A 60,948-nucleotide genomic window follows, 5' to 3' on the forward strand; every position below is an offset into this window, starting at 1 on the left:
CATCTCAATAGATGCAGAAAAAGCATTTGATAAAATTCAACATCTCTCCATGATAAAAACTATAAAAAACTTAGGTATGGAGGGAACATACCTCAAAACAATAAAGGCCACATATAACAAACCCACAGCCTACATCATACCGAGTGAGGAAAAGTTGAAAGCCTTTTCTCTAAGAACTAGAACAAGACAGACATTCCCACTTGCACCACTTGTATTCAACATAGTAGTGGAAGCCATAGGCCAGGCCGGAGTAATTATGCAAGAGAAAGAAAGGGCATTCAAATTGGAAAAGAGCAAGTCAAATTGTCCTGTGTGCAGATGACATGATTTATATATTAAAAAAGCTCTAGACTCCACCAAAAAACTCTTAGAACTGATAAATTTAGTAAAGTTGGAGGATATAAAATCAACCTACAAAAATCCAAAAATCAAAAATGAAGGTGAGGTTGGGTGCAGTGGCTAACACCTGTAATCCCAACACTTTGGGAGGCCAAGGTAGGAGGATCACTTGATGCCAGGAGTTTGAGACTAGCCTGGACAACATAGCAAGATCCTGTCTCTAAAAAAATGAAGGTGAAATTAAAACTTATTGAATAGATGAAAGCTGAAATAATTTATCTCCAGCAGATCTCAACTTCAAGATATACTAAAAGAAATTCATTAGTATAAAATAAGAGCCAGACTTTACCTGAAAGCTGCAAAATTTAATGGTTTAGATTTATGTATAATAAACTCAAACTTTTTCCATAAGAAGAAAAATTAAGACAACTTATTTGAAAACAAAGATGAAGTCTCATATTACAATTGACTTTCTCATTAGTTTCTTCCAAAGTAAGGTCTTAATGTGGTGACTGACACTTCTTTCATAATGAACCCTTTCACAACATTGTATAGCCTGTGGTAAGTACAAAGAGAAAGGAAGACATATTTAAGAGCTTTACTATCAGTATTAACTCTTCCCGGTTCAATTGTGTTCTTTTTTTGTCTATTAAGCTAAAATACAAACCAAGATTGATATTCACTTTCCAATATGTTAAGACATAACGTTACTTATGAAAAGTATTTTTCATGTAATTGTGTTATGTCTTGTGTATACACCTCAAAGTCAAATCAATGGCTTTCATGTATGTTCTAAAACAACATAACACAAAATTAATAATATCCTTAGTTATAAACATAATAAGATGTTTTGCCATTGCTGCTAAATGCCATTTTGTACTTCTTTCCTTATGCTCTCTGTATTGTATTAAGCAACTCCCAGTGCTGTTAAACTGCTCTGATTTTAAAAAACAAAAAAAGTAAAAACCTTGACATTGAATACATTTTTTGGTTAATCAAATCATATACATAGAAACATGTAATGCAACAGAGCTGAATATATATCAAATTTTTGACTTAGTATTACCAATGAGCAGAAATGCACAGTAAGCAAATATGTTATTATTCCCTTTATTTGTCCTTACTGATATCTAAATTACTGAAAAAGGTATGAATCTATTTATTAAGGCTGATTAGGCTGAAGGGAAATTATATCAGATGGAAGTCTGGTTTTGCAGGAAGGGATGCAGAAAGAGTAAAAATGTTGGAAAATATAAAAAGCAGAAAAGGAACACAAATGAAACACTAAGAAATGTATTTAAATCCAAACATATTCATCGTAGCCAAGAACTGAAAACAGTCCCGATATCCATCAACAAAGCATGGACACACTGGCCAGGCACTGTGGCTCACTCCTGTAATCCCGGCACTTTGGGAGGCCGACGCAGATGGATCACCTGAGGTTAGGAGTTCGAGACCAGCCTGGCCAACATGGTGAAACCCCATCTCTACTAAAAAACTATAAAAACTAGTCAGGCATAGTGGCATCCCCCTGTAGTCCCAGCTACTTGGGAGGCTGAGGGAGGAGAATTGGTTGAACTGCGGAAGCAGAGATTGCAGTGAGCTGAGATCATGCCACTGTACTCTAGCCCAGGCAACAGAGCAAGATGTTGTCTCAAAACAAGACAAAACAAAAAACAAAAATAGCGTGGACATACCAGCTGTGGCATATTCAGACATCGGGGTACTACCCAGCAATGAAAAGGAACAAAATTCCTAGAGACGTGATCACCTGGATGAATCTCAAAAATATGTTGAGTAAAGGAAGCTAGGCACAAAAGAGTATATATCGTATTACTACATTTAAATTAAACAACAGGCAAAGGTAATTTATGATGATAGAAACTGGAACAACAGTTACTCTGGGAAGGAGTATTAACGTAAAAAAAAAGCATGAGGGAATATTTAGGGGTCATGGAAATGTTTTGTATCAGACTTGGGGAAATCTTTTCTATCAGGAGCAAAAGTATTAGTATTTTCGGCTTTCAAGGACATACAGTCTCTGTTATAACTACTTAAGTTTACCACTGTAGCATGAAATCAGCCATGGATAAAACATAAACAAATGGGTATAGCTATGTTCTATTAAAATTTTTATAGCTGAGTTCAGTGGCTCATGCCTGTAATCCCAGGACTTTGGGAGGCCAAGGCAGGTGGATCACTTGAGCTCAGGAGTTCGACAGCAGCCTGGACAACATGGTGAGACTCTATTTTTTAAAAAATTATTAATAAAATAAAAATTAAAACAATATTCTTTGTAGATACAAAGAATATAATAATAATATAATAATTTGTCACCAATTATATAAAATTTGAATTTCATATAATTTTAATGCGTCACAAAACATTATTGTTCTCGTTTCTCCCTCATATATTAAAAAATGTAAAAACCACTCTTGAAAGGCTGTAGCAAATTGGGCAGTGGAACAGACTTGGCCTGTGGCTGTAGTTTGCTGACCCCTGTTCATATCTTGATGGGGTGTAGGTTATTCGGATGTATGTAATTCATAAGCTGATAAAAATGTTAAGATCTATGCATTTCTCTGGATATAAATTATTCCTCAACAGAAAAAGTCTAAAATACCCAGAGGCAGGAGCTTAGCACTGACACTCTGGGATGACTTCATTAATTGTCACATGTGCTTTGCATTAACAGAAATAGCAAAAGACATTTAGATTTCCACATAAAACACGAGTTATTCTTGTGCTATTTAAGGGAAGCAGATTTAGGCAAAAATATAGTGCTCTAATTGTTTTGAAATTGAGAAATCAAGGTCAAGCATATTCCAAATTTTCTGTTGCCAACTTTCTTAAGGCGTTTGGGAACTTCCGACGTCCTCTGGAGCTACGGTTGACACAGCAGGTTAGTGTCAGGATTTGACTGGAATGTATATGCTGGAGCTTGGATAATTTTTACTAACCAGTGGAAGTGATTTCTGGCAATACTTAGTGGCCAATATATATTCTTTGGCAGTTTCATTATCCTGATGCTCAGTCCTCCATCTGTCTTGACTTCAGTGTATCCTTTGACCTTACTGCATGGTCTTCCAAGTTGAAATTCTTTTTGGCTTGTTTCTAGAATGCACCTCTCATCTGGTTCTCCTGCTGCTTCTAAGAGATTTCTTGGTCTTTTCAGCGCCCATTGCTGGTCCCTACATGAATGCCCTCCTCACCCTCCCTGAGTTCTGACATCCATGTCAGACCACTCTCCTACACAGACACTCTCCTCTGCCTCCTCAGGCTTTGTTACTCATGCCAGGCCTTCTTCTCATGTAAACAGTCTCTTTACTTTGTTTGGGCTCCAGCATACCACAACAGGCTGCCCCCATTCATGGATGCCCTCCTCACCTCACTTGGACTCTAGATACCCCAGGCTGGGTTAACCTTTTGTGTGTCTACCTTTCTCACCCCACTGGGGCTGTGACTCCCTATACCCAGCTATTACTCCTTACTCTTTGGAGCTCTAACATCCCATGGCAGACAGCCTCTCCTTATTAACACCTATCTTGCTCTGCCCCTCCTAATGGCCTCAAGACTGAAATGTTCAAAGAGGAAAGGAAAGAGAAAAAAGAAGTAGAGAGGAGGGAATTTAAAAATATTTTATTGGCTTTTAAAATATGTAGCATTTTGATCTACCTGGAACTTATTTTTGTGAATGTTGGTGTAGAAATCTTTGTCATAGTTACATTATATACATATATATATATATATATATATATATATATATATATATTTTTTTTTTTTTTTTGAGACAGGGTCTTGCTATCCAGGTTGGAGTGCAGTGGTGTGATCTCAGCTCACTGCAACCTCTACTTCCTGAGTTTAAGGTTCAAGTGATTCTTCTGTCTCAGCCTCCCGAGTAGCTGGGATTACGGGTGTGCACACTACATTCAGCTAATTTTTATACTTTTAGTAGTGATGGTGTCTCACCATGTTAGCTAGGCAGGTCTCAAACTCCAGACTTGAAGTGATCTGCCACCTCAGCCTCCCACTGTGCCTGGCTTATATATACATTTTTAATGGATAATCAATAGACCTCAAAGCATGTATTGCATAGTTTATTCTTTACACCCAGTAGAAATATTATGTCAATCACAAACTAATTTTTAATATATATTGTATCTGTTTCTTTGTATCTTAATTACTTATATATTTATGTGTTGATATTTTTATTTGTTGTTTTATTAGATGAGAAATGACATATTTATCAGATCATCTAAGGAGATAGAAATTTTTGTCTTTATATATGTTAGCAAAGTCTAATTTTCTTCATATAGGTTGTGTTCATGTATTAATTTTTAGGTATTATGTGTTTTATTATCATTAATGGTTTCTATTTTTCTCCTGTATGTTCTAATTGATGCTTGCTAAGGAATAGGAATTCTTTTGATTTTCGTTTGTTGATCTTTTACTGCATTATCTTTTTGACTCTTGTTTTAATTCTAATAATTTGTCACTGATGTTTTTGAGTTATCTACAAATGTTTTGGGCTTTTTCTTCCATTTCAATGTTTACATTGCATTATTTTTCTTGTCTTATTACGTTAGCAATTAACCTCTATTGTAACTTGAATAGTAGTGACAGCATTGGGCATCCTTATCTTGCTCCTGACTTTAATGGGAATTTTTCTAAAATTTTACAATTAAGTACAATGTTTAAGTATATTTCTGGTAGATGCCCTTTACAAAGTTATAAAAGTTTTCTTCCCTTTATAATTTGCTAAGAGTTTTTATAATGAATGAAAATGAAATATAAAATTTTTGGTGTATCTATTGAGATAATCATATGTATTTTCTCCTTTGTTAATGTAGTAGATTCCATTAATGAGATTTAAAAATTAAATCTTAAAAGTAACATATGAGTATATTTACCTTATAAAATGAGACAATTACAGGGAGTGGGGAGATTGAGATGTTGGTCAAAGGACACAAAATTTCAGTTAGGAAGAATAAGTTCAAATAATCTAATGTACATCATGGTGACTATAGTTAATGTCAATATATTGTATATTTGAAAATTGCTAAGAGTAGATTTTAAGTGTTCTCACCACACAAAAAAAGATAAGTATGTGAGGTAATGCATATGTAAAATAATTTGATTTAGCCATTCTGCAATGTATATCTATACCAAAACATCATATTGTACACCACATACAGTTTTACCTGTCAATTAAAAATAAGGTGAAAAATCTGAAAAAAAGTACAAAAACAATGTACTTATAAAAAATGAGAATTACAAATAATGTGTGTTGTCTTTGACTAACACCCCTAATTCTAGTGTGCACCCCCTTATCCCAGTAATCATTACTGTAACGTTGAATAACCATATTTAACAGAACATATTTGCTGTTGTTTTTGTATGTGTATTTTGAAATAGTACCAAATGCAAATTTCTTTTCCATTCATAATGTATTTTGGTAACTATTTTTATTGGTTCATCTAGCTGCTTTTACTCCTTTACAAATCCTCCACATCTTTCCAATATATGCATTACATTCCATTTATTATCAATAATTTTATTTATTCCTTCTCCAACTGAAGTACATTTAGATTATTTGCAGATGTTTTCTTGTTCATATGTGTGTGGGTGCTTTTCTATGGTGCATAACTTATATTCCCAGGTTTTTAGAAAGTTTAAAAACATTTAAAAAAATTATGAGTCATATTGAATATAAGTGTGCACTTATAATATTCTTAGTTTTCTATGTAACTTAAAAATACTCTCAAGATCCCAAGTGTTCAATGTGACTGCATGCTGTATTTAGCCTTGACTAAGGTGAACACATGATTTTTCTTTTAACCTGTCATGGTGAATTTGAGTAATTTTCTAATCTTGAAGTATCTTTGTATTCATGTAACACTAACTAATCATAGCAGTTACCTAAAAGATATGCTGCTGGATTTAATTTACTGGCATTTTATAAAAGAATTTCCCATCTATGTTCCTAACGATAACTGAACCATAGTTTTTCTTTCTTATACTCTCCCGGTTCAGAATTTGTAAAACGGTTTGGGACTTTTATAAAATGCATTGGATATCTTTCCATCTTTTCTAAGATCAGTAGAATTTTTCCCTTGAGTTGTTTTTCAGATTAATATTTAATTACATTATCTAAGTTCTCCATACCTTCTCTTGTATTTTAAATTTGAGTTGCATACTTCTGAGCTAGTTGTCTTCTATTCTGATAACAAATTGTCAAATTTGTAAAATTTCTCATTGTTCATAGCATTAGCTTAGGATAGGCCATGTTTTTAGATTCATAATAGTTCAGAAGACCATATTGTCTTCATGGACTTTATTCTTTAATATGAAACCCTTTCTCTTTTGACACTTTTAATTATATTAATATTGCTATATTGCTTTCATTTGGCTACCATTCGATTAAATATTTTAGCCCAGTATTTTCAAGCTTCCTGTGTTAAGAGTTTGCTTATGTCCAATTTATACTGGATTTTCCTTTTAATCCCAATTGTCTTTTTAAACTTGTGAGTGAAATTAACCCATTTATATTTATTGTAAATACTGATGTTTGGACTTACTTTTCACATTAAAAACATTTTTACCATATGTTCCAGTTTCTTTTGCTTATCTCGTTCCCATTCTGCCTTCCGTTCAGCCGGATAAGTTTTTTTTTCATTTAGCAGCTCCCTTCCTTTAAATGGTCTGCAGATTATAAATCCAATTCAATTCTTGTGTTACTAACTTTAAAAACTTAAAAGTCACATTCAGAATATGTATATTGAAAATTAACGTCCAATTTGCATCTATAATCCCTTGTATGTTTCCAAACATTCTCTGATTATCCGTTTTCACACTTACAAAATGGAGGCATGAGTTCTTCTTAAGGATTAAATGTGATGTAATGTCAAACACCAGCCTTTATGAACATGTCTTCAATTTCTTTATTCCGTGTCTTTTTCATTCAATCAAAATACTTCAGGTCCAGGGCACACAATCACCCCTTAACTGCTTTGTCCTTCAAAGTCACCTTCTCTTTCACCTCTTGCATCATTCATTATGGCCTTCAACTACTTTAAATTTCTTTGTAAGTCTCTGAATACCTTCTCAATCCCCCTTTAGAGAAAAAAAATCCCATTATACATGTATGCAAAGGTCTCTTTTGCTCTAAATTTAATGAACGTCATTATCCAGTAACTCCACGACTTTCTTCATTTATCCTTCAAAATGGCGGACTTCAGACGTTCCACGATCAGCACCACGTGCGCCTGCGCCTCCCGCAGCCATTTCGCCCAGCAGCCTAACCTCTGCGAGGCGCCTGCGCACGAGCCTCCAGCGCACTGTCGCTCCTCCCTCTAGCTGAGTACGCCTGAAACCGCACGTTCTCTTCCCTTCCCTCCCCCGCTGACTCTGCACCGCCCTCACCCTTTCCTGTGAGATTCTTCCGCGAAGTGGAAGGCTCATCTTCGGTCGACAGCCCACGCACTTGAAGAACAATCCAATAGGCACTTATAGCTCAGGATCTCGCCGTTCAGTCTTATCTATGCGCCACGGCAATTTTCCTCCAGGTCCCAAAGTTGATAACCGATTTCGCGGGACTTTTTTTTTGCATACCGTGAGGCAACAAATGGAAAGAATGGGTCTGTGGCGGAGGAATCACTGGCTTATTCTCTGTGTACTTTAACCTAATGGGGGTCGCCCGGGAGTCGGAAGGGGGAGGGGAAAGGGAGGAGGCAGCCAAGGAATTGTTTTTTTCTCTGGCCCCGCCCTCGCCCGGCCGGCCAATGGTGATGATCTGTTTCCCCCGGAGCCTCGCCCAGCTCTTGTGTCTCAGCCAATGAGCGGCGGAAGCGGCTCCGAGGGGGCGGGTCCGGGAGGCTGTGCGTGTCTTGTGAGAGCTCTTGAACCAAGTCAGTGCTGGAGTCGCCTGGGCGGCTGGAAACGGCGGCTGCCGCCGGTGACTCAGGGAGGCGGGAGGCGGGGTAAGAGCGCCGCGGCCTCGGCTGCGGGGAGAGGGGGAAGAAAGGTGAAAGCGCGGAGCGCGCGGCCCCGCCGCCCGTTGGCAGCGGCGCAGGCCAGGGGAGACAGGCGCCCGGGGGTCGGGGGCCGGGGAGCTGGGCGCCGGGGCTGGGCGGCGGGGCAAGTGCGGAATCGCGGGCTCGCCCTCCCTCCCCCGCGGGGCCGCCCGGGGCGGGGACCCAGCCGCCAGGGACCGGCGCTCTGCACCGGGGGCCTTTTCTTTTAGGGGCTGAGGGCTGAACACTTTCAAATCCACTCAAGCCGCAGATAATTCTTCCCTCACTCTCTCTGCGTTTGCGTTTGAGCTGTTAGAGAAGCCAAACTTGGGAGAGCGAGGGTCACGCGGCGCTGGGGCCCGGGTGTGTGGCAGGGGAGGGCGCCGGGGAGCGGGAGGGTGCGGGAGGGGGGCTTGGTACGGGTCCGCCCGGGGCCGCGTCCTCGCGCGGGTTCGGCGCCCTCAGCCCGCCCTCCCTGCTGTCTCCGCCCGGCCCCCTCCCACCGGCCGCCCCCGTCGCATTTTGTTTTTGTGTTTTTGCAGGGAGGAGCCCTTCCTGCAGGCGTGGAAACCATGGTGCTCACGCTCGGAGAAAGTTGGCCGGTATTGGTGGGGAAGCGATTTCTCAGTCTGTCCGCAGCAGACGGCAGCGACGGCAGCCACGACAGCTGGGACGTGGAGCGCGTCGCCGAGTGGCCCTGGCTCTCCGGGACTATTCGAGCTGTCTCTCACACCGACGTTACCAAGAAAGATCTGAAGGTACAGGCGGCTCCGGGCCTCTGCTGCCGGACGTTTCGCAGTTACCTTGGTAACGCGACCATGGGTTCCCTCCTTCCGTTTTCTGAAAACGGAGACCAGAAAGTTGGCATATGATCTGAAGGTGCAGGAAGCTAGACCTTGAAAGTCTTTGGAATGGTTGTGTAGAGCCGAGTTGTGTTTGGCCCACAGCTCCTGGCTGCCTGGCTTTAATAATGGCTTAGGGTTGTTCAGACACACTTCATTAATGCCGGTGCTGTGTCCCACTAGGGCTGTCTCATCTTTACTCCAGAGGAGGAGGAGTATTTTTGTTAGCGTTAGGTTGGGCCTGTAGGTGACGTTTGGGGTCATTAAGAATTGAGAGTTAGTGTTTAGAAGTACTTTCAGCTGGTTTTGTTTGTTTGTTCCTGTTAATTTATTCACTCAACTTTTAAAAAACTTCCATACTTGTTAAAAACGAAGTGAGTGTAGAGGGAGGAGCTTAAGTTCTGTTTGGCGTATTAGGGTGGGTGTTTGTCCGTATGTGGTGGGTCAGGGCAGGAGTGGGTTCCTGGTTGTCTGTGATGAGCCTGTGGGTGGGTGTGGGATATGACCATATATGGAGGGATGGGGTGGAGCTGTCCCATATATGGTATATTGGAGGACTGGCTTAGAAATACTGTACTTGGACGCATGAGGGGAGGGAGAGAATTGGGAACAAGTGCGGCCAGTGAGTTGTTTTTTTTTTTTTGTTAATCATAATGACACTCAGAACCTTTTTCTGTTAGATCTTTTCAAAGACAGATGAATTCTGATTGTGCTCCCTAATAGAAGTATTGGTGTGAAAGGATTGTCTGGGAACAACCAGTGAGGAAGCCATTGTACCAACAAAGACTCCTTTGTGCAAAAATAACTGAAAAAAGGTTCCTAACAAAGACTCCAAAGTGGTGATAACTTGAAGGAATCTTGTCAGAACAGAAGATATTTCCACCCTGCGTAGTGGATATGTTTCAAAATCTTCACTTGGCCATCATCTTTGCTTTTTCTTAAACTATGCTCAAATAAAGGAAGCAAGTTTTAGCATTGGCAGTTGATTTTATGTTGATTTCTGAAACGCTGTTCATTTGAACACTTTCAGGGGGACAGTGTATGCCCAAACTGGTATTTATCTGCAAAGAGTTGTAGGAAAGGGGTATGCTGTTAAGCATGTTTTAAAGCTTCAATGTTGTGCCTTCTCTCATGTTGAAAAGGAGGAGTGACCAAAGAGCATTTAACCCTGTGCCAAGCACTTCACAACTATGATCTCGTTTAATCCTTATAGCAGTTCTTGGGGGTAGGTACTAATATTGCCCCCATTTTATGGATGAAACTACTGTGCCTGAGGGGTATTAAGCATCTTGCCAAGGACACATAACTAGGAATTGACATATCCTGTATTCTGTCTAACCCAGGAAGTTTTACTCCAGAAGCTGCCCTCTTAACCGTCAGGCCAGTGATCAAGAGCCACAACAGAGCTCCTGTCATATGCTGTGAGGTTTGGTTTTTTCCTCCATTCCGCTCATTTTTCTGCCAAATCAGGTTTTGATGTTTATAGAGATAATATATTGTGGTAGAAGAATGGCCAACCTTTTTGCTTTGGACTTACAACCTTTCTATAAGATGGTCTTTGTGTACTAGATTTCAGTCGTGTTTGTTGTGGTTTATTTCACCTGCCAAATCAAATTTTCTCTAGTGCATTTGTTTTTATGTGATTTGAATGGAAACAAGATTTTATTTAAACTTTACAGTCTTTAGTTCTTTGGCAGATGTTGAGAGACTAGGCGTTCCCTTCTCTTCTCTGGCAGTGACCAAGGACCTGTTGGGTTAGGCAGGCAATCTAGGAGGAACTTTACATGTATATATTTTTAAATCTCCTTCCTCCACCCCCGACCTTTGAGGAGGTGGTGATGTCTTCATTTTCAGAATGAGGAAATAGATTTAGGAAAAGGAATCTTCTCCAGATTTGCATAATTAACTACTAAGGGAGGCTGCGAATCCAGATTTGGCTGAGTGTCTTCTCCACTGCACTTCGGTGCCTAACCTGAAGACACCTGGGAGTTCATGTCAAAAACAATTTTGGCTAGGTTGAATTTTTGCCTTACTTTGTACACATCACAACTCAACCCTCATGTAAGATGCCAGTCTACTGTCTCTTTTCTAGTCATGATTTATCACTGCATTTCTTAGTTGAGTAGCAGATATTAAGTTTGGGGGCTAAGTTGCCTTTAACAAAAAATAGGATTTTATTTTACCTTGATTTTAGAGTTCGGGGGTCTTGTTGCCCAGGCTGGTCTGGAACTCCTGGGTTCAAAACACCGAAACCAATTTGTGCTTGGTGAGATACAGGCAGGAACCAAGTAACTAAGAACATGCTTGCACTAGGGTTTAGGGGCTTTACGTTTTGGCGGGGGTGGGATGGGGGTGGGGCGAGGAGCTGAGATGAATGTCAATAAATAACATTCAAGGAATATGTAACCGTTCTTCTATTATTAGGACCAATACAAGTCTGTCTAGACTGGCTTGCTTAGATAGCTAGGCATGATATTAATGAGGCCAAGGCTTGTTAATTTTGTTTCATCTAGAGAGACTTTGTAACAGAATCACTTATTTAGATGACAAAAAGATAATATGTCTAGTAGTTGGTTACACAGAAGTTAAGGTGAAGACATAACAACAGTAGATAACTATGATTAAGTGGTTACATCAGGATTTAGCAAAGAAAAAATAATCATTAAATGATTATTATGTGACGATTACTTCATTTAATCCTTACAGATATCCTAGATGGTGAACTACATTTTTAGTGTCAAAAACTGAGGCGTAAAGAAGTTAAATAACTTGTCCAAGTTTGTCTCCAGACCTTGGACACTGGGCTTTAATATTCAGGTAGAGGGAGGTTAGAGCATTTTAGTTTGCTAGCCTCTATATCCCTAGCACCTAGAACACTGCTTGGCATGTAGTGTGTGCTCAACTATTTGAATGGATAAATGAAGGAATCGTAAAATTATTACCTCTCCTGTGGAGCAACAGTTCAGAAAGAATCTACTGATGAGGCAGTAGCATTCTCTTCATCTGGAATGACAACAGATCTTAATTAGATGTGGCTATAAAGACCACTTTAATCTTATTTTTATCCTGCTCTTTCTACTTGAGTATGAAATGAGTTGCTTCCTAGCTGATTTTGTTCACATAATTATGCATGCTGGGAATGCCCTGCTTCTTTAACTTGTCCTTTTCTTCCTTGAAGCCTAGCTTTTCCTTGAGTCTAATGCCCCTTCTTAGTCCTTAGGGGTGTCCTTAGCAGGTAAGTAGTCCTTGCCATCTGTATGTACCATTTCCTGCTATTGTCAGCAGTTGGGTTACTTGACTAATGCCTAGCCTTTCATTTTTGCACACCATTGGAACTTTAATGTTAGTGCAGTCTGCTGCCAGTCAAGCCATGTAAAATGAAAAAAACTAGCACAGTATAAAAACTGCCCCTTTTAATTGAATGCTGGACCTTGGGATTTTAGACAAACATTTTATTTAGGCATAAGAAGACATAAGTGGAAGCACAAGGAATTAATTTCTTTGTGGGATAGTGAATTAAGTGGTATTCTGCATTGTACAGGGCACAAAATAGACATGTAATTAAAAATTTCTTGTCTAAAAACCATATCATTCTGTGCTCCTACTTTTAAACTTGGAAACACTTTCCTTGGTCTTTCTGATGGCTTTTATAATCATATAGTCAGGTGAGATGAGAGTATGGTAAGAGTGGGAGATTTTGATACTAGTTTATTAGATATAATTGTATATCAGAGATTTTCTGCTGGGGAAATATTAGCTTGAAAAATCTGAAATACCGAGCATTTGGTCAAAGTGTTTCATAGGTACTAATAAGGTACACATTTGCAAAATACCATATTAAAAGGAGCAGATTTCAAAATTATAGGTAGTGAATCATAATTGATTCTGGCTTTTGAAGTCTCGCGGCCTAAGTTACACATCTCATTGTGAACCAAAGGAGCACGGGTGAAATAACACAATTTGGAATAGAAACTAGTTGTATCTGTCAGCTTGCATGAGCTTGGTCAAGTCACTTTAGTTCTTACTGAATTTAAATGTCTCTTTAGGCCAGGCGCAGTGGCTTACACCTGTAATCCCAGTAATTTGGTAGGCCAAGACGGGTGGAGGTCAGGAGTTCACGACCAGCATGGCCAACATGGTGTAAAACCCAGTCTCTACTAAAAATACAAAAATTAGCTAGGTGTGGTGGCACACACCTGTAATTCCAGCTACCTGGGAAGCTGAGGCACGAGAATCACCTGCATCCGGGAGGCAGAGGATGCAGTGAGCTGAGATTGCACCACTGCACTACAACTTGGGCAACAGATTGAGACTGTCTCAAAAAATAAGTGTCTTTAAATGTCCACAGAAGAGGCTTTTTGGGGGGATGTCATTAAATGTAAAACCTCAGACCTCAAGGCACAAATGAAAGATGCTTTGTTTTTTCTGGAAATGGGGTCTCGCTCTGTCACCCAGGCTAAAGTGCAGTGGCGCAATCATAGCTCACTGCAGCCTCAACTTCCTTGGCTCAAGCAATCCTCCCACCTCAGCCTCCCAAATATCTAGGACCAGAGGTGTGCACCACCACTCCTGGTTAATTTTTGTATTTTTTGTAGAGACGAGGTTTCCCCACGTTGCCTTGGCTGGTTTAGAACTCCTGGACTCAAGTGATCCTCCTGCCTTGGCCTCCCAAAGTGCTGGGATTACAGGTGTGAGTCACCGTGCCTGACTGACATATATGGTTTTGCTAGGAAACTTTTGAACAATATTGAAGAAAGCTCACAACTTGTTGGTTTTATTGTGTATTTTTTAAAGTCGTCTTTTTCCAAACAAAAGATAATGTGAATTTTTGGCTAACACAGCCTAATATTTGAAAATCATAAGCTTAAATTGTTTTTAAGGAGCTGAATTTTTTTTTTTTCACATCACTCAAAAATTGGGATATGAATAGGGATCCTGTCTGGCTTTTGGTTTATGGTTATCTTAAGCTTTAGATAGTGATCTGGTAAGAACTGTGATGTTGCTTAAGTTTTGGGAAACCACTTACGATCTTAATCCGTCTTAATCCTGCACTTTTTTTTTTTTTTGCTGAATAGATATTAATCATGTTGAAGACTCTCTTTCCCCTGCTCCTAATAGGTGATACCTTGATAAGATTTGAATTAACCATGGAGGTATTAAAACTACTGAGTTGTCTTGCCAGACCCTTTACATACTGTCTTTTGAAATATGCCCAACTATGCAATGAGAGGTGTTACGTTTTTCATTTTGAAAAACGTTGAGAGAACTTAGATTTTCTAAGTGAGGGTTCTTAACCTGGGGTGCAGGTTAGTTGGTTTCCTTTGTAATTGTAAATATTTTATTTTATATATGTAAAATCATTCTAAGAGAGATTCAATATAGCTGGGAATTCAAACCAAGATCTCTGAATCTGGATCTGGAATTTGTGGGTGCTCATGCCTCTTATGCCACATTGCTGATAAATGAGAAAACTGTCCACCTAAAGCTTGGTTGAGTTTGAGGTTGATGTGAATATGGAGCAGAAAGACTAGCCAATTTAGGGGAGATGTCAGAAAATACGGATTCCGTGGCTAGGAAACAGAAAGAAAGATGGGCAGTCTCTGCCAACCTTTGTGAAAGACCATTTGGTTGATTACAGTGATAGAAAACATATATATAACCAGGGAGAAACATATATGGGCCTTGCCACGCGGGTGTTTACATTCATTCTGATTTGGAAAGTACTCAGTATAACTGCAAAGTTAAAAGCCTAAAATACCAAGAAGATATGTAGTTTCCTAGGTAAAGTTACCTGGGAAGTTAGGGATGCATGTTTTGTTGGCTGAGAAGGGTAGGGTAGATCTTAGATTTCATTTATTTTTGTCCTGTAGACTGGAGAAGGTTTGGGATTGGGGCTAATGTGGGAATTTAGTGCCTTCTAAGTAGATGAGAGAAACAAGATAGGAACCCATTGCAGAGGGAAATTTATTCATTAATCTATTCCAACAAGTATTTGAGTACCGATTAGTTTCCATATACCAGTGATATACGGTGGTAAGCAAAAGCAGAGACAGACTTTGACCTATTAGAATTTATTTGTCAATCAGTTAACCACAAATAAATAATGCAAAGTATGGATAAGAGCTAAGACAGAAAAGTACAGAACTTTGAGTGCAATTAGTAAGGAGACCTCTCTTGGGAGAGAGAGGCACTTTGGTAAGGGAGGGTTTGAGGAAAGGATATATGAATTTTGTTCTGACAGATGAAGTTAACTAGTTAATAAACTTAAGGTTGAAAAGGGATGTATGACTGATGTCTGTAAAATTATGAACAGATTTGATAGATGATAGATGTATTAACTAATTCCTGGAAACCAAAATGAGAGATCTCTTTAGTGAGAGGAGGAATTTTAAATCAAATAGAAACAGTGATTTTTACACTGAATATTGAGGGAGTTTATTGTCATTGGTAGAATACAAAAAGCGTTAAAGAGGACCTAGAGTAAGTTAAGGGGTAGCATATTCATAATGGGTTAAGGAAGCTGGAGTGTTTCAGTGCTTTTATATGACTTCGAGTTTTATGGTTTTGTAAACAATTCCTACTCATAGATCACTCCCAGAAGCCCACTTTTAGACTGAATTTTTTTAATGTCTTAAAATATGTATACAAATTATAAGAGTTGTAGCCTTAGGGTTAAAAGTATTATGCAGGTCAGAAGCAGAAAACATTACAATTACTTGGAAAACAATATTTCAAGGTAGTTTAACTTTCATGTAAGAAGTTATAGTTCTGAAAAACTCTGTAGTCATTATATTAATCACTTGTTTCTATGTTATCAAACTAGTAGTTTTAGACTCCAAATTCTGTGGTAAATTTCCTAGCTTATTCAACTGAAAGGGATATTGAAAATGTGCTATATATTAGGCCTTGTGCTAAATTCTACTCATTTCAGAGGAATTCAAAAGCAGGTGGTGGATTGTGGTGATGGGGTGTTGTCTGAAGCCCACTTATATTGTCAACAGAGAGTTACAATGCAATTCTATTAAGTACATCTTTTGAGTTTCAAATTTTTGTCTTCCAATTCCAAAAGCTCAGATGTCTAATTAACGTATGTAAACACCTGCTAAGTAGGGTGTCTTTGGTTTCTGGGCTTTCCAGGGGTTTACTTTAGGGACAGAGACTGGCCCAAAAAGCCTTGACTTCTGCATCCCGAAGTGAGTTGGGAGCCAAAGCCTGGTTCATGTGTGATTATGTGTTGTGGGCTGTGACGGGACGTGAGGGAGCTGAAAGGGGGAAAGCACATCCAGATAAAAGATTCACATAGAATAATGAAGGTATAGTTCGTTATTAACTGGGGCATTTGTAATGCTTATTTTTACAAATTGAATCTGCTTCCCCCACCCCCCAATTTTGTCTGTCTAGGTGTGTGTGGAATTTGATGGGGAATCTTGGAGGAAAAGAAGATGGATAGAAGTCTACAGTCTTCTAAGGAGAGCATTTTTAGTAGAACATAACTTGGTTTTAGCTGAAAGAAAGTCACCTGAAATTTCTGAACGAATTGTACAGTGGCCTGCAATAGTGAGTAAAACTTGGGCTTATTGAACTCCTGAGAAGAGGGCGTTTTATCCATTGTGGGTAAAACAAGGAATATATAAATGTAATGCCAGAAAGTCAGAAAAGTTCCGAGGATCTCCTGCCAGCCCTGGAGGTAGTAGTGGGAATGTCTAGGTCAGAAGGCAGGAACCTAGCAGTCATATGCAAACATATAGATCTGTTTGGTTTGGCCCTTGCAATACTTTCAAAACATTTGAATTAATTGCCTACTTTAAAAAATGCGGAGAATACATCTAAAAATCTAGATTTCTACTGTCTCTTAAAAAATCTACAAGATAATGGCAGCACTGGAGCCTTAAGGCAGCAATAGGCTGGAACTGAATAGTAGCTGTTGCCTTGTTTCCTGTATGGTTTCCAGTCTTGATCTTATGATCTTTAAGGTTCCCTCTGGATTATTATATTTTTTGGCTTTAAAGATACTGTAAGTCAGTATATGATTGTGCTTTATCCACATTGTAAAATGTGGTGCAAAGAGAAGAGTGAGCGCTGTCTGGAGAGGACACTTTAGTCTTTATAGGACTTGAGCTGGTGCTTCAAGGAGTAAAGGTTGGATCTAGATAGTTTGGAAAGGCCGGGAGAATAGTTGAAGGCTGATCAGATTGTGATCAGGTTTTGCCCATAAGTGAAAAGAGCTGCCATGGAGATTCTTGAGAGATAAGGGTTGTGGTTAAAGTTTTATTTTGCTCTTTGTATTTTTTTTCCAGCTGTTTAGAACTGGGTAAAAACACAGGCCTGTCTCCCCAGAAAAGTGTGCATACGAACAGTTTTTGCATAAATTTTTGGGAAACCATGAATCTGTGGACCCAGTCCTGTATATTAATAACTCCCAAACGTCTATCTGGTTTAAATTACTGGGTTTGAATAAAAATTGTATTATCTGTGGCTGCATAAATAGTAGTTGTGAGATAACTTGCAGTAAATAAAAAAAATTAATGGCTTTATCACTTTCTCTGTGTATGGAAAATAGCCAGTTCCTATTTTCAGAATTATGCTGACAGCAGTTACGATGCTAACGTGTTTTCTTTTGTTTTAGATGTACAAACCTCTGTTGGACAAAGCTGGTTTGGGATCCATAACTTCTATTCGCTTTCTGGGAGATCAACAAAGAGTATTTCTTTCTAAAGATGTTTTGAAGCCTATACAGGTAAAACATAGAAACAGTAGTAATCTTTAGAAACAGAAATACGAACTCCTTTAACATGAGAAGTACAGTACAGTTGAACTTTGAACAGTATGGGTATTATGGATGCCGACCCCTTGCACAGTAAAACATCTACATATAACTTCGATTCCTTCCAGACTCTGCTAATAGCTTACTGTTGACCAGAAGCCTTGTTGATAAACAGTTGGTTAACATATATTTTGTGTATGTATTACATACTGTATCTTACAATAAAATTAGCTAGATAAAATGTTATTAAAATCGTAAGCAGAATACATTTAGTATTCATTAAGTAGAAGTAGATCATTATAAAGGTTTTTATCCTTGTCTTCATGTTGAGTAGGCTTTTGGTCTTGCAATCTCAGGGGTGGCAGAGGTGGAAGAAAATCTGTTGATAAGGGGTCTGCAAAGTCCACACCTGTGTTGTTCAATGGCCAAATGTATTGATGTTGATTGCTCTAATTTAAATACCTAAAGGGAAAGAACCCATCCCATCATCAATTAGGTGTTAGACTCATTCCTCAGTGTTAGCTTTTGGGTTAGTGCTGTCCATTTATGGTTGAAAGGACTATAGTTGATGGTGTGTGTGTATGGAAAACACTTAGGTAATATGAAAATAATGTTTAAGAGTAGACTGTTTATATACATATATGTGCATGCATATATATACACTTATGCATACATATATATATAAGCAGTCCTCATTATTTGTAGATTCTATGTTTGTGAATTTATCTGCTTGCTAAAATATATTTGTAACCCCAAATCAATACTTGTGGTGACTCATGGTCATTCACCAGTACTTGCAGAGCTGCAAACAATTTGAGTTGCGTGATGCAGGTTCCCAGCTCCTAGCTAAGGTTAAATAGGTGATGTTCCACCTTGTTTCACTTATGCTGTAAACAAGTGTGCTTCTTGCAGTCTAGTGCTGCATTTTTGTGCTTTTTTTTTTTTGGTGATTTCACTGTTTAAAATGGTCTCAGCAGCAGTGCTGAAGTGCCATGATGTGTCTTAGGAACAAAATGTGTTAGATAAGCTTCGTTCATCTGTGAGTTATAGTGCTCTTGGCTATGAATTCAAGTTTAGTGCATAAGCAGTGTATGTTAAATAAGATGTCTTTCAACAGAAACGCATAAAACAAGATTATGTGTCAATTGTTTGATGAAAATGTGACCAGAGGCTCGAAGGAACCTATGCCTGTATTTCCCCTAGGAGCAATGGTTCAGTATTTGTTAATAAACCATTTTTTTGCAACTTGATAAAACTTAAATACTGCAAATGGGTGAGAATAGACTTCACACGCGTGCACAAACACACACACATTATAATAATATTCATCTTTTAGATATCATTTATAAAGCTGAAAAATCTTCTTGACTACTTTCTGTTTTGTGACTTCATACTTGACTTGTTTCTTTGTAGTATAGAACTCTGAAACCTATTTGCTAAAAGTGGTTTGGGGTCAGTGGTTACCGGGTTGCCAAGCCTGTGTTGGGAAGCCCAAAGCACTGGCTTTCCCTCTACTTGAGTCTCATCCGTACTTCCATATCTGGAAAGTGAGTGAAAACAGAATTCATAATCTGAACCTTATTTTATAATGTTTAAGTAATGGAACAGAGGAAGATGCTTTCACTTAGTTAATTTCAGACACAAGTTCTTAGGTTAGATACCCATCTGGATATTTTTCCTGCCTTAAAGGGAAGACTGACTTGCTTGCGGGGATCAAATAACATACAGGGAGGTTGTGGATATTTTGCTTTAGTGAGTGATAAAAGGAATTTTTTATTCTTAGTGATGTTTTCTGAATTTACATCTTTCCTGTATTTAAGGTTTTCAGTTAAGGTAGAACTCTAGTTTTGTTTCTTGAGGTTGAAAAAGAAACATCTAAATTAGTAAGTTTATATTTATTCTCAGAGGGGCTGTGAGCCATCAGTGTGAATGTTGTCATTAATACAATATTAATATATAATTAACTGGGAGAAATATAATGTGTGGTCTTTTACTGATGTTGAGTTTTCAAAGTTTAGTACTTCAGATAATTATCTTGTAGATATGGGTGATCACAGTAGGCTGTACAAAAGTCCACATTGGGGGATGTGATCACCCCAGTAGGATACTTGCTCTAGATAATGCACAGAGCACATGAATATCATTTGGCATATGCAAAAATTGGGGTTGAAAGTTAGGGTCCGTCTTTAGATTGAATTTCACTCAGTTATTTGTGGGTGAGAAAAAGATAAGGTATCTGGACAACTGTTTTGCACTTCTGCTAAGCCCTAAAACTCTTCTAGGTAGCCTGATATTTTTCTACTTTATTGAAGCCCTTTGCAGTTCTTTCCATTATTATGTACTTTCATCTTGTAGTAGGAATTGGAGAATACAATTAAATTTTTTGAAATTTTATAAACAATACATGCATGAGAAAACAAAAATGAACACGTTCTGGTAATTAATATTGATCTCTTATGGAGACCCTAGGTTTGTCTAATGTTACTTGGCAAAAGAAATACATTTTTCCAGTGCGGCTTCTCTCTCTAACAGACTAGTTATCCTTCCCAGTGGGAAAAATGGATGAACCATTCTTGGTCACTAACCATTTCACAGTGGCAGAAAAGCATAAAGGCCTGATATCGGAAGGGCTTCTGTGTTTAGCACTGTTTTTTCTTTGCCCTGCTAGAATTCGGTTTGGCAGGTTATTCCTATTGACAGTTTCTGTATTACATTTATCATAACTGGGTGTGCACACAAAGCCAGAAGACTGTGGAATAGTGCCAAGAATGGAGCTGCTGCCAAGAATTGAATGTTTCAGAACTGGCTTACTCTGAAGCCTGAGGCTATTCATTCAGATTTTCTGTTTGTCCCCCCACATCCCTTTTTGTAAAAAAAAAAAAAAAAATGCATTTGTAATACTAGTTATGTTAAAATAATCTGTGTGAAATGGGTTGTTAAAAACAGCAGTTTCTTACCAGGAAGGGAGCTGAAGCTTGGTCAGCTTTAAGGTGCCTTAGAAAATAGGGTTTTGGCCTAGGTAACCAGGCCGAGATGTGGTTCAAGATTTTCCCTAAAATTGCCATCTTGGGTGCATGCTTGCTCATCCCCAGGGTGGCCACCGGGCACAGCCATGGATTCACTAATGGGAATATGGAAAAAAGGGCTGCCCATAATCAGTGGAGTTTGGTGGAAAGAGATATGTGTACCTTTGGAGTTAATCTTTATGATGTATCAAAAGGTTTGGAGAACACTGATTAAGGAAACATTCTTCTGATTGATGAATAAACTAACTCTCAGTTATGGTCATCTACCCCTGCTAGGAGGTTACACAGTGTATTATATGGCACAGGCAGTGTGTTATATAAAATAAAACCCAAACAGTAATTGAAATGAATTGACCATGTACATCTGTCTCTTGTGTGTCTTATCTGTGTTTTTTGTCCCTTGGATTTGGATTGTGATTTCCCCATCCACAGTATTTAGGATACAGAGTGTTTTTTACTTGGATTGACCAGCTATTTGTTTGCTTGCTTTTTTCCCATCGACAAAGTTAGTCATATTTAAAATTATGCTTTGATCTGCTCTTAATATTTCTCATGCTTCTAGCTTGGGATGACTTTACTTCAGTCTGCCTTATAGCTGTGCTCATTTGATGGTTTAGGACTTTTTGAGCCATCTGGTTTACTGGAATTGGAATGATTTGGGCTATCACGTGGTTTGTTGACACTACTTTAACCCATTTGATTAACCAATTGAAATAGCCCACTGGAATTTAAATAACTCTTCTTATTAACTGTTATTCCTTAACATGTAATGATTTTTCATTTTTCAGGATGTAAACAGTCTTCGACTTTCTCTTACGGATAATCAGATTGTCAGCAAAGAATTTCAAGCTTTGATAGTGAAGCATTTAGATGAAAGCCATCTTTTAAAAGGTATTTGCATTATCTAGTGTTGATAGTTCATGAGTTGACCAATAATTAGCTTGTGAGAAACTAGGGTTTAGCCTCTCATTCATTTGCTCATTGAAATTTCTTTTTTTCTTTTCTTTTTTTTTTTTGAGACAGAGTCTTGTTCCTAGGCTGGAGTGCAGTGGTGCTGTCTTGGCTCACTGCAGCCTCTGCCTTCCAAGTAGCTAGGACTACAGGCATGTATCACCACACCTGGCTAGTTTTTGTATTTTAGTAGAGACAAGGTTTCACCATGTTGGCCAGACTGGTCTCAAACTCCTGGCCTTAAGTGATCTGCCTGCCAAGTGTGAGCCATGATGCCCAGCCATTTCTTTCTTTTTTGCTCAAATAAATTTTTAAGAGTTTTAAAATTTGAAATTCAAAAAATGTGTGTGTTGCTAAAACCTCTGAAATTTGGGGATTATATGAAACTAACAGTAAAGTAGGGCCAGGCACAGTGGCTCAAACCTGTAATCCCAGCACTTTGGGACGTCCAAGGTGGGAGGATTGCTTGAGCCTAGGATAGGAGTTCAAGACCAGCTTGGGCAACACAGGGAGATGCTGATCTCTACAAAACATTTTTTAAAAAATTATCCCAGTGTGGTGGCACATGCCTGTAATCCCAGCTACTCAGGAGGCTGAGGCAGGAGGATCACTTGAGCCCAGGAGGTCAAGGCTGCAGTGATCCCTGATTACACTGCTACGCTCCAGCCTGGGTGACAGAGCAAGACCCTGTCTCAAAAAAAATAAATAAATAAAAAAATAAAGTAGATATTTTTAAAGCTCAGCTATATTTTGATGTGGAATTTGATATGTTTGGAATATCAGCCATATAAAATGGATAAGGCATTAATTTGATACTCCTTACTTTCCCATTTATGTTACTGAGTTTCTACAATCATACATTTTTTTCTGTGATTTTTAGATTATCAGACATAGTATTTCTGTTGGGGTTCCTGAATTTGATTCCTCTAAAACTACACAGGACAGTGAGTGAGGTCTTGATGAATTGTCTGATATGACTTCAGTCTGATACAAAATAAAAAGTTTAAATTTTCTCTTAGCTTTTCTGAAATGTCAGTCATCTTATGTTTGTAGTGATTCTTTTAATGTTTACTTTTGCATTTTTTAAAAAAAAGACTTAGGAAAAGATTGTCCTGGATGATGTTGCTATTGGGAGATAATGCAAATGGTTCTAAGTTTTTTTTTTTTTGTTTTTTTTTTTTGAGGTGACAAAAACTTAGTTGGTTCAGAAGTAAAAATTTATAGCTTGGACCCATCTACTCAGTGGTTTTCAGCAACCGTTGTAAGTGGAAACCCAGCATCAAAAACTCTTCAAGTCAACTGTGAGGAGGTAAAGACAACAATAACTCCTTGTAAGATAACTCGACAAAGTGTGATAACTATACAAAGCATGTATGATTTTCTAGGCACTAAATACCTTTATTATTTGAAACTGATTTTCAGTATGTTCTTGAGCATTTTTATTTTCCTGTATCTTTGTTTCATTTATTTTTAAGATTCCAGCACTGAAAATTGTTGATCCATCACTGATTCATGTTGAAGTTGTACACGATAACCTTGTGACATGTGGTAAGATACGTTATTAAAATCTTTCTTCTCCTTTCCCTTTTCCTCCTTTCTTCTCATTAAGAGAAACAGGGAAACCAACTTAACCTATTTTTAAATATTTTAGGTAATTCTGCAAGAATTGGAGCTGTAAAACGCAAGTCTTCTGAGAATAATGGAACCCTGGTTTCCAAACAAGCAAAATCTTGCTCTGAGGTAACCTTTATTTATGTCACTTGTGTAAAGCTTTCCTTAACTCTAACATTGCATGGCTAGTTTATATTTTTTTAATCATTTATTTAATTATTTTTGTTTCAGAGATAGGATCTCACTCTGTCACCCAGGCTAGAGTGCAGTGGTGCAGTCAGAGCTTACTGCAGCCTTGAACTCCTGCCTCCAGAGTAGCTGGAACTGCAGGCATGTGCCATGCACGACGTCTGGCTAATTTTTGTGTTTTTTGTAGAGACAGGGTCTTGGTATGTTGATCAGACTGATCTTGAATTCCTGGGCTCAAGCAATCCTCCCGCCTCAGCTTCCCAAAGTGCTGAGATTACAGTCATGAGTGAGCTACTGCCCCTGGCTGCATGGCCAATTTTTTTAGTGTTATATGCTGTCTGCTCTTCTTTGCTAGTTCCAGATCTTGGCCATAATTTCTACACTGAAGCAGATGGAGATAATATAAGTTTATGGTTCACTATTTTATTTTAAAAAGTTTCATTTTTTGGTATTTGCTGGAGATTCTCAATAGATTTGACAATTTCACTGTGTGGAAGTGTTCTTAAAGGTAAATTGAGTTGTGTGTGTCAGTGCCTGGCATGAAAAGAGGGAAGGAGCCTTAGAATTCTGAGTAGTTTGGGTGTTGAAATAGGACCCTCACCTTCTGAATAATAAGGAATTTTAATTGGTCGTTTGTGATTGGGTAAACAAATGTATTTCAAGGGAAGTGATTGGTTTGCCATTACTAGTTTCTGCCCAGAAAAGTATAGGCTTTTGTGAATGCTACCATGGGTTCAGGTACCAGATTTAATTCTGTTCTGAAATAGTTACCATTTGGACCAAGACTATTTCTTTTTTAGGTGAATTAAATCATTAGGACCTATTACAGTACAGATAACTTTTTTGCACCTTCGGAATCCAAATGCACTTGTCACATGGATAGTTTTCCTGTGTTACAATTATTGAAAACTCCTTTATAATGCTCTGCCCCAGCCTGGAGTTTAAAATTTAAAAACTGACCAAGGCCAGGAGAAATGGCATGGGGAGTGGGCCAGGAAGCCAATGAATGAATCTAGGTTTTTTAATTAAGGGCAGACTGGACTACAGCATCGACTGGAACCAAAGCTAGCACTGTGCCACACAAACACTTGAGTCTATGTAGCTAGGATGGTTAATTGGCTTTCTTGAATCTTTGCCTGTATACAGGCAACAGGAACTTTGATACTTTGTATCAAAGCTTTGTAAACCAGTGTCTGAAGCCTCTGCCCTCCTTTGAAAGGGTATAGGCTTTGACTTCTTGAGTGGAGGCTCAGGTTGTTTAGGAAAGAATGAAGAAGTAATTATGGAAATTAGTCTTACTACCTTTCATTTTTGCCTTAAAGTTTACAAGGTAATTTCAAGTACATCCATCCAAGAAACCAGTTACTGTATTAAGTACTCACTGTGTAGTGGATACTTGGGCCTGGAGATTGAAAGGTATCTGGAGTTCCTGTCTCAGAGTCCATAGGATAGTGAAGGAGACAGACTTCTAAAGGGCTCCCACAAGTGCAGGGGGAGTGCTCTGGGCAGGAGCTCTGCAGGTGCCTCAAGAAGCAGCCTGGGCAGAACCCGTGAGACAGAGAGGACATGTCTTGTTTGGTGAAGGGCAAATGTTTCATTGTGGCTGGGGCACAGGAGGCGTGGAAAAAGAGAAGCAGGGTCAGAGATAGGAAGTTTGGGTTTTATGCTGCAGATGAAGAAGGGGTGTCTGGGGTGTTCAGGGGTTTTAAGTTCAGGAGATTGACTTAAGCTTTGTAGATGATGGATGAGAGAAGGATATGAGAATAGAAATGAGGGCACTGATTAGGTTAGTTGTATTGCACATCATAAATAGGCTTGAGGTGAGGCGGTAGCTAAGGGGGTGGAGAGCTATTTAGGAGACAGCATTAGTTGAATTTGGTGGAAGACTAGGTGTTAGGACTGAGGAAGCACAGGAACCTAGCTAATGAAGTAGGTAGAACAAATGGAATGTCTGCCTCAAAGAACATGACAGTTCTAGCTTAGGAATCCCAAGTGACATGGTCAGGCAATTATTTATGATACTATATAGTCTCCCAGTGTAGAAAGGGGCTGAGCTGGTGAGGAATAGGGGTCCCTGGTCTAGAAGGGAACAGATAGTAAGGCTCTGGGTAAGTAATGTGGCCAGGACTACACAGAGGATGTCAAGCTCAGAGACAATATTGTCGAGTAATCCATAGTATTAGAAGCTGAGAGAGAAACAGGATAGAACAATAATTTCTTTATGTCAGGTTTTAACATTAGAGAAATTATTAGTAGTCTAGAGTTAGTAAATATCAGTTTGGAGAAGTTGGTTGTGTGTTACCTGTCATGGGGAATGTGTCAGTGTAAATTGGAGTATGATGAAAAGGAGAGCTGAGCTGCAAGGTGTGCTGAGGAAGAGGGGTCAGGAATAGGAATGGCATATCCTGTTGGATGGTGGAGCAATCAGTCTGGGGTGCAAGCAGAACTGAGGTCAGTGGGAACCTCCTGTAGGGGAAGGTGCCTTCAGAGTGTTGAGTGTGTCAGCAATGGGAAAGGCGTTTGAGCAAGTAAATTTCTAACCTTCAAGGAGGTACTTGTAAAATGTGGGTATATAGACATATATGATGTGATCCTGTCTCCTTGACTCAAATTCTTAAAAGGTAGGGAGCATTACTTTTTTATCTTTCTCAGCATGTTGCCCATATTATATGTGCTATTGAGCTGATTGATGGGCACATTAGAAGCTATTAAAAAAAATAAGCCTGCACTTTAGCCTGGAGATAAGTTTCTTAACTTCTGCATCTAAAATGATAAACTAAATAAAGTGTTTTAAAAATGTACGTTGCAGCTCTTGAGCTCTATGCTAGTCATGTCATTCTAAAGGGAGTTGAAGGTGGTGGATTTTTACCTGGGTTTTAGAAGTGTTTGAAAATATTTTTTTGATTATTAAGCTCATCTCATTTTAAAATTTTTGGTTAACCTAGAAAAGTATAGTAAAGAATAGAATCATCACTTATAATTATACTTCTCAGAGACTCTCTGTTTACATTTTGAAATACTTATCTCCTCTTTTTCCCCCTATATGTATCACAGAGACCTGATTTTTTTGTTAGTTTTTTAAAACTAAAAACCATAGTCTTGTAGCCTCCTTGATTCCTTTGCAATGTATTATAACTATTATTCCATATCGGCAAATATCTTTCATTCTGGGTGATTCTTGTAATCAGACAAGTTTTGGATATACTGGCCTGGCCTAGATTTCAAGAGGGCTGGAGAGATAAAGGGAGCAGTGGGGAAGGAAAGTATTTGAAAATGTATGAGTGAAAGGTGAGTACAGTAACACACTCGGCACGATTCTCACTGTGTTTGCACTTCCCAGATGTGTTGGACAGGCACTTTTAGGGTGGTCTTTGGAAGACAGGCATTTGGGATTAGGTAGGCAAGACTCTTGACTGTCTTGATGAATACTTTTGGTTAAGCTAAACCTGTTTGCCAGTGATATCTGGCTCCTTGAAGGTCTTCTCTGCCTAGCAGACTATTCCTCAGAGTTACGATGTTGCCTGGTTAGTTGGGAAAGAGTCTGCTGAGGAGTGTGAGCCAGCAGTGTCCTTTTTAGAATTCTATCATACACTCAATTATATTATCTCCGTCTGCTGGCAGGGAGGAACTATTGCCATGACTGGTATAGAAGACCTTCAGGGAAAACTCTTCAGGTAAGAAGAAACTTTGACCCTTTGTTGAGTCAGAGGCCAGTGCAGTGGTGCACTTGTGAACATGGGTTTGGGAATTGGAGTCCTGTTCCTGTTGAGCTACACCTTAGGAAAGTTGTAGAAGGAAATACCTGAGTTTCTTAAAGGAAAAGCACGCTAAGTTATGCTAATTCTAACACACAGTGACAGAATTGAGAAAGTTTTCGCAATGTTTTTCTGCTTTAAGACAGCTCATCTCTAAAATTTGTTTTAGCACCAGGCGCTATGGTAAAGCACAGCCCTGTAAAGTATACTTTATAGGAAGAAAGTGCTAGGAAGTGTTAGAGACTGAATTTCAAACCAAAGGCTAACGCCAAAATCCAGTAGTCTTCATCACTGTGCTGTTGCCACTGCTCTCCAAATCTTCTCCTTGGTGTGCTGAATTACCTTTGTATAAATAGCAGATTTCTCCTTTCTTCCCTCCTTCCCTCTGTTCCTCCATCTGTCCTTCCAACAAGTTAGTATTTGCTAGACTGATCTACAGTGGTGATCCTATCACTTGAAGTAACTCATAAGACTTATTGATTTATAGCTATTTAGGAATGTTATGTGCCAACAGCATTCACTCATTCGTATGTTCATTCCACCAGTCTTATTTATTGAGCATCCACTGTATGTTTGGTTTTATGAGGTATAACAGTGGGTATAAGAGCAGGGCCTCTGCCCATAAAGAGTGTGCGTCCCATTGTGAGGAGACTGACAATAAATAAGTGAAAGGTACTTTCATGGCGTGATAAGGGCTATGAAAGGTATAAACAGAAAAATGATAAAGAGTAAGGGACAGCTTTTGGGTTGCTACTTTAGAAAGAGTAATCAGAAATTCTGAGAGGGTGACATTTTAACAGACTTGAGGGTGAAGAGAGAGAACCAACCAGCCACTGAAAACGATGTAGCCGGAGAGATAACAAGCACACAGGCCCAGGCAAGAAAGGGCTTAGAACACTAGGAGATGAGAAAGGAAGCAAGTGTAGTTGGAGTACTGGGAGCAAGGGGGGCAGTGAAAAAGATGGGGGGAGGAGGAGCAGGAGTGGGTAGGAGACTGGACCACATGGGATTCTGGTAGGCAGTGGACTGCCATGATCTTATTTGATTTATGTTTTATAGAGATTGCTTTGTGGTAGGAGAGATCTTGGGTAGTATGCAGAGGATTCAACACAAATGGAAGGAAGGTTGGTTAGGAGACGTGTAGCTTAGGGGAAGGATGGTAGTAGTAGTGACATGGAAAGAAATGGGTGGATTCAATACATACTTTGCAAATAGAGGCAAGATTTATTGGTTTATTGATTACATATGGGAAATTAGAGCGATGGAGGGTTTTTTTTTACTTGAGCGGCTTGATTTTATACAGAGTAAAAATTTATGCTTAGGTTTATAATCCAAATTTCTTAAGTATGTTGCTCTTGGAAGAGTAAGGAAAGTTATTAGTGTATCAACTCTAAACATAATTCAAAATAAGGATGGTGACCTATATGAGGAAAGATAATTGGTAAAATTGAGCCCTGAATAAGCATTTCAAAATGATTTGGCATTAAACTTTGGGAGACTAACTTCAGATTAACAGGGAATTGTAAGCTATTATAAGCAAAAGGGACTTTAGGAATAAACTAATTTCCTTATTTAAAGGATTAGGAAACTCAAAAAACACCCCAAACCAACCATAACACCTTCTGGAGAACATTAAGGTTCTATTTAACCAAAATTGAGTTGACTGAAATAGTATAATATATGATCAGATAATTTTGTGCCTAAAAATAGTTGAAACTATGCCAAAACTTGGCATGTGATTAAATTCTTATTTTTCAGATATATCTGTTTAGTATATGCTAGCCAGTCTTTTCAAGGCTGTCATAGTAAATTTCTGAGAAAAACATTCATGAGTAGAGTACATGTAAATATATTCAAAATTGTCAGGTTTTAAAAACCTGCTGGCCAGGCGCAGTGGCTCATGCCTGTAATCTCAGCACTTTAGGAGGCCAAGGCAGGCGGATCACTTGAGGCCAAGAGTTGGACACCACCCTTAACATAGCAAAATCCTGTCTCTACTAAAAATACGAAAAATTAGCCGAGCATGGTGGTGCATGCCTGCAATCCCAGCTACTCGGGAGGCTGAGCCATGAGAATTGCTGGAACCCGGGAGGCAGAGGTTGTAATGAACCGAGATAGCGCCACTGCACTCTAGCCTGGGTGATAATAGCGAGACTGTCTCAAAAACAAAACACAAAACAAAAAATCTATTAATGGAAGCTGTAATCAAACTTTAGAAGTTAGTAACTAGAAGATGAAGAAACTTTGGAGATTCTTCAAGTTTAGATTTGGTGGTAAGGCAAGATGATTGAGAAAGGTATATGACTTAAAAATTTAAGCACATGTGAGGAGCCTGGTGAGATGGGTGAATTGATTTCCCCTGGTTCAGCCATAGACTCGTTGTCTTGAATTTATCTAGTCTCTTTTTTCATGGTGGGAAGTTTATTTTTGTGAATGGTATAAACTGTTTAGAAGTGGATTCAATACTTATATTTTTGTGAAGATAAAATTACCTGAAAAGGGAACGGGGACAGGTGTCCCAGCTTTGCCCACAGGCCTGTCATAACTTGATATTTTTTGCAGCTTGGGATGCCTTTTGTGACTTGATGAGCCACATAAGAGCAAGAACTGTCCTCAACTTTTATTGCATTGCAAAGGCTTATCTGGATACCAGATAGGCATCACTGCCTAACACAAGAGTCCTATGTGGTCTGGTCTCCTGCCAAACTACGCAGTAAGTGCGTGGTGGGCACTCAAGTCATGCCAAAGTGAATGCATGTGAAACTGCCACCGTTTAAAATTGTCACTTAAAAGTTCACCTCTGCGTTGTATTATTAAAGTAATTGCCACCTGACTGTTTTCCTGGCACAATAGTTCAGAGATCTGAAAAACATAAGCTTGTGATCCTTTGTAGGAAGACATAAGTTTTGTGAAAAGTTGGAGTGATTTATTTACAGTCTTAAAGCCCTTAATTTTATAGTTTATCACTTGTTTCACTTTCTTCTTTCTTTTTATTTGGCAGTGGTATTATGCTTGTTTAGTATTAAGCAAATGATCTTAAATTTGGTAGCATTTTATTATTTCTTAACTAGGGACTTCCTTTTAATATCTGTTGGTTTGGTATCTTCTAGGCCTCTCCCAGTATGTGTCCTGTACAGTCTGTACCTACAACAGTTTTTAAGGAGATACTGCTTGGCTGTACTGCAGCAACTCCACCTAGTAAGGACCCAAGACAGCAAAGTACTCCTCAGGCTGCCAACTCTCCACCTAACCTTGGAGCAAAAATTCCTCAAGGGTGAGTAGTGATTTGTTAAAGATGTTTAATTACAATAATAAAAAATTATTTTAGTCATGGCTCATTGTTTTTATCCCCAGTTGTCCAGGGAGATTTTTCATTAGGGTTTCCGAGAAAAGATAGATAAATGCTTTTGGAGGTGAAAAAGTATAGAAGGCACACAGCAACATGGAAAATGGTGTAGAAGTGAAAGGGGGCATGAGAAAAGAGACTATCTTGGTACAGTGAGAAGGATCAATTGAAATAGTATAGACATTTGTAAAACAAGTGTCTTCTCTGAAGGAAAAGGGAACAGATTGGTCGTACATGGAAGGTCGTACATGTGAAGAAGCAGTGAGACGTGATTACAGTGAGAGATTCTCCTCAGCCTTTACATGAGCTGACCCAAGTATAGTTGAGAAATATGGCAGTAGAGAGGGTTCTAAGAAGAATAGAGATGAGGAAGCAATAGCTGTAGGTGGTACTGTTACTAACTTGTAGAGGAAGAAAATGAATATGAAATGTAAAGTTTAAGTAGAAATTTAAAGTAGTTACAAGGTTGACAGTGCAAGTAGTTTTAAGGGAAGGGTCTCTTTTGGGAAGTGGTGGTGGCCTATATAGGCAAGCAGTTGATACAGACTTAAGATAGAGGTCAGAGAGACTGTGGTATAGAAAAGTAGGTTTGGAAGGTGGGAGAGTGGCTGAGCACACTGGTTCACTGGGAAAAAGCAGGCAGCCTGGGATAGAGCTTGGAGGATGGCCATGTGGCAGTCAGACAGGAGGAGGAGCAGTCTTCAAAATAGAAAGGGAGGGAACTTTAGGAAGTTCAGTGATATCCAAGGAAAGATTTTTCATCTGAGTGTTTAAATGAAAAATTCTTCTCCGAGATGAAATCGTTTGGTAGAGGCAGGAACAAAAAGGTATAATAGAAAAAAAAGACTTTGCATTTTTCTTGAGAAAGAACTCTAGGATGAATTTCTAAGAAACAAAAGTTCTTCAAGGCTGTCCCTAGTAAGATGTACAGGGAAAATACCAAATTGTTCTTTGAATAACCAAGTAATCAGCTATTCTATTTGCTATGTGTCCTGATCACTGAACAAACAAGAATGAAATTATTCCCTGTTAGGGCTGGTTACATGTTCATAGCAGAAAAGGGTTTTGTGCTGCTGCCAGTTTGTTAGATTTTTTGTTTTTTGAGGTTCTTTTTTTAGAGACAGGATCTTGCTCTGTTGCCCAGGCAGGAGTGCAGTTGCAGTGGTACAGTCAAAGCTTACTGCAGCTTTGAACTGTTGGGCTCAATTGATCCTCTTGCCTCAGCCTCCCAACTAGCTGAGACTACAGGCGTGTGCCACCACACCAGGCCAATTTTTAATTTTTTTGTGGAGTTGGGGGACTTGCTGTTTTGCCCAGTCTGGTCATGAACTCCTGGTCTCAAGCAGTTCTCTCATCTTGGCCTCCCAGAATCCTGGAATTACAGGTGTGAGCCATTTGTACCTTGCCCATTGTTCGTTTTTAATTAGATTTTGTGTGAATATCTTTGAAGGGATTTCTAACATTTCTTATATACATACATATTTTAGAATTTTGTCTTGACACATTGACTTTTACCAGAGGTTCAATTTTTGACTCTTGGCAAGTAGTAAGAATGCTAGTTTTATCTTTGAAATTCAAACGTAATCTTCATTATAGAAAAAAAGTTAGCAGAGGTGTCTCTGAAATTAACAAGAAAAAAAAAAGAAGAAACTTTCAGAATTGCCCCTACACAGAGTTCTAGTTTTGATATTTATAAACCACAGAGCTCATCTGCTGAGTGTATTCTTTGGTTCATACAATATTTTGTTTTGAGAGAAAGCTAAGGTTCGTTGTGCTGTGAGAAGTAGAGCTAACGTAAGAAGTTAAAGATTTCTGAGAACATGCAGACAGAATTTAGGGTTGTATTTTTCTGACTGGTTATGATATTTTTGCAGAACTGTTGACTGATGACTTTTAACTCCAGCTCACAGAAACCTATCCTAAATTTTGTAACATACAAGAAATTTTCTTTTTTCTTTCATGCTCATTACCTTATGGAACCAAACAGTTTGTTTTGGGAAGATAATGGAGAGAGAAAAGGAGGCCTGGATGCTAGCTTTCTATATTATCTTTTTCAGATGTCATAAACAGAGTTTGCCAGAGGAAATTTCTTCCTGTCTAAATACAAAGTCTGAAGCTCTGAGAACAAAACCAGATGTCTGCAAAGCAGGGTTGCTCTCAAAGTCCTCTCAGATTGGAACTGGAGACTTGAAAATTCTGAGTGAGCCAAAAGGCAGCTGTACTCAGCCTAAGACAAACACTGATCAGGAAAACAGATTGGAGTCTGTTCCACAACCATTGACTGGCCTTCCTAAGGAGTGCTTACCTACAAAGGCTTCTTCTAGGGCAGAATTGGAAATTGCCAATCCTCCTGTACGGCAGAAGCACTTAGAACATGCACCTTCCCCATCGGATGTTTCTTATGCACCAGAAGTGAAAGCAGGTGTCAATAGTGATAGCCCAAATAACTGTTCGGGAAAAAAGGTAGAACCTTCAGCTTTAGCTTGCCAATCACAGAATTTAAAGGAATCTTCAGTAAAAGTAGATAATGAAAGCTGTTGTACAAGAAGCAACAATAAAATCCAGAATGGTGAGTGTTTCTCAATATCTTTATTGGTAGAAGGTAAGAAATGGTAGAGATATATATATATCTGTTTCTTGTCCTATGAGAAACTATGTGAAAATGACTTTGTAGAAATAGTTTATACAGTCAGAGAAGTTGAAGGTATAATCCCCAAATCTCAGAAACGATTACTGTTAATATTTTGGTGTACCTAGTTTCATGTATACACAAATGGGTTCATGCCAACAGTTTTACCCTGTGAATTAGTGTAGATATCTATTAGTATTTTAAAGCAAGGATTCTGTTATATTCATTTACCATATGATTTAACTGGTTCCTATTAGGTGGTTCCCAATTTTTAGGTTAAGAAAATTTTGAAACAAAATCTAAAGTAATCTAGTGATTACTTTATTTCAGCTTGTCAGTTTCTGTAACATCCAGGTTGGAGTAGGAGAGGTGATCTGTGACAGGTAGCTGAGATTTAAAATTTTAGAAAAGATGCAGAATTGTATCATTTCTGGAAAAAGGACTTGGGTTGAAGTTGTTAAGGATAGGGCTGAAATACCAGGAAGAGTCTCTTTGCTTAAGGGAGGTCCTGCTGCACCCACAATTTAAAACTACTCTTCTTATAGGAAAAATGGTACATTGTACTTGATGCTACTTACATGAAGTTCGAGGATGCATTACAATGGTGGTAGTTATCAGAAGCTCTGTTACTAGAGTTAAAAGAACAGAATGGTTTCAGCATGTCAAAAGGTTTAGAGCTATTAGAATTTAAAGATGCCTTTTGATCACTGTTAGCTATGTGGGAAATTGGTATGGATTTTGTTAATGTTTTAGGCTGGGCGTAGTGGCTAACACCTGTAATCCCAATACTTTGGGAGGCAACTGTGGGAGTATTGCTTCAGACCAGGAGTTTGAGACCAGCCTGGGCAACATAGTGAGACCCCATCTCCACAAAAAATTTTTAAAAAAATCATCCGGGCATGGTGGTACACACCTGTTATTCCTAGCTACTGGGGAAGCTGAGGCAGGGGGGTTGCTTGACCCCAGGAGTTGGAGGCTGCAGTGAGTTATGATTGTACCTCTGCACTCTAGCCTGGGCGACAGAGCGAGAGCTTGGCTTAAAGAAACAAAACGAATAAAAGCAACCTACGAAAACAACTTATTTATTTGGATCAGTAAAAATGAATATATCTACACTGCCTTTTTAATTGCAGGCCTCTGTAAAATTAGAGGGCAAGATGGCTGGATTTGACTTGCGAATCTTTTTAGTATAGCATTGGAAGAATAGAACTTTCTTTGCCTAGCAATACTTCTAATCTAGCTTCTTCATTGAGGTTTAAGTTAATATAGCTGTTAATTTGCATAAAATTAATTGCATAAGATTATCCTATTCTCAGAAATTATGTAACACTCAAAGTACATATTCATAACCATATCCTTGTTCTATTTATTCTTTTTGAATCATCAGCTCTCACACTCAGCTAGTTTTTGAAGCAAATTAATATGTGAAGAAGCAGTAAAGATTCTAGTGCAGTAAGCACATGATAGATACACAAGTGAGTTATGGAGTCCAGCTTTGTCTCATTTAATATATTATGCAGCTATTCTCCATCTAATGGATTGTAAAAGAAGTGAAATACCTACTTACATCCTGGACTAGCACATCCTGCTATCTACTGTGACTTTTTTTTTGATTGAGGTGTGAGAGTGTGATCAGAAGCCTTCCGTGACTTGTAATCTGTGTCCACTAGTAATACATGTTGGCACAGAAGGCTTGGAAAACTTTTCTGCTCCTTTCTTGCACTTTGGGTCTAGAAAACAAAAGCAAACTGGAGTCAAACAGCTGCCTTTTTTTCTGTTCAGATAGATAATGTGGCTCCTCAGAAGTGGGCATTGCATTTTTCTCTTGACTTGGCTTTGAATTCAGAGAATCACTGATGGTAGCTCCTGTTGCTCTCCTCGGTAAAGAGCTAGATTTAGACAGTTCAACTTTCTTATTTCTAGATATTTCTTCGTGTGAGCCAGAATAGAACAGGTAAGATAACCTTTTTTGCCTGTGATCTGTGGAAGCGTGGCCCAACTCAAAGGATGATGTCTTTCAATATCTGAGTAATTAAAATTACATCCTTGAACTACTAATCTCTTTATTTTCTTTCCTTTCTTACTTTACCTTCTCTTTCACTATAACTGAATAAGAGTGTTTAAGGGATCAAGGACTAACAGCATCATGTTGAAATTTACATGTGGTCTAGTCCTGCTTTAAAAGAGAGGTAAGATTAGATCATCTCTAAGGTAATTATTGAAGATGTTTACTGTATTTAAAACCACCTTTGGTTTAGGATCTTCGCATTTTCTCCAAGACTGACCTCTCCCACCCATCTCTCAACTAGTTCCCCAGAAGCTGTTGGTTTTTGACTTTTGTTTGTTTGCCTAAAAACCCACTTCCTTCTTCTCAGCTCTCTTGGACCCTAAGAAAAGGTCTTTTCTGTTTTCTATTAAATATTCCTTAAGGCTCTTGACATACAAATGGATTCCTTACTTTGTTCTCTGACACGGTGATTGCTCTTTCCTAGTACATCTCTACCTTTCTTTAGAAACCATATTAACATTTCAAGTTCTCCGGCTGATTACAAGTTAAAACATACAATCTGCATTTACTTAGAATTATAATCCTGTCTGTAGCCAGTGCTCTTAATCCTGCATAGACCACATGAGCAGAAGTGGAAGACATGTCAGGAGTCAAGTGACAGGCATTTAGAAGATGCTGTAACCCCGTAGACCGAGGGGCTATGTAGGAAAGTGATTTGTTTATTTTTATTTTTAGAATGGTTAGTTTTTGCATTGTACTTTTAAAAACACACCTTAAACCAGTCTTTTTTGCATTTGGAACATGACAGAGTGGACGTCCACAAAGTCAGGCCTTTACGGAGGTGAACCTCAACAGAGTTTGAATTAAATACCTGATTTGAAAACATCCTAAAATGTAGGGTGGTGAATAGAAGTATACATTAACTTTAAATTGTGAGTCTGGCTGTTTAATTTCGAGTTTTATGTTGCCAAATGGATTCAGCAAATAAGAATTGTTTTATAAAGAGAGTAAAACTTTTCCAGTTATTCTGAGAGTTGTTTTCTGTTGAGCCATTTTTGGAAATTACAGTTGAACCAGGAATGGAGAAGGGAGTTCTCTTTAAGGGAATATTGGCTTTTTGAATAGAATTCAATCATATATGAATGTGGTGTTAAAAAATTTGAGGTCCTGTCTCCTTTATCTTTTGTTTTCCTAGCCCCTTCCAGGAAGTCGGTTTTGACAGACCCAGCTAAACTCAAAAAGCTGCAACAGAGTGGCGAGGCCTTCGTACAGGATGATTCTTGTGTGAACATTGTGGCACAGTTGCCTAAGTGCCGAGAGTGTCGCTTGGACAGTCTCCGCAAGGATAAGGAGCAACAGAAGGACTCACCTGTGTTTTGCCGCTTCTTTCACTTCAGGAGGTGAGGCATTTTGGGAAAAGTTCAGATAATCTGGGCATACTTTTTATGCTAGATCATCTAACCTACCTTTTTTACTCTTTTATCAACAGTAAATCTAGAAGTAAAAAGGTGGCAGATGTTGCATTTGTAATCACTAGGTTGGAGAATCTAGATCTTATTGCATGTGACTTTTCATTCTTATTTTTGTTTTTTTTTTTAAAGTAACGAAGCTTAAAAATATAAACTTCTATTTCTGAAAGGAACAGTCATTATAGAAAAATGTTGAAGGTTCTGAAAAACCACTACAAATAACTACTATTAACTTTTCAGTGCATTGTATGATCATAAAATGTATTCAGGCATACATAGTTGGTATACTGCGCCTTCTGTTTTGAATCTTATTTTCCTATTATGTAGTAGGGACCTCTTGATCATAACCTTTTTCTTAAAATACTTTTGAATTTCTGTGTAAGAGCACATTATAGTAATGTTTGATAATTTATTTCACCAATTCCCTTGTTGGTATTAAGATTATTTTGTATTTTTTGTGACTGGAAATAATGCAGAAATGATAATCTTGTCCATGTCCCTGATTATTTGCTTTGGGAGGATTACTAGAAATGGCATTTCTGGGTCAGAAGGTGTGTGTGTTTTAAGACTTTGATACACATGTTCTGTCAAGTTATCCTCCAGGAAGGTTGCACCTGTGTCCTTGCCCACTGCAGGGTTTGAACATGCTCCCATGGTCTCTGTACCATTGGCAGCAGGGAGAGGCATATGTTTTTAAAAAATCTTTTCCAATTTTATAGGCAAAATTTTCTCATATATATATATATAAATTCAAAATCATTTTCTTTAAATTCTTCTGTCCTGAGTGAAGAAAAAAGCAGCCCTGTCTTCTCTTTTGTTCATATAGAAATGAACAGTGTTGGCATAGTTGAACTTGAGATAGAATTCACTTTCTCAGAAATCTAGGTACTTTCAGGTTGAACTAAATCTAATCATAAACAGAAGAGTTGACTTCAATTTCTTCCTATTCTCCTCCTCCCCTTTCATTTTATCTAAGTGAAAAGATTGCTGATGAGCTGAATTAAATGCACAGGGAATTTAGATCATTAATTATATATGCTTGTAATTTTCAGATTCAGGCTTATTTAACAAAATAAGAATTTTTTAGATACTAGTTTGCCCCATTCATCCCTTTGTAAATTGCAAAAGCACATCATAAAGCATGTGGGTAGCATTTAGAGCTGTAATACTGTTAACATATGTTAACATATGCATATATTAATATATTTTGAATAACTCCTGGCCCAGAATAAGCTCTCAGTAGAGGGTAACTCTATTTCCCTTCCTCTCGAGAATTTTTTTCTTAAACAGGTGTGTTACAGTGCATGTTCATTTTATGTGTATGTATTTTGAAGAAACTGAAATGGTTGTGCTTTGTACAGGTCTTTGTGTTTCTATCACGCCCTTGATTTCATGTTGTTATGGCTCCTCTGCTATGAAAGGTATAACTAGATTGGATGAGAGATTGGTTTAAGTTGCAAAGGCATTTTAGGGAAGAGATGATTTATTTTGTTTTGTTCTTTGTAATATGATTAGAGCTTTTTTTTTTTAAACCCACTATATTTTTGTAACAGTCTAGAAGTCATTGACTTTATGACTTAGCTGTTTTTTTCATTTTTGACTTCTTTAAAGGGGAAAGTACCTTTGCCTAATGCTGCATAGTAGAAGCCAGTGTAGTAGAAACTAGAAAAAACTTATATCTTGGTGAAAGAATATCATAATTTAACTTTTTTCCTGATGTTTAGAGTGAAGATCGAGGCTGTCATTAGCCTCCTCATCAAGTTTGTATCTCATTAAACTCTTTCGCAAATAAAATAGGAGTTAGGGGTAGGGTCTCAGTGGTAAGGCTCAGTTGCTAGGTCCTGTTGCCGTTACGTCTCACTTTGAAATGCTTTCAAATTTATTTTTTAGTGTTACGACTATCTCTAATTTGGACCGTCAGTTAAAAACTTGCATCTCTCATTTGGACTGCTTGAAATAATTTGCATATGTTAGCTAACAGAGTCTTGTCCTTCCAGTTTATTCTACACTCTTTTGGACAAATGGTTTTTCTAAAACACAACTTCGCGTGTGTCTCACATGATGACTTTTGATAGCTGCCCAGTGCCTAGCAAAGTCAAGGTCCCCAGTGAAATACTGAAGGCTTCAGCAATTGACCCCAACTTACCTCTGCAACTTCTTCCTGATTCTTACCTATTTGAATAAACCCTTTAGTCTAATTGGTCTATTGTCACCCTGTTCACCTTTAGTTTTCTTGCTTTTATATGAAATACTGTCTTTTGGACATACCTTCTTTCACCTAATTGTCTACCTTTTCTTGCCAAAGCAAGCTCAGTTACTCTCTTTACCGTGAGGCCCTCATCATATTGGCCCACAAAACTCATAGTCAGCAGTTAGCACTTCGTCCTCTGCTCTTACAAGAATTGATGACTGTTACGATATGTTACAGGCTACTTCATTGTGTTTTATGTCTATTTCTTATGTCTCCTACTAGAAATATTTGTTTATATGTATGTATGTATGTATTTACTTATTTATGTTTAGAGACAGAATCTTACTCTGCTGCCCAGGCTGGAGTGCATTGGCACGATCATAGCTTACTGTTATGTCAAACTCCGGGGCTCAAGTGATCTTCCCATCTCAGCTTCCCAGGTACCTAGGACTACAGGCTTCTGCCACCATGCCTGGCTAATTAAAAAAAATTTTTTTTTGTAGAGACAGGGTCTTGCTATGTTCTCTGGGCTGGTCTCTAACTGGATCCGTCTCAGCCTCCCAAAGTGCTAGGATTACAGTGAGCCATTGTGCCTAGCCAGAATACTATATTTTTAGGCTGGGCATGGTGGTTCATGCTTGTAATCCCAGCACTTCAGGAGACCAAGGTGGGAGGATTGCTTGAGCCCAGGAGTTTGACACCAGCTTGGGCAACATGACAAACTCCTGTCTCTACAAAAAATGGAAAAAGAAAATTAACTGGGTGTGGTGGCACATGCCTGCCTTCCCAGCCACTTGAGAGGCTAAGATGGGAGGATTGCTGAAGCCTGGGAGGTGGGGGTTGCAGTGAGCCATAATCATACCACTGTACTCCAGCCTGGGGCATTGGAGTGAGAGCCTGTCTCAAAAAAAGAAAAAAATATTTTGTGTTTTAAAAATTTGAAATACATAGCTTATGAAAAAAACATTCAAGTATTACAGAGTATTGAAGGCAAATAATGAACAAATGGTCTGCCCTTTGTTCCACTTCTTAGGTTCTGAGGCCCATTTTAATGCTTCCCTCTTTCCAGAAGCTTGGACAGTAACGTGCAGCTGGAATTCATATAGGCACCAAGTACCTCACAAACCAGTGTGGCCATTGCTTCAGTGACTGTCTAGCGGTTACCCTTCTTTAGCTGAGCTTTTGTCTTGAAGCAGTAGTTGTATTTAAATCTGATCAGGTTATTTATCACCTTCTGTTTGTTAACGACTTACCTTTGTAGTAACTTACGATTTTCCTGCTCTTAAGTGCCAAGTCCAGCAGGTCGAACAACTATCCCTGGAGGCAGTGTGATTATATTGGTTTGAGTGCAAAATATACCTCTCTCCCCTTCTCCTTGCTCCTCTTTCCCCCCGTCTAGCTTGTCTTTTGGGGAAAAAGTGTTTTGAATCTTCCTACTGACATTGCCAAATAATCATTGGCTGTGATTAGCCATGGAGATTACAGAAAACTAGGAAGGACTTTGTTGATTTAAATAGTAATTACAAGTTGTGGATGGGCACGGTGGCTCATGCCTGTAATCCCAGCACTTTGGGAGACTGAGGCAGGAGTATCACCTGAGGTCAGGAGTTCAAGACCATCCTGGCCAACATAGCAAAATTCTCTACTAAAAATACAAAACTTAGGCAGGAGTGGTGGTGCACGCTTGTAATCCCAGCTACTGGGGAAGCTGAGGCAGGGAGAATTGCTTGAACCTGGGAGGCGGAGGTTGCAGTGAGCTGAGATGGCACCACTGCACTCCAGCCTGGGTGACAGAGCGAGACTCCGTCTCCCCCTCGCCCCCTCAAAAAGTAATTACAAGTTGTAAATCAGTTTTGTGTGTGTGTGTGTGTGTGCATTATATCTTTTTTTCCCCTGCTTCCCTAGGTTACAATTCAACAAACATGGTGTGTTGCGGGTAGAAGGATTCTTAACACCAAACAAGTATGACAATGAAGCAATTGGCTTGTGGTTACCTTTAACCAAAAACGTTGTGGGGATTGATTTGGACACAGCAAAGTACATCTTGGCCAACATTGGAGACCACTTCTGTCAAATGGTGATTTCTGAAAAGGAAGCTATGTCAACTATTGAGCCACACAGTAAGAGCATCTCTTAGGGGGTAGGATTTTTGAGCCCAACTTGATTTTTGTTCCTAAGTGACACCTAAGTCCTAATTGCTTGGGTTTTTTTTTCACCCAGAAGTTTAGATAACTTTGGTGTAATGAGGTTGCAGTTTTCCTTTTGTAACAGGTTTGATCAGAGTTAGCCACCTATTTTTGGGGTTTATTTTGGGCCAATTACCAAAGGAGTGGAACTCCTTTTTTGTTAGGAAAGGTGAAGGTACAGTAATGGTGGATTTGCACAGCCTCACCAGCAGTGCAGGCACACTACAAGGGGATGAGGTCTCAGATTGGTTTATTTTAAAACAAAGGTTCTTAATCATGAATACATTTCAAGGAAAGAAAGAATGAGAAGGCTGACTCTTAGACCTACTGGGTTAGAGTCTGCAGGGCTGGGTCCCAGACCTGAGAGTGAGAACAGGTTCAGAATGGAAATGATTGTTAGAGTCAAGGTTTGAAGGGAATACTTGGAGGTTCTAGATGGGCATGTGCTTGTGTCCTCTGCTCTTTGGGAGCACTCTTATGCTGATCTGGCAGCCTGTTAAGCCACAGGAATCAGGGTAGGTGCCACATTAGAGCCAGACCTCCTTCATGACATCTCAAGCTAGGATGTTTGGAGGACGGTACAGCCTCTTCCTGTCCATGTCTCTCTGTGGAAATGAGTTAATCCAGCCAGAAGCACCATGGGGTATCTGTCTTGTAAGCCTCATATTTTCTTCCATCATTTTATCTTTATCAGTGGTTGAAAGTTAAAAGTGAAGCCTTTCCATTCCTCTGGTATGTCTCTTTTTAGACTCTGCTTACCCAAGTATGTTTGAATACAAGCATCCATGCCAGTCTTAAGAATTTTGATTTATTACCAGCAACTAACCGAAGCTAGCTTAAGCACAAAAATAACTTATTGAATAGATGTGGATACTCTCTCAGAGTCCAAGGAACAGGACTAGGGCATTCCCAGCTGTAGGAATCCAGAGCTGCCTGGGAGAAAGGGAATTGCGAGTGCCTGGAACAACCAGAGTCATTCTTTAGAATTACTTCATTCTGCTAGGGTAGTGGAGACTCTAAGTCAAAAGTCTTATTATACTTTTCCCCCCTGTAGTCTGTTTAAGATAAGCAATATTAGTTTTCCACTTTCAGTAGAGATACAAAGTTTCTTTATTAAATATATTTAAGTAAGAGTAGTAGATCGAAAGAAAAATTCCTAAGTAATTGATCTGGCAGTGGTACATACATGACTGCAATGTGGAAATACTTTTTTGGAATGTATTAGTAACTTTGCTCCTGAATGAGCAGAGCTGTTTTAAGCAAGTGATGGCTTTGTCTTCGATAATGGTGAGTCATCTGAAAAATGTGGTTTTTTTTTTTAATATAGAAAAGGCATAGACAGTTATCTTTTAGAACATAATTAAGAAACTGTCCTCCTTGAAGACTTGAATGTGATTTACCTTTCCTCCTTGCCTTTTTGATTATCCTGTTGCTCTTTCTTTTCTCTGTGACAAGCTGGTCAGATTGGAGAGAGAAACCCACTGTGAGTGACACTGAAATACGCCACCATACCCAGAAGAGTTTACCTCTGATCCTGAGATTAGGGAGCAGATCTGAACTATTACTACTTTTATTCTGTCTTTTCAGTGACAAATAATCATTAAATGGGTGGCTAAGAGATCTAAGAGTACTTTCTGATAAAACAGTCTAATCCAAGTGTCCAAGATCATAAAATATCATTTATAAGATGCCTAAAGCTATATGTATTGTGTCCTGTGCTATTACATTATAATGTAATGGCAGAAGTTCATTCAGCAATTGGTTTGATTTTGTATAAACTAAAGCTTGGTCATTTGGATAGTGTTCAGTCTGAAGAAGGATGAGTTAACCCCAAACTGGATTAGGAAGAAGATGTTCACCATAGAACAGGAGTGCAGCAGCATTGATCCAGTGTTGTTCAGGAGAGAGACACAGACTGTCTGCCAGGAGTCTCCTAGTCAGGAGCCCTTGGGCTTTTCTGTGACCCACAAAAATGTCCTCCCTTTGCTCATATTTCTGAAAGCTTGCTGATACCTGGTTTGGTTCCTTGATCTGGCACTCCTCCATCTGGGGGAAGGGTCCAATGGCCTGTCCTGTTTTGGAAGGTCTCTCTCTCCAGTTATTAGGTCTTGGCCACTGGAACAGAAAATGCTGCTTTGTGGAATCCTGGGTCCTGCCTTAATCTGCTGGATGTTTGGTTAGTGTGAGTCAGTCCTGGGTGCCTGCATCATTTCTGGCACTGGCTAAATCGAATTTCTGACTGACTGGTGAAGGAACTGACCTTGGACCATTGTGCCTGCACAAAGTTAATGTGCAACTCCCTCCAGGCCCACTGAGCACCTTGGAGTTTTTAATGGGCAGTCTGAGTGGATGTAGGGTATCTGAATAACCTGATGCTCTATGAAGATTACTGGGTTTGTGGATCTGAGTAAATTTTTTTTTCCTTTGGAGAAAGCCTGGAACATGCTGCCTTTAAATTCTGAAAGTCACTCATGACTCAGAGGTTAAGAACCACTGTTATGTGATACCTGTATCTGAGCTCCAACTTGTGTAACTAGTGCTGCACAGTCTGAATAGGGATTCTGCTTGGAGTTCAGTCTCCTGGAGGGAGGTGGGACTGTGCCTGAATATATACAGTGAGAAGAGGCATGAATCTCAAGTACAAATTAAAGTTACTAGGAATGCTGAGGGGATCCAGGAGCACTTCATGGGGCGGAGGACAGCATTTGCAATGAAAGCTGAACAAAGTTAATTTGAAGTCTAAAGTCTAGTCACAGGGAGGAATGACAACAACCCCTACCTTTCATGTTTGATTTCAGAGGCCCTCTCCTTCCAAAGACTAAGTGATTTACTGATTTTTGCAGGACAGGTTGCTTGGAAGCGAGCTGTCAAAGGTGTTCGAGAAATGTGTGATGTGTGCGACACCACCATCTTCAACCTGCACTGGGTGTGTCCTCGGTGTGGGTTTGGAGTATGTGTGGATTGCTATCGGATGAAGAGAAAGAATTGCCAACAGGGTGAGAACCGATTTGATTCTCCTCCAGCCCCTCTACACAGTTAAATCAAGTTTTTTGTTGATTTATGTTTGGTGGGTTTCTTGAAGCATGTGGAGCCAGAGTCTATAAAGAACAGTTACTACAAATCAGTTATTTGCAGGTGCTGCTTACAAGACTTTCTCTTGGCTAAAATGCGTGAAGAGTCAGATACATGAACCAGAGAACTTAATGCCCACACAGATCATTCCTGGAAAAGGTATTTCATGTGCTGCAGTGATTTTCTTTCCCTCTGTCTTGGTTAACTCATGGGGGCTGGTAGTTTGGTTTTACTTTATTACTCGCTTAAGTTTATTTTTGTCCAGAAGTGTATTAAATAATTCCTCCAACACTTTCTGATTACAGTTTTGTAGGATAATTTTGTAGAAGAAAAGAAAATGTATTTTGGGGAAGGCCTCTGGAGCAGGATGAAAGGGAGGGAGTGGGAAAAGTAATCCTGTGGGGAATGCCAGCTTCTGCTCTGTAACGTTGAGGTTGAAAGTACCTAATACCCTTGTTCAGATGTTTGCCTCTGCCCTTTCTAGCCCTGTATGATGTTGGAGACATTGTTCATTCTGTAAGGGCGAAATGGGGAATAAAGGCAAACTGCCCTTGTTCAAACAGGCAATTCAAACTCTTTTCAAAGCCAACCTCAAAGGAAGACCTAAAACAGGTATTTACTGCTTATGTTAAATTCACCATCCCTTGTAATTGTCATTTGTCTGTTTTTCAAATAACCCAAGGATTTCTGTCAGTGTGTTTGAAAGGAACCTGGGGATAGTAATCAGTGGAAAGAGAGAGAGAAATAATTCATACATTTCATGTGGCAGTTCAGAGACCTGTTCTGACTTTTCACATTACTTTTGTAGACTCTTCTGTGGCCTCTTTTAGTAGGTTTTACATTTTTGTTTCTTGAAAAAGCAAAAGGTTCTATAGTAGTCTATCTAATAAGTAGCTGTTGAGTTTGTAAAGGGTTTAAAAAAAATTCTGTGTATTTTGCAGAATTAAAATTATTCAGATAAGCCTTAACATTTTAAAAATTACGTAATATATTTTCCTACGTTTATGAAAAGTTGAAGGAAATAATGATAAAATGAACCTTTAGTTGCCCATCATGCAATGTAAAAAATGTTAATTTTCTCAGTCCTCATATGTCTCCTTGGTGGCATCCCTCTCCTCTCCACCATCACATGTATGCCTTGCTCTCCCTTCTCCTCCTCGTTGCAGTAATCAGTATGCCGCATTGTGTTTAATAATCAGAAATTTACATTTCTATAAAGCTGTGGTGTCATAGGCAGGATGGGAGAGCAGAAGACTTGTAATATTTGGAGTCAGAACTGAATGTGAAGTCTTTTCCTTCCACTTGCTAGTTGTGTTACTTTGGCTGAAGTGAGCTGGTTTCTATGTGGTTCAGCTTCCTCATCAGTAATATAGAAATAATAAGCAGTATTGATGATTGGGCATCACAGAATTATATCATAGTAAAGAGAGGGCCTGGACCCACAACAGGAGTTTGGATATTTTTTTTCCTCCTCCTTATGTATGTATAAACTGGCTCTTGTCAGTTTTAAAAATTATTTTCTTCTACAGCAGTCATCTTGGATTTAATTTATGAGTTCTTTTAAGAGCTCCTCATCACATTTTTAAAGCTAAGTCAAAATAGCATTTTCTCTTTCTCTGCATCCCATTTCCTTCTGAAATCACAGTTTTACCTTTCCTGCCTGCCTCATTTATTCATTTTCAACCATGTTTTCTGTGCCTATCCTGGATTCTGGGATGAGTTCATAGGGGAGACAGGCACAAACTGGTCATTTTAAACCAGCATGGTACATAGAGTGATAGGGATATATACCAGCAGGGGCTGGTAAAAGGGTGCGCGGGGTAATATTTTGCTGTGTTTTAAGTTGCTAACATCTCTTCTACCTTGTAGTTACTCTCTACTAGTGTGGGATTACTGCAGCTGTGGGGATACCCAGGGCTAGCTATTAGGTGGTTTTGTTCTGGATATTTATCTTACTTGTCGGTCGTCTATTAGGAGAGAATAAAAGAAAAGGAAGCTGTCATTCTTCAGCTTATATAAAATCGTCCTTTAATGCTTAACACAGACTTCTTTAGCTGGAGAAAAACCGACTCTTGGTACAGTGCTCCAGCAGAATCCCTCAGTGTTGGAGCCAGCAGCTGTGGGTGGGGAAGCAGTCTCCAAGCCAGCCGGAAGCATGAAGCCTGCCTGTCCAGCCAGCACATCTCCTCTAAACTGGCTGGCAGACCTAACCAGTGGGAATGTCAACAAGGAAAACAAGGGTGAGTGTTTCCTGCTTTCCTGTTTGTTCCTGAGTATTTTAGTCCATTCATGGAAGGACTTGGCAACCTCAGTTGCCGGGAGGACAGTGGTTAGAAGTCCTGTGGAATGGAAAGTGCTTCTCTGGAGTCATCCTGGAACCTGCCACAAATGTGAAAGTGTTTTTGAAATGCAGTACCAAAGAGGAGAAATTTTGCTGCATTAAAATGTAGAGACGTCTACCTTCTGGCTGTGTTACAGAAGAGAAGAATTGCAGGCCACTTCTTTCATATAAAGATCTGGGACAAAATTTTAATGAATCAAATTTGACACTGTAAATGAAGGAATATTTGAATGTTAGACTACCCCTGAATTTCTGGAAAAACCTTTATATAGCTTTAAAAATGTGATAAGGAGCTCTTAAAAGAACTCATAAATTAGTTCTAAGAGGACTGTTGTAGAAAAAAATAATTTGGAAAGCTAGCAAGAGCACAGCTGGTGAGTTTATACATACCTTAGAAGGAGGAAAAAGAATATTCAAACTCCTGTTGTGGTCCAGGCCCTCTCTTTACATGTGATGTAATTCCGTGATGCTCAATCATCAGTATTGTTATTATTTCTGTATTACTGATGAGGAAGCTGAAGCATAGAAACCAGCACATTTGAGCTGAAGTAAGACAATTAGCAAGTGGCTGGAAAAGAATTCAAATTTTTCAAGGTTTTTCCAGAAATGAAGATGTAGTCTGACATTCAAAAATATAGAAGAATCATGGGACAAGATGCAAGAAAACATTAAGTAAAATTCAGTACCTGTTTATGATTTACAAAAAACTTAAGAACATTCTTAATCAAGAGTTTAAGCAAAAAAAACTGGAGACATCATAAATAATCATTGAATTTTAAAAAAAATTTGTTTTGAGGTTTTTTGAGATGGAGTCTTGCTCTGTCCACCCAGGCTGGAGTGCAGAGACACAATCTTGGCTCACATTGCACTCTACCTCCCAGGTTCAAGCGATTTGCCTGCCTCAGCCTCCCGAGTAGCTAGGCTCATAGATGCCTGCCACCACGCCCTGCTAAGTTTTGTATTTTTAGTAGAGACGGGGTTTTGCCATGTTGGCCAAGCTGGTCTTTGAGGTTTTTTTGTTTTGTTTTATTTTAACAGTTTCCATGTTCAAGACAAAAGATATCTATTACCACTTTTTATTAAGCATTGTACTGGAAGTCCTGGTCAGTGCATTGAGGGAAAAAAAAAAAGTGTAAAGAGAATGCTGCCAGTATTTGTAGATAGTACAAACAAAAAATCCAAAAGAATCTGCATTTACTAAACATTTGTCAGGGTTGCTAGATACAAAGGTCAATTTACAAAATTCCGTTGTACTGGGTAGTTATTGTTTTAACCTCAATGAGGAATCCTTGTCTAAGTAAATCATATCATTCATACTTATCTCCTAAAGTTTTTTTTTTGTTCCAGTAAATAGAAAGTAAGTTCTAAAGTAATTCTGTTTGTAGAATACTAATAAGGGATTTGCCTTTCAGAATATTTTTTCATCTGGATGTTTTGGTTTTATTTTAGAAAAACAACCAACGATGCCAATTTTAAAGAATGAAATCAAATGCCTTCCACCCCTCCCGCCTTTAAGCAAATCCAGCACAGTCCTTCAAACGTTTAACAGCACAATTTTGACACCCGTAAGCAACAACAATTCTGGTTTCCTCCGGAATCTCTTGAATTCTTCTACAGGAAAGGTGTGTGTTTGTTTGTTTGGTACTACATGTTATAAAGTTGAAAACAGAACAGGAAAAGAGTAGAGAAGTTGGAACTGAAAGTAGAAAGGAGACTGAATCACATACTTACCTTTGTGGGTTCAGAAGGCTTGAGTCATTGGAGGATGGGTTTTATGGGACTATAGTTCTGGGCCAGGCCACTTTCTCATGTTACCTCACTTCTATGAGTTGTCAAGTGGGGACAGGGGATGTGCCTCTTTGCCTGGGGGACCTGGCTTAGAATCTTCTGGATGTGTAATATATACTCATCATTATGGGAATGGGGTTTCCTGATGGTAGGCGAATGACATATTTGAGATTTTTGTTCTTTCTCCAATTCAGACAGAAAATGGACTCAAGAATACACCAAAAATCCTTGATGACATCTTTGCCTCTTTGGTGCAAAATAAGACTTCTTCCGATTTATCTAAGAGGCCTCAAGGACTGACGATCAAGCCCAGCATTCTGGGCTTTGACACTCCTCACTATTGGCTTTGTGATAATCGCTTGCTGTGCTTGCAAGACCCCAACAATAAGAGCAACTGGAATGTGTTTAGGGAGTGCTGGAAACAAGGACAGGTAATGTAGGCCCCCCATCCTCCAGCCCTATTCAGAACCCCCTTCTCAGTTTCTTTGGCAGACTTCTGTCAACCCCACCCCAGCCTTCCCCCACCCCTTCACCTTCTGTTTTATTCTTTATTGTTTAGGTGAATATAATCAGGTCAGGATGTAGCCGTGGGTCTTCCTTTTTAAAGCAGATGGTCCTAAACTGACTTTTCCATTCAGGTTTTTGTTGCTTCCTACCAGTCCCCGTTGGGATTTTGATGAGGGCATCCAGGCTTGGTGATTCCTATGGTAAACCTCAGCAGAGGAAGTGAGAGTGTGACTACAGGCTGATGGGATTTGGGAGATTAGACACAATGTGGTAGAAAATCATGCACCCCTCTTACCTGAATGGAAAGCCTGTGCTGAAGGCAATTCTAGGTAGGCTAGGGCCGTGTGGTGTCATACAGTCCCCAGGTGCCTGCTTTAAAGGGCAGTGTTGTTGGATCTTAAGTGCTGGTTAATATCTTCAGGAGAATTTCTAGGCCTGCTTCTGTGCTTTCTTGTTTTGGTTCTGTTTTCTGGATCTTTGGCTTCTCTGTTTGGCCAGATAGGGTCTTTGCTAAAGGAACACTCTGCTCTCTTGGACAAGGATTTGGGAGAATTGCCAAAAAGAAATATGTGAGTGTTTAACCAAAAATAAATTTTCAAAAATGTTTTTCTCCATCTAGTGTACTAATAGGATTTGCTCATTTAATCATATATAGACAAGAAACAAAATGATGGGCTGAATACAGTGTTTCAGCAGGCTTTCTTGCTTGTTGCCAATATTTTAAAGTTAGACTATTTCACATAAAGTTAAACTATAAAGTTAGACTATTTCACATAAAGTTAAACTATAAAGTCACATAAAGTTAGACTATTTCATTTAAAGTTAGACTATTTCACATAAAGGTTAGAGCTTCTGGGTTGTCTTAGACAGCCAAAAGATTTGGCACCCTCACACAGCCAGTAGTAGTGAGGGGTGTCACCGACCATATTCCTGCTTGGCAGTAACAGGCTCAAGTATAGTGAGGTCACCCTGTTTCACTGGTGACTGGTGTCACTGGACACTCCTTCCAGCCCTTGTCATCTTCACAGTCCGTCTTGCTGTGAGTAATGGAAAGGTGATCCTTTCTCCTAGATGCTTACCCATGTAGTTTTGAGAGCAAGAGGTGTGTAAGCAGATGAATGGTGAAGGTTGGAGGTGCTTCGGGAGCTCAGAGAACTAAGCCTAAACTGTCACATCACCATCTGAGATGGAGCACCAGCTCCATGGAAATACACCAATAGCAGCGTGAAGAGGGACTGCCTTCGGGAGTGGGGACAGAGCTGCCAGAGTTCAGACTAAAGTCTTCTTCTCTTCATTTAGCCAGTGATGGTGTCTGGAGTGCATCACAAATTGAACTCTGAACTTTGGAAACCTGAATCCTTCAGGAAAGAGTTTGGTGAGCAGGAAGTAGACCTAGTTAATTGTAGGACCAATGAAATCATCACAGGAGCCACAGTAGGAGACTTCTGGGATGGATTTGAAGACGTTCCAAGTATGTATGAAAGATCTTTTAAGGGGGTTGAGGATGTGAAAGGAGGGAACACAGGAATGGCAGGAGTCTGAGACCCATCAGTGGCAGCCGCAGCATTTTCCAGGATTTTGGAGTTTAAAATTAACATCTCTCCTCCCCTTCCTTGTTACAATGTTTATGCTTTTAAACTCCGAGGCATTATTACCTGTTCTGTTTGTCTTTGTTGTCCTTGGACAGAACATCAGATAGGGTCAATCTCTCTCTCCGAGCAGAATAAGTAATTTGTTCCATGCTGGCCTCAGAAAACTGGGTTTACTAAACACCTGTGACCTTTGATTGCTGACGTGCATTGCTGTTGATTAGTTGGGATGCTGCTCACTTCTTCCGGAACACTGTAGAGGAGGAGCAGATTAGATCGATGACAGCTGTCGAAACACCACCTACCTGCAGTGGGCAAAAGGGAGCGGCTGAATCTCCCAAGAATGAGTAGCAGCTTAATAAGCTTTAGGAAAGACAAGGCCCTGACACAAATCTGTTAGTTGGTGATCTTTATTTTGCTGCACCTTGCTGCCTTCTGGGTACAAATGGATTTCTTTACACTGCAGAAATAAAATGGTGGATAGTTGGTAAGAGGGGAAAAATAAGGAGTAATAATATTTGTATACTAAATTTATCAGGTTATGAAAATTTTGCAGAGATAAATTTATTTGTATTGTTGAGGCATAAAATGCTACTTTGTCATTTATTTTGGTCTGTTTCTGAGTTATAAATAGTAACAGTTCATTGTGGTTACCTTTCAGATCGTTTGAAAAATGAAAAAGAACCAATGGTGTTGAAACTTAAGGACTGGCCACCAGGAGAAGATTTTAGAGATATGATGCCTTCCAGGTATGATTATGAAGGTGGGGAGAGGTGATTCTGTCCTTGACTTGGTAGGATAGTGAGAAAATAGTTTTCAAGGAAATAACAAAAGTTCTGCAGTTATACTGCTGCTGATTTTTCATTTCTAGTCTGTAGTCATTGGACGCATGTTTATTTTTAGATGAGATGAAGAAGTGATTGGCTTTTAGGCCTGGCTAATGGAACACCACACATTTTCTGAGGTAGGCCCTACTAGAGAAGAGGCTCACTTTTTCTTACAAGGCTGATTTGGAGGCAGTTGTGGAATCTGATGTGTAAGGGTCAGAACAGTATAGTCACAGCACTGAGTTAGACAAGAAGACATCTATTGGGTGGATCTATTTTCCTGATTGAGCTTGAAACCTTGAAAAGGGTATCATAACTAATCAATGATGTATCTCTAAGCGTAACTTTTTGTCTAGAATTTATTGCTGAGATCTTTTGTCTGAACTGTTACAGCCGATTTTGACACATTTGTGTGTTGTAGGAGAGAAAGAAGACATGTTTGTTTGTAACTACTGTAATTCTAATCTTAAATATTTGATGGCTCTCTCTGTCTACATGATCACAGATGTATTTGTTCCTTTTGGTGTAAAAGGAACAAAACAGGTTACACAATAATGAATTAGAAAAGCAATCTTATTTTGCAAATTCCTGGTTCTGTTGTTCTAGGTTTGATGATCTGATGGCCAACATTCCGCTGCCCGAGTACACAAGGCGAGATGGCAAACTGAACTTGGCCTCTAGGCTGCCCAACTACTTTGTTCGGCCAGATCTGGGTCCCAAGATGTATAATGCTTATGGTAAGGAGGAGATGGCTAACTTTAAACTGGAAATAAAACAACTGAAAATGTTTGGAAAATTGATTTTGTGGGAGGGAAAGGTGGAAAGCACCCATAATCTTAATGCTTAATACAGCCACAGCCTTCATTTTTACGTATTTCTTTTCATTCCCTGGCCACATGTTTATGTATTTCATTTTCATAGTTGCAGTTGTAGGGCATATGCAATTTTGTGTTTTTCCCTTTACTATGCCTAATTTTACGTTGTAAAATCTTTACATGTTACTTAATAGTCTTTAGATCACTTTTAATGGTGTGTGATACATCATTGAAAGAATGTACTTTTATTAGTGATTTCAGTGTTCGGACATTTAGGTCAATCTGCTAGCATTCTAGCTGTCTTAACATCTGCTACAATTAAATGCAGTGTTCTATATTGATGAGTAGAAGTTAGTTACTTAGGATTCACAGAACCCTTTGAATTGGACTTTTATTCTTTTGACATGACTCAATACTAACTGTCTAACAAGGAGGATGCCTGGGATAAAGATTGGTTTCTCCATTTATCAGAGCCTTCTTTCATCATTGTAACTGTGATCTTTATCAGTTTTACATATGGCCTTTAATTAGGGCTGGATTCGAGTTGGCCATTTTGAAGGAATTATTTATTGTTGAATGCAGTTCTAGTTGTTTGAATATTTCAGTGAATTTTATTTACTCATTTTTACTATTTGGCCCCTACTTTTCCAGTCCTCTTGGAAATTATTTATTTATTCTTCCCATAATTACTTCCATGTCACTTTCCATTTCTAGCCTTAGACCTGTGGGTGTCCTTTTCAAAAAGGACAAGGTCTGTTGTTGTCTTCACTGTGTTCTCCAAAGACTGTTGCGGGAGGGGAGGAGAAGAGGGGCAAAGACTCCAGCCCCACAATTCTGTTATGTTGAGTCAGCTCAGGGAACCACCAGGAGTGTAGTTGGGGACTGTTGTGACAGGGGAGTGTTCTTGTTTGCAAGCTCCCAGCAGTCTCTATGCCCAAGATAGTTCTGCCAGGGTAGGGGTAGAGTGAGAAATGGCGTGTGGGTGAGAAGACCCTGTGGGCACAAGGCCTTTTGCCTGTTCCTCACTTCTCAGGTCTCGGTGAGTCCTCCATGTACTGTGGGTCTGCAGTGTGCTCTCTTGAGGTCCTGTCCCTCGAGCCCTTCAGAGACTGATTAAAGCAGCTGGTTGGGATTTTGGGCAAACTTATGTATATGAGAGCATTTTTCCAATAAATTGTATCGTGTGATATTGTAGTTTTATCCATGCATTATAGAAATCCTGAAGCTTTAAAGGTGGGTATCTGAGAAATTTTCAAAAGAATTGCTTGCGTGGTTTAACTAGCTTGGCAGCAGGTCTTTTCCCCTAGACGCTAATAGATGGCAGTGTTACTCTATAAAAGCTTTTCCTATGACAAAAGGGTTCCCATCCAGAAGTAAGCATTCAGGGAATGAAAATAATGAAGATGTGTTCATTTTCAAACACCTTATATCTTATTGTAAACATCATTGAAGAGTGGTCTTTTCAAAGGTTGGGTGATTGAGCTGTGACTCTTCAATCAGAGTAAGTGCAAAGGCTCTTTGGAGAGATCATATAATCCAGCCTCTCTTCAGCTCCTGCAACACCCCCCCGCCCATTTTGCAATGAGGACCAGGACTTGAGGACAGTAGAAGGGACATTGACCTGTTCAGGATCTCTAGGGGGCAGCTAGTGGCAGGTCTGAGACTAGTACTTAGATCTCCTAATTTCCAAGCTAGTGCCCATTTTCCTACTCTTCCTCTACTCTAACTCTCCATCACCCAACAGCCCCTACTATTTCAGCTTTTTTCTCCCTTAAAAGTCCATGGTGTTTTGTTTCAGGATGTTTTGTTGTCTAGCACTCCTTTCCTTTTGACCATTATGTTTTTACAATTTTGGTTTCATCTGAGTTTACCATGGTTTAGAGTCTGGTTTTATCAGTGTACAGTTACCCATGACTGGGATCCGATGGACTTTGGGCCAGTGGCTGCACAGCAGTTTTTTCCTTCCTCGTTTTGCAGTGTGGCACTGGCCGGATCAGCAGGCAGCCAGTCCCTGCCAAGGCTTTGCCTCCTAGTCTCCTTTCCTTACTTTTCTTCCCAGCTCCATCCTCTTCCTATTGCCCTTAGTCTTAACCATCATCTTCAAGTTTGTGTTTATCGTTCGGTTATATTTATACTTTTAACATATATACTTGTATTCCTGCACAATATTCTTTGTTTTTAACCTGCTTTTGAACTTCATATAAATAGAATCAGATTTTTTATATTCATCCATGCTGTCATATAATAATATATCATCCATGTGTTCATTTCATTCATTTTATTTCTATTACATTAATTGCTTTTTTCTGAAATTGGGCTTTTTACTGTGGAACTATTTTTCAAACACACTGAAAACTTGAGAGTCTGGTAGTGTATTGGGGAAACCCCACTCCCGATATTCAACGTGGGTTCTTTTCTATTTCCCTAAGCGTCGGCTGGTCTGAGAAATAAAGGGGAAGAGTACAAAAGAGAGAAATTTTAAAGCTGGGTGTCCGGGGGAGACATCACATGTCGGCAGGTTCTGTGATGCCCCCCCAGCTGTAAAATCAGCAAGTTTTTATTGGCAATTTTCAGATGGGGAGGGAGTGTACGAATAGGGTATGGGTCACACAGATCACATGCTTCACAAGGTAATAAAATATCACAGAGCAAATGGAGGCAGGGTGAGATCACAGGACCACAGGATGGGGCAAAATTAAAATTGCTAATGAAGTTCACAATTGTCATTGATAACATTGTCATTGTCATTGATAACATCGCATTGTCATTGATAACATCTTACCAGGAGATAGGGTTTGAGAGCAGACAACCTGTCTGACCAAGATTTATTAGGCGGGAATTTCCTCGTCCTTATAAGCCTGGGAGTGCTACAGGAGACCTAGGCTTATTTCATCCCTTCAACTTTGACCGCAAAAGACAGCCGCCCCCAAGGGGGCCGTTTAGAGGCCTCCCCTCAGGGACGCATTCTCTTTCTCAGGGATGTTCCTTGCTGAGAAAAATAATTCAATGGTATTTCTCCTATTTGCTTTTGAAAGAAGAGAAATATGGCTCTGTTCCACCCAGCTCACCAGCAGTCATAGTTTAAGGTTATCTCTCTTGTTCCCTGAACATTGCTGTTATCCTGTTCTTTTTTCAGGGTGCCCAGATTTCATATTGTTCAAACACACATGCCCTACAAACAATTTGTGTACTTAACGCAATCATCACAGAGTCCTGAGGCAGCATACATCCTCCTCACCTTACGAAGATGACAGGATTAAGAGATTAAAGTAAAGAGAGGCATAGGAAATCACAAGGGTATTGATTGGGGAAGTGATAAGTGTCCTTAAAATCTTCACAATTTATGTTCAGAGACTGCAGTAAAGACAGGCATAAGAAATTATAAAAGTATTAATTTGGGGAACTAATAAATGTCCATGAAATCTTCACAATTTTTGTTCTTCTGCCATGGCTTCAGCCAATCTCTCCGTTTGGGGTCCCTGACTTCCCACAACAGTAGTGACTCCATATAACTCATCACCCAGTTATATAAGAGCTTTCAACTTTTTGCCATAATTGTTTCATTGTCTCCTCTCCTTAATTTTTTTCATCATCCTCTCATCTATGCTATGATTTCACCCTAATACCAAATGCTTTACCTATTCCTAGGGCTGATATTTCAGCAAGCTGGAAAGAAAAAGTACAATAGGGTTCTGGGGCCCTGGTCCCAAGTTGGAATGAAGAAATGTGCCCTCTCAAAAGTATAGCCCCTCTAAAAGCACAGCCCCAGGCAAGCCAGAGATAAAGTCTTCCTCCAAAACAGTATTGTGGGGCGTTTGCAGAGGCCGGCAGGTTAGAAAACAGCTGCTGCTTGCTCACTACAAGCTGTGCTTCTGTCTGCTGCCCAGCCTAAGAAGCAGAGTCCTAGTGTTAGAATGGCTTGCCCAAGGTGACTGCAGGGTAAGCTTCAGGATGATTGCTGAGCAAGGTGAGCCTTCTCCTGTGAGCAAGGAATTAGCCACAGACTATGAACACTGGAGGGACTTGTCATTCCGCATCACTCCTCACCCCTCCTCTTTTACAGTTGAGAGAACCAAGGAATGCGTTGGGCATTGTTCCTTCTCATACTCGGGATAGCCATTTGAGGTTCCAGGTTTATGTGTGTGTGTGGGTGGGGGCTTTCCCTTGGACTCCCCATCTTGAGTGGTCCTTGGGCTTTGCCTCTTGTCCCAGAGCTCCTAGGCTGTGGCAACAATCAGAGCCTGAGCTCACTTGATTTAGCAGATGTCCTTTTGGCAAATCCCACCTTCAGAAGCCTGCTTTACCACTTCCATTTCCTGCTGTTTTTGGCTTCTGAGTATTCCTTCTTTTCTTGCTAGCACATTGATTGGTTAAAGATTTTTTTTTTGCAATAGTTCGATCCAGAATTTTTATTCTCAGCAGAAGAGTCAATCAGGGACCTACCATCCCCCAGGTAGTGGAAAGACTATGGCAGCCTTTGTTGTCTTCCGTAAACTTAAGGCACTTTGTTTTTGCAGGATTAATCACTCCTGAAGATCGGAAATATGGAACAACAAATCTTCACTTAGATGTATCTGATGCAGCTAATGTCATGGTCTATGTGGGAATTCCCAAAGGACAGTGTGAGCAAGAAGAAGGTAGGGTGCTGAGCATAAAAGGAGGGCTTACTCTTTGAGCCAGGGCCTGTGGTCTGATATTTGCTTTCTCTTCTTGCTCTAGAAGTCCTTAAGACCATCCAAGATGGAGATTCTGACGAACTCACAATAAAGCGATTTATTGAAGGAAAAGAGAAGCCAGGAGCACTGTGGCACATATATGCTGCAAAGGACACGGAGAAGATAAGGGAATTTCTTAAAAAGGTGTGCTTTTTATGGCATGTGTGAACAGAGGAATAGAGAATAGCAATATTACGTTACATGTGGTGAACTGACTGGCTTGGCTAGGGGAACTGTCACGACCTGAAAAGTTAAATCTGTACCTGTCAGATTGAATAGGCTGAAGGTGGTTGCTAAGGAACAAGGATTCTAAATGATTAGGGTTACACTTCTTAAAAAAAGCAGGCCTTGTCTTTTATGGCTATGTTTTGTGTTAGAGTACATTTAGAGATTTTTGTTCTCTGCTTTCAAGTTAGTGCATCTGATCATCTCCCAGCATCTATTTGTTTTTACTGCCTTAAGAATCTGAGCACTTCAGAGGTGCATGTATCCTTGGCCCTGAGTGACCATGTTCTTGAGTGAGTTACTAAGTTTGGTTTTGTCCACTCTCATGTAGCAAGTGACCCTACTTATCATTAGCAAGGGATGCAGGGATTCAGAAGATTCTAGGTTTCCCCTGTAGTTGGCAGGTTTTTTCAGCAAGGGCTATGTGTGGAAATTCTAGGCAACTAGAAAGATGAGACATGTTCAGTTTTAAACTTGTTTGGCACTGAGGCTGCCAGTTGCAACCCAGGCTTTGGCTGATATGCTTCAGTCATTCATGAGTCTTGGATATGAACATTCCTAACCTGTTAGCTGGCCCCAAGTATGTCTTTAACAAGCATTTGTTTGAATCAAGGTGTTTCTGGCTAAGGATCATTTGGCTCTTGCAGAAAACTGGCTTGGTCACCATATTGTTCCTTTGATATTGTCACTCTGAGTCTCTGCATTACCAGTTACTGGATCAAGGATAAACAAGTCTCATCTGCAGCTGTCTTCGGGACTGTTTCATAAGTCAGATTAAGTGAAGACAAGTTTCTAATAACTTTAAAACAAGTTCATTTATAAGGAGCCTGAGCCTACTTATGTTTAAAAGTCTAGACTAAAATATTGTTTAAATACAGTATTTACAAACTTATACAGAGCCTGCCAGTCATGGTTTATGGGAACTGACATCAGAGAAGCCACATTTTCCTCGTCCTTCTTCTGTTGGTTCATTCAGCTGAAGTCTTCCAGTACTACTTGTCTTTTTCTGCCAATGGGGGCACTTAAGTTGAAGAAGGCCTGACATTTATGAACTGCCAACACTGTTTAGAGGAAAAAAATGGCTTATTGGGCCTTAGCATGTTACTGTTGCATAACATTTTGGGTGTATTCTAGGTGTCAGAAGAGCAAGGTCAAGAAAACCCAGCAGACCACGATCCTATTCATGATCAAAGCTGGTATTTAGACCGATCATTAAGAAAGCGTCTTCATCAAGAGTATGGAGTTCAAGGCTGGGCTATTGTGCAGTTTCTTGGGGATGTGGTGTTTATCCCGGCAGGAGCTCCACATCAGGCAAGAATCATTACTTTTTCTTTATTCTCTTTATAGTATGAACTTTTGAGTTACTGATATCACTTGCTGTTTTTCAGGTTCATAACTTGTATAGCTGCATCAAAGTGGCTGAAGATTTTGTTTCTCCAGAGCATGTTAAACACTGCTTCTGGCTTACTCAGGAATTCCGCTATCTGTCACAGACTCACACCAATCATGAAGATAAATTACAGGTAAAAATAGCACCATTTCCTAGCATTCTCTGGCTATGGCTTCATGGCCCATTCTTGACCTTATAAAGAGAGTCAGTGGACTTGGCCATATCGTACTTAGTAGCACAGTGAGTTGATGAACTTACTTTATATCTAGTACCACTATCTGCTTAAGTGAGGGAGGAACAAGAGGAAATCTCACCTTGGTTTGATTTGATATTGTTTAGAATCTGTAAGGAACTGTCCCCACAGAGAAAGGCCTTAGTACTGAAAATGAATAGATTTGTCTTCTGATCTTGGCCCAGCTGCCTGTCAGGGGTCATGAACACAGTTCTTAACCTTCAGTGCTGCAGTGTTCTCATCACCCTTAGGTAGAGCAGAACTGAGTCTCTCAGACTGAAAGAGGTCTGAAGGGGTGGTATTTTCAAAAGGATTTCAGTAATGAATTATGTAACATAATTTCATGTTTGGAAAATTAGGGAAAAATAATAAAGCTGTACCTTGGAATTGCCTCTCCCTGTACTCACTGTGAGTAGGTCTACGTGGCATCAAAACCTTTAAAAGGGGGAAAATGAGCTTTTTAAGTTCTTGAAATCATGGGTTTAAAATGTATATGAAATACTGGTCTGAAGGAGCCCAGGGACCTTTACAGTGTTGACATTTCATACGAATATTGAATTTTAAATTCTGCGAGAAGGTAATAAAATTGGAGAAGTTTATTCTTAGTGACAGGTTTCAGATTTAAATGTAAAATGACCATATTTTCTATTATTTTTAGGTGAAGAATGTTATCTACCATGCAGTGAAAGATGCAGTTGCTATGCTAAAGGCCAGTGAATCCAGTTTTGGCAAACCTTAATCTCCCTGCACATTGGAAATGAATTACAGGCAGCTGTTCAAACTCTTCAGGCAGGATTCCTGTGGACTTTTGAGATTCATGTTACCTCATCTTCTTTTTTAAACTGTACCCAACTTGTGAGGGTACTCTGTCTAATGTATATTTCTAGTGTTTACAGACAGTAAATGTGTATATGTAGTAACTATTTACAGAACATGCATCCTTAAACTGTGACTTCTCACCTAGTGCAGAACTTTTACCAGGCTGTAAAAGCAAAACCTCATGTCAGCTCTGGAACAATACCTGCAGTTATTCTCCAGCTGTTTGGACAACTTAGATTGGGTTTATAACTATTAGGAATCACTGCACAGTTTACTTGGGTTGTATTTTGTTTTGTGTCAGAGTCCCCTCTCCCTCATCCCTTAGGGTCCAGAAGAGCAATGGAGGAAGTGACAGCTAATGTTGCAGTTCTTATTGTATGGCATAGGATTGGCATTATATAGCAGAAATCAACTACTGTACAATTTCTTGGGGTTAACCATCTTTAGTTAAATGGAATTTTAATTTAAATGAAGCTTTGCTAATTTTAAGTGTTAAGCATTTTGCATTAAAATATTCATATAATATTTTGGCTCAGTTTATTGGCATTATCCTCTCATTGTGGTTTCAACACAACTTTCTTCAAATGCAGGCGTAATGAATTGCTCCAAGAACTCTTCTCAAAAGTGAAGAAGTTTGATGCTGTAGTGATTTTCTGAGTGATTATTACAAAGCTAACATGGAAATTCCTGCTCAGCCAGGTAGAAACCCTGTCACACTTTGTCAAGGAAACACCACCAATTACATTTAGAAACAGGAATTAACCAAGAAACCAAGTAGTGCCAGGTTAAATGGTTCTAAAAAGGTAAGTAATGAAACACTTTGTCTTCTGGCCCTTCATAATGGTTTATGAAGGAAAGTTTATGAAGGAAAATGAAATTAAGTTCTATGACAGTACTACCTAAAATACTCATCTCTGTGAAGGAAAAAAAATTCACAGAGAAGCACCTTTCGTTAGCCCACTGATTCTCGTAGGCCACTCTTTCATTTAATTTCTTTAAAAAAAGGAATTAAACATTGAAATCAGGTAGTACATAGACAAACCCTAGAACCTGAGTTTTGTGAGCTGAGTAGGAGGCCAGAGGATCAGTATTAAATTAAAAAACCCATTGCCAAATCTAAGGTCAAAAGATTTGCTCTAATGTTTTCTAGGAGTTTTAAAATTTTAGCTCTTAAATCTTTGACCTATTTGGAGTTAATAATTAAATATGGTGTAAGGTAAAGATTCAATTTCATTTTTTTGAATATGGATACCCAGTTTTCCCAGCAACATTTGTCAAACACTGTTCTTTCCCCCATTGAATGGTCTTGG

General features: G+C 39.2%; 1 protein-coding gene across 2 annotated transcripts; it reads left to right on the top strand.

Moving 5' to 3' along the window:
• Positions 1-8,012: 8,012 nt before the first annotated feature.
• KDM3A (lysine demethylase 3A) lies at positions 8,013-60,163 on the top strand. 2 transcript variants are annotated; one of them, XM_025354286.1, is made up of 26 exons: positions 8,013-8,318; positions 8,894-9,109; positions 16,595-16,750; positions 17,820-17,930; positions 21,772-21,874; positions 23,119-23,243; positions 23,410-23,482; positions 23,586-23,674; positions 30,600-30,763; positions 32,893-33,404; positions 36,668-36,872; positions 41,038-41,252; positions 44,162-44,314; positions 44,454-44,549; positions 44,875-45,002; positions 46,435-46,630; positions 48,181-48,353; positions 48,714-48,950; positions 50,326-50,497; positions 51,277-51,364; positions 52,049-52,179; positions 56,775-56,894; positions 56,977-57,116; positions 58,332-58,508; positions 58,586-58,720; positions 59,478-60,163. In XM_025354286.1, exons 2-26 carry the CDS (start codon positions 8,924-8,926, stop codon positions 59,556-59,558), a joined length of 3,966 nt encoding a protein of 1,321 aa, XP_025210071.1. In that variant the 5' UTR covers positions 8,013-8,318; positions 8,894-8,923; the 3' UTR covers positions 59,559-60,163. The 2 variants fall into 2 exon arrangements, with proteins under 2 accessions (XP_025210071.1, XP_025210072.1); XM_025354287.1 differs by lacking the exon at positions 8,013-8,318 and adding an exon at positions 8,341-8,362.
• The last annotated feature ends 785 nt before the right edge of the window (positions 60,164-60,948 follow it).

This window comes from Theropithecus gelada, chromosome 13, assembly GCF_003255815.1.
Source record: "Theropithecus gelada isolate Dixy chromosome 13, Tgel_1.0, whole genome shotgun sequence".
NCBI classification, from domain to species: Eukaryota; Metazoa; Chordata; class Mammalia; order Primates; family Cercopithecidae; genus Theropithecus; species Theropithecus gelada.

Coding starts and splice junctions, on each gene's coding strand:
- KDM3A (XM_025354286.1), top strand. CDS start 8,924: ATGGTGCTCACGCTCGGAGAAAGTTGGCCGGTATTGGTGGGGAAGCGA. Junction 16,751..17,819: donor TTGTACAGTGGCCTGCAATA/GTGAGTAAAACT, acceptor CTTTTGTTTTAG/ATGTACAAACCTCTGTTGGA. Junction 44,550..44,874: donor ACAGATCATTCCTGGAAAAG/GTATTTCATGTG, acceptor TGCCCTTTCTAG/CCCTGTATGATGTTGGAGAC.